The sequence below is a fragment of the Capricornis sumatraensis genome, chromosome 1, assembly GCF_032405125.1.
Source record: "Capricornis sumatraensis isolate serow.1 chromosome 1, serow.2, whole genome shotgun sequence".
NCBI lineage: Eukaryota > Metazoa > Chordata > Mammalia > Artiodactyla > Bovidae > Capricornis > Capricornis sumatraensis.
The window spans coordinates 8,144,032-8,214,447 of NC_091069.1; the positions used below are offsets into that span (position 1 = coordinate 8,144,032).

General features: G+C 49.8%; 2 protein-coding genes and 1 non-coding gene across 8 annotated transcripts; 2 read left to right on the forward strand and 1 right to left on the reverse strand.

Annotated features, from left to right (window-relative positions):
- The first annotated feature begins 188 nt into the window (after positions 1–188).
- Positions 189–261, forward strand: TRNAG-CCC (transfer RNA glycine (anticodon CCC)). Its single transcript has one exon. It is a non-coding gene; the product is annotated as a tRNA-Gly (tRNA).
- Positions 262–6,752: 6,491 nt separating this feature from the next.
- Positions 6,753–40,143, reverse strand: SLC25A25 (solute carrier family 25 member 25). Of its 6 annotated transcripts, none has more exons than XM_068984892.1 (11): positions 39,889–40,143; positions 14,348–14,474; positions 14,170–14,257; positions 13,480–13,515; positions 13,093–13,204; positions 11,706–11,864; positions 10,302–10,454; positions 9,850–9,957; positions 9,583–9,750; positions 8,847–8,997; positions 6,753–8,743 (listed from the first exon to the last, which is right to left on the reverse strand). In XM_068984892.1, the coding sequence occupies exons 1-11, from the start codon at positions 40,141–40,143 to the stop codon at positions 8,559–8,561; spliced, it is 1,542 nt and encodes a 513-aa protein (XP_068840993.1). In that variant the 3' UTR covers positions 6,753–8,558. The 6 variants fall into 6 exon arrangements, with proteins under 6 accessions (XP_068840993.1, XP_068841009.1, XP_068841028.1 ...); XM_068984908.1 differs by lacking the exon at positions 39,889–40,143 and adding an exon at positions 23,643–23,861; XM_068984927.1 differs by lacking the exon at positions 39,889–40,143 and adding an exon at positions 16,829–17,023.
- Positions 40,144–41,344: 1,201 nt separating this feature from the next.
- Positions 41,345–44,381, forward strand: NAIF1 (nuclear apoptosis inducing factor 1). Its single transcript, XM_068986455.1, has 2 exons — positions 41,345–41,855; positions 43,814–44,381. The coding sequence occupies exons 1-2, from the start codon at positions 41,345–41,347 to the stop codon at positions 44,284–44,286; spliced, it is 984 nt and encodes a 327-aa protein (XP_068842556.1). The 3' UTR covers positions 44,287–44,381.
- The last annotated feature ends 26,035 nt before the right edge of the window (positions 44,382–70,416 follow it).

Consider the following 70,416-nt stretch of genomic DNA (forward strand, 5'->3'; position numbering starts at 1 on the left):
AGGATTAGGATTCTGGGTTGCTTTTTTTGTTAGATTGTTAAATTTTAAAATTTCATTTTTATGATACAAATAACAGTGTATTGTGCATAAACAGATCTTGCAGAGAAGCAAAAATATGATACCAATTATTTATAGACCCATCACTGAGATTTAAAATTTTAAAAACAATTTAAAAAATTCAGGGGGCTTCCTTGGTGGTCCAGTGGCTAAGACTCCTCACTCCCAATTAGGGAGGCCCAGGTTCAATCCCTGGTCAGGGAACTAGATCCCACATGCTGCAACTAAGCGTTCAAAGATCCTGCATGCCACAGTGAAGATCCTGTGTGCTGTAACTAAGACACAGCAAAGCCAAATAAATAAATATTTTAAAAAGAAATACAATAAGAAAAACTTAAAAACTTTTTTTTTGGAGCCTTCTAGTTATCTTTTTGTAGGCTGCATTTACTATGTGTATATATAGAGAGACATATAAAATATCTTACATTTTTACATATAATTTATATTTTACACATAAGTATTTATATGTAAATGTTGGAGAAGATTATTGAGAATCCCTTTGACTGCAAGGAGATCAAACCAGTCAATCCTAAAGGAAATCAAGCCTGAATATTCATTGGAAGGACTGATGCTGACGCTGAAGCTCCAATATTTTGACCACATGATGCGAAGGGTCAACTCATTAGAAAATACCCTGATGCTGGGAAAGATTGAAGTCAGGAAGAGAAGGGGACGACAGAGGATGAGATGGTTGGATGGCATCATCAACTTGATGGACATGAGTGCGTAAGCTCCGGGAGATGGTGAAGGACAGGAAAGCCTGGCATGTTGTAGTCAATAGGGTCGCAGATTGGACACAACTGAGCAACTGAACAACAACAGATGTACCCCACAGTTGGTGGTGGTTTGGTTGCTCAGTCGTGTCTGACTCTTGTGACCCCATAGACTGCAGCCCGCCAGGCTCCTCTGTCCATGGGATTCTCCAGGCAAGAATACTGGAGTGGGTTGCCATTTCCTTCTCCAGGGGATCTTCCCAACCCAGGAATCAAACCTGGGTCTCCTGCCTTGCAGGATTTCTTTACTGACTGAGCTACAAGGGAAAACCCTCCAACAGTTAAATGGGGCCTATTTTGTGGGCCCCACAAAATAGGGGCCCCACAACTGTGTAAAGCACTGTTTTAAGCACTTTACACAGCCTTTCGATATCTCTCTGAGGTAAGTACAAGTATTCCCATTTTACAGATAAAGAAACTGAGGCATCAGATTAAGTGAATTGCTTGGTGTCACACAGTAAATAGCACAGGAAGGATTTGAACCTAGATTTCCTGGGCCCAGAAACAGTGACCTTAATCAGTATATTATAATATTCCTCTCTCTAGAAATATTTTTTTAAAATAAAAATTCAGATCACAATGTATTCCAGATCAGCAACCGTTCTCCCTCACTGTTTCTAATGACGGCTCCACTGTATGCCACTGCTGCCTAACTTATTTAACCAGTTGGATGGGAAGGATTTGGATGGACAGAAGCATCTAACAGAGAACAGGGCTGATAGTCGGGCAGGGGGTGGGGATGGTGCGGTGGGCTAAATAATGACCCCCAAATATATCCAGGACCTAATCCCTGGAAGCTGGGAGCATTACCTTATGTGGCAAAGAGACTCTGTTGATGTGATTAAATTAATGATTTTGAGATGGAGAGATTTTCCTGGATTATCCAGCTGGGCCCTAAATGTAATCACAGTCTGCTTATAAGATGGAGGCAGAGGGAGCTTTGACTAAAGAGATGTGAGAACAGAAGTGAGAGGCTGGAATGACGCCAGGAAGAGGTCACAAGCCAAGGAGAGCAGCCGGTCTCCAGAGGCCGGAAGAGGCAAGAAATGAATTCTCCTTGAGAGCCTCCGGAAGGAAGCAGCCCTGTGGAACACCTAGATTTCAGCCCATTGAGGCTGATTTTGGACTTCCGGCCTCTAGATCTGTCGGGAATGAATATGTGCTGTCTTGGGGCGCCACGTTTATGGCGATCTGTAACAGCGGCCTTTTGTTGCTCAGTTGCTGTGTCCAACACTCTGCACCCCACAGACTGCAGCACACCAAGCTCCTCTGTCCTTTAATATCTTCCAGAGTTTGCTTAAATTCACGTCCATTGAGTTGGTGATGCCATCTAACCATCTCATCCTCTGCCTCCCCCGTCTCCTTTTGCCTTCAATCTTTCCCAGCATCGGGGTCTTTTCCAGTGAGTTGGCTGTTTGCATCAGGCGGCCCAAATATTGGAGCCTCAGCATCAGTCCTTCCAGTAAATATTCAGGGTTGATTCCCGCTAGGATTGAGTGGTTTGATCTCCTTGCAGTCCAGGGGACTCTCAAGAGTCTTCTCCAGCACCACAATTGGAAAGTATTAATTTTTTGACACTCAGCCTTCTTTAAGGTCTAACTCCCACATTGGTACATGACTTCTGGAAAAACCATAGTATTGACTATATGGAATTTTGTCAGCAAAGTGATGTCTCTGCTTTTGAATACGCTGTCTAGATTTGTCTAGCTTTTCTTCCAAGGAGTAAGTGTCTTATTAATTTCCTGGCTGCACTCACTGTTTGCAGTGATTTCGGAGCCTAGGAAAATAAAATCTGTCATTAGGACACTAATACGAACAGTACAGTCAGGGAAGACTAAACCTTACTACAGTACAGTCAGGGAAGAGAACTGGTTACAGGTAGCCAAGTGCCAGAGGCAAGTCCCTGGCTCTGTGTCAGTGTATTCTCAATGAGCTGTATTCCCAGCAATCAATAAATGGACACACATTAAAAAAAAAAGAAATGCAGGGTAGGAGTTGGGCTCTTTGGTGCAGTCAGGGGCCCCCACCAAACTGGCGGGTGTGGGTGGAGCCAGCTCAGGGCCTTCACAGCTACTGCGGAGAGATAGTCGTTCCTCCTGGGCCACAGGGACCATGCTTAGTGGTGATGGCAAAAGGCCCAGAGAGACCATTCCTTGGCACCTCCCTTCCCCCTTCTCCAGTGCCAGCCTCTGTGTTATGGAAACTGAGAGTTGGAGAGGCCTGGGGGCCTAGGGCAGCCCTCTGGCCCACCTCTGGCCTCAGTCTCCTCATTCCTGGTTCCTCCCTGCCCTCCTGCATCACTGCCCTCCCACTGGCCTTCTTCCCACCCGGCACTGGCAGCCTCTCCAGCTCCTCTGGCCGGGCCTCGCTGGTCTGCTCCTGCTTCCTCGCTGGCCCTGGGCGGCAGAGACCAAGGTCCATGCTTGGGCAGTGGGGCCCGGCGTGCAGGCTGCCCCTCCTCTCACCCTTCCCCTACATTCCAGTCCACTGGGACTGGTGAGATGGGGCCTGGGGGCAGCCTGGCCGTGAACCAAGGAGGAGAACCAGGCTTGGGGCTTCAGTCAGCAAAGCTGTTTTGAATCTTGGTTCAACCTATGCCCTTTAAAAAGAAAAAGAATATATGTATGTTTTAGCTGGGTCGTGGTTTGTAGGATCTCTGTTTCCCGACCAGGGATTGAACCCGGGGCCCTCCACATTGAGAGCACAGGGCCCTAACCCCTGGACCTCCAGGAAATTCCCAACATTTGCCCTTTGGATGAATCTGGCGTTCCACCTGGCCCTGAGCTGTAAGGCAAATACCGTGCCCATCTTCCTCATGAGGAAACTGAGGCTTAGAGAGGCATGAAACTTGCCTGAGATCACACTGCCAGGTACCAGGATTCAAGCACAGCCCTGCGTCACTTTTCCCCAGCTCTCTGGGGCCTCCTGGCCGGGAGAGTGGCCAGGGACCAAGTGTCACCTACCTGAGGTCAGGCAAGGAGCCCCTGCCCCTCAGTGAAGCTCCCCGCAGGTGGGTCGTGGAGTGGGTCCAAGGCTGCCAGGCCTCGTGTGGGGGCAGGGCCAGCCGTATCTTCACCCCAAAGCACACAGCCAGAGTGGGTCACTCTGATCTGCTTCAAGGTCTTGTCACCTGTTCCCAGGGAGGCCCTGGGCAAGCCCCTGCCCCTTCCAGGGTCTTAGTTTCCACCTTTGTAAAATGGGGACATGGCGGCAGCAGCCCTTGTCCCCTGTGTGCACAGAGCTGGAGCTCAGCGATGGCACTCCCGGGACTGAGATGAAAGGGTCTCGCTCCAGGAAGGAAGTGCCCAGAACATGGGCCAGGTCCCCCCACCCTCCCACCCCAGCCCCCAAAGCCAGAGATCCCAGACCTCCTCAGCGGGGGCCGGGGTGGGGGTGGTGGGGGGGAGGCAGGGGAGGAGTGGAATGAAAAAGCATTTAGGGGAAATTACTCCGTGTTTGGAATCCAGGATAGGGCTGGGGCACTGCAAGTGTTTAAGGACCGGCCATTTCCATTTCCTGTCTCATTTCAACGTCCCAACAGCCCTCCCAAGGGGCGTCTGGAGGTCGGAGTTCTGGAGTGTGTCTCACTGGGCTAAAGTCAAGGTCATCCTCAAGGCAGCGTTCCTTCTGGAGGTTTTCTGGGAGGCTTGACCTTGCCTTTTCCAGTTTCTAGAGGCCACAGGAATCTTTGACTCAGGGCTCCTTCCTCCATCTTCAAAGCAAGCAGCCCCGGGCTGAGTCCTTTGTCCAATCTCCCTGGCTCTCTCCCTGCCTTCCCCTCCCACAAGGAAGCATCTTGTGATCTTGGGTCCACTTGGATAATCCAGGCTACTCTCTCTCCCTGTTTGAAAGTCAGCTGATTGGCAAACCTAATTCCATCTGTTACCTTAATTAGCCTTTGTTTGCCTTGCCACCTAATGCACTGGTTCTGGGGATTAGGACGTGCATGTCTTTGGGAGGGGATGCAATTTTGCCTCCCACACGACAGGACATGTGCATGGATTTTATCCAGTGACGAACTACTTGCTAGGCCTGTAGTGGGTGCTGGGCACCTACTGGGACCAGCATATGAGAAAGTTGGTCCTCTAATTGGTGGTGAGAAGTACGAGGGAGAGAAACAAATGGGGAGGGGAATGAACTGTGCTGTGGGGGGAACAGGGCTGACCCTGTAAGGTGGCCAAGGAAAGCCTCCGTAAGAAGGTGACATGTGATTAAAGACTGGATGGAGGAGACTCCCCTGGTCCAGGGGCTGAGACTGTGCTCTCAAAGCAAGGGCACTGGGTTCGATTCCTGGTCAGGGAACTAGCTCTCACATGCTGGAACTAAGACCTGGGGCAGCCAACTAAATAATTAAGATTGGAAGGAGGGAGGAAGGAACAAGGAGGCAACCTCAGGAAGGTTGGCTTGGTGACCAACATTGTCACCCGCCTCCCAAAACAAACTTCTGTGCTGGAGGAGCCGCTCTCCCAGTGAGTGGGACGGAGCACCTGGGAACGTGGGACCCGGCCACCATCCCAAGAAGCCTGGATGGGGTGGCCAGGTGGGGGGTCCCAGTGGTTGGGAAACGGTTTATGCCCGTTGCCCTGGTAACAAGGTGACACAAGTGGTGTGTTACTTTCCTAGCTATAACAAACCACCCAGAGCTTGGATGGTGGAAAACAATGGAATGGAATTCTCTCAGTGCAGGAGGCCAGAAGCCAGAAACCCCCGGCGGCAGGTTTGGCTCCTTCCGGAGGGTCTGAGGCGGAAAGCGTGGCTGCCTCTCCCCTCGCCTCAGGCGGCTGCCCGCAACCCTTGGTGTCTGAGTGTGCATTCATCACGCCATTCACTCACGTGGCGCTCTCTTCCGTGTCGATTTCCCTCTTCTTCAGTCCTTGGACTTAGGGCCCACCCTAGCCCAGGACGAGCCCATCGTGACTTGATCACTTCTGCAAAAACCCTGTCTCCAAATTAAGCGACGTCTGAAGTTCCCAAAGGACATAAATTTGGGGGGTGTGGAGTGGTCCCTGTTGAACCCAGCACAAGTGGCATACGCATTTCACATACTCGTGTCCCCTTACGGCCTCTGAAAGCCAGAGCTCCCTGGCACGTTCCCTAAGCTGCTTCATAGTACGCTGCCCCACCCCACCCCTACCAGTGGCACCCAGGGCTTGCTGGGGGACTGGGGTGTGGAGTTACTTAATGAACACTTCTTTGCACTGGGCACGGTCTTAGATGCTGGAGGTACAGGTGCCAACATTCCGTTTCCACAAAGCAAAAAAGAGTGTTGGGGGGCCCTCCAGAGGGACGGAGAGGGACCAACTCTGCAGCTGGAGAGGGGCAGCCTGCAAGTTTGAGAGGAAGAGGAGTCAGGAGGGGCTTCTAGCAGCATTGAGGGATCAGCTCTGCCCTGGATAGGCTGGACCAGGTGAGGGTCGAGGAAGGACCCCCGGATGCAGGAACTCCCGGGGCACTGGCGACCGGTCGGAGCACCCCAAAGCTAACAAACACCCATTCTAAGGAGAGGGTGCCTTGAGAAGCCTGGAAGGGGGAGCTGCTCTGAGTGAAGGGAGGGCAAAGTTTTCTCATGTCCTCTCAAGAGACAAATGGATTTGTACTCTTAACACGTGGGCTTCCCTGGTGGCTCAGCGGTAAAGAATCCGCCTGCCAGGGCAGGAGATTCGGGTTCGATCCCCAGTCCAGGAAGATCCCCTGAAGGAAATGCCAACCCATTCCAGTATTCTTGCCTGGAGAATCCCATGGACAAAGGAGCCTGGCGGGCTACAGCCCATGGGGTCACAGAGAGTCGGACACGACTGAAGGGACTTGAGTGACACAAAATTCTAATGAGGAAACAGCCCCGTGCCACCCAAGCCCAGGTCAGCAAAACCATGACTCTGTCATCAGCTCTTAAACAACTTTATTAGAAGGCTGTTTTAGATGACAACTCCCAATTCTTTCTTAATTTGCTTTGTCACCAATTCCAGTTACAACTCTATATATAACAGTAATTTTTGCATTGATCTTTGCATCATATTTGAATTGTCCTCATCGGGCCATTCCGGTGAGTGTGGCCGTGCACGTGCACGGAGACCAGCATTACTGAGCAGGGGGGGAGTGGGTTGGGGGGGGGTGGCTGGGACAGAGGGAGCCCGCTTCACAGGGGATGGTGGGGGGAGCTAGTGGCCTTCTCCTCCGGCCCTCACCCCCAAACTCACAGTGATAGGTACCTCACTGCCCTATCCTTCAAAAAGGGGGGAAAATAAAGAAATCCCTCCCCAGTCCAAGAAATGATTTGGACTTCCATCTTCAATGGAGTGGGAGTTTCCCTCCCTCTTCCCTTCCAGCTCCTAAGGCTTCCTGGGTGCTGGCCCCCTCGCCTCCTAACCTGCCAAGGGCCTGTCTCTCTGTGGTCAGGGCCCTTCTGCCTTCTTTGGCTTTCTGTGGACAGGCACGAGGGCCACGCCCACGGCCCCCTGCTTCCTCTCCCCACCTCACCTCACGGGGGCCGGGAAGGTACAATCCACCAGGAACATAAATATGAATAAAAAATGAACTTGAAAATGACAGGCTATTAATTAAACGAATCTATAAAAATAGTTAGGACATAACTCTGTTCAAATAAATACAAAATAAATAGGCTCCAAGCAGTGTGACACATTGCATCAGCGGAATGTGAAGTGGTCCCACTTGGCCCCCGTGGGGATCAGATGCAAGTCCCCAGGGGCGTCAGAAACAGACTTAAATGCGGTCAGCCAAGCCGTTGGCTCTCTGTCTTCCTTCTGGAAGACCAGAACCTGCATGTTTGTTCAGCTTCTCTTTCTGAACGAAACCCTTCTTCCAATGATACGTAATCATTAAGGCCTTGAACACCTCTTCCTTCTCTTGCCAGAGCATGCAGACGCAGGGCAGACATGGCCCTTTCTGCTCCGACACGATGCCCACTGCCCTCATGCCAGCGGGGCAGAGGGACTTGGTTCTGAGCTGGTGCCAGTCCTGACAGAGTCCGGGCCCAGCTCAGAGCCTCATGAGCCCCCCTCAGCGGCAGGGAGCAGAGGCCCTCTGGGTTCCAGGACCTGTGAAGCCATGCGCCAGGACGCCAGGCAGCCTGGCCCCCCGTCATGCAGACGTGCATCCAGGTGCCCGCCTGCTGGGCAGCTTGGAAGCCCTCTTCCCTGCACCAGCCAGCCAGCGGCAGGGCGGCTGGTTGGGAAGCTGGGCTCAGGTTTCAGGTACAACTACCCTTCCCCATGGACTGAGGGGAGAGGAGCAGCGTGGGGAGAGGGCAGGGGCCCCTCTTCCTACCATTGACAACAGCAGCGAGGGAGGAAGCGAAGTGGGCCCCCTGGGGAAGACGCTCAGCAGGCCAGAAGACGGCCCGCGCCAATGGCCCGGCTGCGAGGATGCGATGGGAGGATGAAGCTGGCCTCCCAGCCCTGCTCTTCTGCAGGCAACCCTGGGCAGCGTTCAGCCCCCACGCGCTCGGGCCCATGTCCTGCTGAGCCCTGGGCCCTGAGGAACACTCACAGGTCCTCCCTGGACGGACATGCGGGTGGGCCGGGGTCAGCGGGACGCACCCGGTGGGCCTGCCAGCTCTGTCCCCCCCAACTTGCGGGCGCACCCCAGGGTTTTCACAGCTTGGCTTCAGTCAGCGTAGTGTTGGTACATTCACAGAATGAGATGGCTACACATCCCAGGGCTGGGAGCCCGGGATCAGCGAGTCTGCGCAGGCAGCTGGTCCCACGCCTGTCACCGCGACTGCACGCCCAGGGTGATCTTCAGGTTCTCATACACCACATAGCTGATGCTCACGGCTGGGATCACCTTCATGAAGTTGGGGGCCAGCCCCCGGTACAGGCCAAAGGCCCCCTCGGTCCGCAGAATCTGTTTGAAGAGGCTGCTCATGGTCACCTCGGGAGCGCCCTCCATGGAGGCTGTAGTGAGAGAGGCCACCCGTCAGGGGCCTTTCGGCGGCTCCTCCCTATATCCCAACCTGCCCCCAGGGGAGATGGGGCCCTGGGGGCCGACTAGCCTTACCTTGGGCCTGCATCCGGGTCCTGACCAGGGCCAGTGGGTAGCTGGCCAGCTGGCCACAGGTGCTGGACATGGTGCCACAGGCCAGGAGCACAAACACACCAGGGTCTGCACTGTTCACTGCATAGCGCTGCAGCCAGGCATTCTTGAGCGTCTGCAAGGGTACAGCGGGGCAGGGATGAGCTGAAGTGCCTGCAGGCCCCAGGAGGGAAAAGCCTGAGAGGCAGGGAGAGACTTGGGGGGGTTGGGGGTTGGGGGTAGATATCGGATCCACATAGGAGGCGCTGCCCAGTCACATGGATGGGATCCGCAAGGCCACAGTAACCCAACTCGCTTGGCCTGGGCTGGCCCTGGGGGCTGGCTGAGCTCCTGACTGGCCTGCCCTTTATTTCTGCTGTCACTGGGGATTCCCAGATAGGATGGTAGTGGGGGAGGAAGCAGGGGCAGCAACCCCTTCTTCTCCTCGGAGGGCTGGACCCCTGTGCTCTGGAGCCTGCAGGGGGCCAGGGAGCCCTCAGGGCACCGCGCTCTCCAGATCTGTCAGCCAAGCCCCTGGGGTACAGACCCTGGGGGCTGCCATGGGCAGGCAGTGTGGCAGGAAACCCCTTGCAAGGGACAAAGGAATTTGGAAGGAGACAACGTGGGGAGGGGGTACTGGGGAGGGATGACACATGGCCGGGAGGGGGGTTCTGAATCTCTCCTGCTGCTCAAGGGGCCTGAATCCTCCAGGGGGCCTCACCTCATAGACGGCCAGGTCTATGCCAGCGTAAGGGATGATGCCCAGCATGTTGGGGACGTAGCCTTTGTAGAAGGCGGCCATGCCTTCTCGGGCCAGGATCTTCCTGGCACAGTCCACCATGCCCGAGTACTGGCCTGTCTTGCGCAGGGCCATCCGAGTCTTCAGGACCTGCAGAGCCCAGGGCGGGTGATGGAAGCCTGAGTAGGGCCCAGTCCGCCCGCCCACCTCCACACGGGCTGCCCGCCCCAGCACTGACGTGGCCCTCACCTCCATCGGGTAGATACTACTCTGGGCGATGGCCCCTGCCAAGGACCCTGCCACAAGCCTCTCGTGAATCCTCAGAGTCTCCTGGTCACTCCCAATGAGACGTTTGATCTGAAATAAGGAGCCAACAAACTGAAACCCCTCTGCTGGAGACCAGCACACTTGTTGCTGCCCCGCCCATCCTCCCGGAGCCGATCAGGTTTAACTGAGACCTGGTGTCCCCTGGGCTTTCGATGCAGCCCAGAGAAGGCAGGCACTGGCCCCCAGTGGAACAGGCTAGTGGGGCAGGCGGGGCTCAGACCCAGGCCCCTCCATCCCCCACCTGGCCCGGCTGTCCCTCAGGTTCAAGGCCTGGCTCCGGGTTCCAGGGATCAGCAGGGCAGGGACCTTGTCCCAGGGGGCGTTCAGGATGCAGGTGCTAAGGGGCGACTCTCCCTGGAGAGCCGGGTCCTCACCTGCTCATAGGCCATGAATTTGATGGCTGACTCGGGGGCGATTTTGAGGACGTTGATGCCGTTGCCCCGCCAGAGTGATCGGGCTCCTCCTTCTCGAATCATCTGGGTGAACCCACCCACGATGCACATGTTGTTGCTGCGGGAGGCGTGGACCTGGGGAGGGAAGGACAAGAGGTCAGCAGGAGCCACAGGGAGCCAGCATCGTCTGACCAAGAACTAGGATGGGAGGTCGGCAGGCAAGGCTCTGCCCTCTTGTGCCTGAGACCGACTCAGCACCTGAGAGTCTAACGTGGCTGTGGGTCCAACCAGACTTTTTGCTGTGCACCCAATGTTTATATCCCAACACCGTGCTAAACACCTCTTACAACTCCATGAGGACTACTTAAAAAAAAAAATTGAACTTTTTATTATGGAAAAACTTTCAAGCATATATAAAAATACAGAGGAGCTTCCATGAACCCATAATAAGTTTCAACCATCATCAGACCGGCCAATCCATGAGCCCCCTACCCACGACCCCTCTCCTACTCCCATTAACTGAACGCATTCCCAGCCTAGTCATTTCACCCAAGGACAGCTTTTCATCTCTACAGCATTCCCAGGGATTTGGGGAAGAAAAACAAACTGACGAGGCAACTGGTTTGAGCCTCTTAGTTTCCAGAGGAATAGAAGTCCTGGGAGTGAAGGGAAGTGCTCACGGTCACCCAGATGGGAGGGAGGGACCCCGGATCAGGTCCCAGGCCCAGAGCTCCTCTGCCCAAACCACTCCATCTCCCTAATTTGGCACCTTCTTCTGTCCATAGACCTTGAACCGAGGCAGAGAAAGGAGGCAGGGAGAGGCTGACACCTTTTCTGAGCAGGGTTCCTGGCATTAAAAAATGCCAGAACACCAGCCAGGGAACAAGAGGGTGACTGGCCACTGTTCAGATGACACTGAAGTCCAGTGGTGTGTCCTCAGGCAGGTCGATTTCACAACCCTACCCCTGACGTGCATTCAGCTTATCTCTGCCCTGTGGACTTGGAATCGGGCACTCGGCCAGGGAACTAGTATCTGGGCCAGGTGAGGATCAGCTTGCACAGCCCCCCATGCAGTGGTCTACATAAGATGTACATAAGGTGACAGGTTCCTGCCACACCCCAGTTCTCACTGGGGTCAGCTGACCACATTACAGCCCTGTAATGTGACTCCTGGCTTAAAAGCCTCAGATAAAATTAGATCAGCAATGCGCAAAAGGTCACCTGGGCCAGGATCTAATGTCACCCTGGTCGGAGCAATAACTCCAATCTGATTTAAGAAAGGTATGGGCCCAGAGCAAGGCCCCAGACAAGGGCAGGGAAGCCAACCGACCAAAGAACCCCAAGGAGGAAACAGGCGGCTCAGGGCCCGTCTTCCTGCGTACATACCTGCATGAGCACCTTGAGTCTGTCCAGGGGGGCCGTGCAGGTTCTCGATACGGCCCCCGCCCCACCGCCGGCCACCAGGTGCCTCCACCACATCCCCGTCTGCCTCTCCTCCACCGTGAACTCATCGGGGACTGTCAGATTCTCACCCACATCAAAGATCTGTAAGGAACGCCAACACCAATAAATCAAGCAGGCTCCCAAAGCTTCTGGCTGAACGAGCGCCGCCAGCTAGGTCTACTGCCTTCCACTGTCTAAAATGGAACCACCACCATTCTGCACACCCCCCACCCCCACCCTGTGGAGGAGGCAAAGCTCTGAGCCGTCTGTGGCCTTGGAGAGAGAGGCCGAGGTTAGGGTCTGAAAGCAGAGCTGGAAACATGCAGGTACAAAACCAGGAGGACAGCCCGTCCAGATGCCACCAGGGGCTCCTGCAAGAACAGCTTACAAAGGCATTTCAGCTGAGGACTGCCAGGCTGGCTGTGCTCAAAGGATCAAGTCGGGGGTAAAAATTCTTCTGAAACATGATGTGTAACCGGGGTAAAAATTCTTCTGAAACCCGAAGAGTAACCGGATCGCGCCGGCAGAGCGTTATGCAAGGCTTCTGCAAACACGAGAGGGCTGTGCTGCCTGAGAGGCGCCCTCTCTCCTGGGGCGGCTGGCAGAGCCAGCTCTGCTCCAAGCCCGGGGGGCACAGGCCCAGCCTGGGGGGCAGCCGGCTCCTACCTATGGCGTGCCCACTTAATTTCACCCCATAAAGATGCCAGGCGTCCCCTCTTAGAGCTGGTGGCATGGGATGGTGCTAGGACTGCGACCAGGGGGCACTCAGCAAGGAGGAGCAGAAAGGGATGCTTGTGCACGGAGGGGGCACACGGGCAGGGGGGGTCAACAGGGCCACCACCAGTGAGGGTGCTGTGTGCCTCTGATCAGAGGTGAAAGAGCTGTATGTGTGTGGCAGTGGGGAGGCATTCTTTTGCCACAGAGGGAAATGACACAAAAACTGGGGTGGGGGAGGGGGAAGACACTTAACAGCTCGGCTATTTGCTCTTTACCGGGCAGCTCCCACTGCCCCCCAGGAGGCTTTGAGAAAACCAGAGGGCTCAGCGAGAAGGGTGGACCCTGAAGATTGGGCAGCAACGGGGGCGACAGGAGGGTACCCTTTCTGGCAGAGGGAATCCGTGTTTGGGAAATGGGCAGGGCCGTTTAGGTTGGCTGGCACGTGGGAGACGGAGGGAGCACCTGGAGGGCTGGCAGAGGAGTGAACAGCCCTGCTGCGGAAGAGGGGGCAGGCCGGGAACCCCCAGCAGGATGGGGGCTGATGCTGGGCGGACGGGACCCTCTGGACGGGGGAAGGAGAGACCACCTTCCGGCCCTGGGAGGCGGGGCTCACCGTGGAGTGCTTCCAGTAGAGGATGATCTCAGGGATGTTCTCCACGGGGTGCAGGAGGTGGTAGTCTCGCCACTCGTTCCAGTCGATGGTCATCGTGCCGTTTTTGTCCATGCTGCGAGACACACGCACGGTCACCCAAGTGGACTCAGGCCCCACCTGTCAGCCGCAACCCCCACCCTGCCCCGACCTCCAGGGGAGCCAAGGGAAGGCGCGTGGCCACCAGGAAACCACGGAAGGTGCCCCTGCCCCGGAGGAGAAGGGGCCAGGTGGCTCCACACCCCACTTGGCACAGACACAGGGATGTAATGGCCCACGAGCACACCGATCTGATCAGGCACAGAAGTTAAGGAGGCAGGAAGAGGTCCCCAGGGTGACACGGATACTTACTAGGTGACAGGGCCCCAGAAGTGGCCCGTTCGTATTCTGACAGACAGACAAAAGGAGGATGCAGAGGAGAGAGGAGAAACAACACAAGTAAGTGCTCTGCGCGGAGGTGAGTGAGGTGAGCACACGGCACAGCATGGCGTGAGGATGCGCTCTGCAGGTGAGGGGAGCGAGGGCCAGGGGCTGCATTCCTACCAGCCGGCTTTGGGCCCCCCGGGACTTAAGGGGGCTGAGGAGGACAGGAGGCGACTGCAGGGCTGCTCTGGTGGGAGTTCCCAGCGCCTAGGATCACCATTTGCCTGGGGCAGTGCATCTGAGTGTGAAGTTAAGAGGAGGTTCCCCTCACTGGAGGGCGGCCCTGTGAGCCCTGCCCCTCCCTGCACGACCAGCCAGAGAAGAGTGTTCCTTGCTCGCCTTTCACCTACTGAAATCTTCCCACTAGTCTTTGAGAGTGGCTGGCACTGGGCACCCTGCCAGGGGATTTGCGCTTCTTCCACTGGGAGCTGACCTGGACCCTGGGGAGCGGCTGGTCTCTGGGAGGGGTTACTTATTCATCCCTTCCAAACACCAGGAGCCAAAGTTCATGGAAACAGGGTTAATACAATGAATGGCACTGCGGAGCGAGTCCAAGAATCTTTCTTTCGTCACACTTTTGTTAAAGCAAACCCAGGGGCTGGTTACGCATGCACTCACCTCTTGAGGATTTTTTCTGCCTGCTGCTCAGATATCTTGACCCCCAGGTCCCGCAGGGACTGCATGATCTCCTGGGCATCGATCCTCCCTGGAACAACAAAGGCCGTGAAGCTGGGGCCAGCCTGGCGCAGAGGCCCAGGACTGCCGGGCAGCTGCTGGCCCTGGGGACAACGCTCACCATCATTCTTTTTGTCCAAACTCTTGAACACCAGCCTCAGTTTCTTCTCGTGATCTTGGAGATAGTGGACGAACTCTTCGAAGTCTAGCTGCCCATCGAGGTCTTTGTCGCCAGCTTGTACAATTTTCTAGAAAAGAAAAGAAAAGAAAGGTTTTGTCCCTGGGCTCAAACACCAACTTCTCCCGCCTGTGGTGCCCCGTCCTCGGGAAAACAAGTGCTCATCCATGAGGTGGCCTGGTGACCCGAGACACTTCCCCTCCTCCACTCCCAGGGTCACCGCCTGGATGCCCAAGGGCCGGCCAGAACCCAGCTGAGAGCCCGCCGTGCTTCCCTCGCGATTGACAAGGGAAAAAATCAGTCCCTGAGAGAAGCTCTTCAGACAGAGGCCGACAATGGTGGGCTTGAGCCTTTCTGGTTTCACCAGGTTAGCTGCCCAGCTCCCTGCGGCACTGTCCCTGGAGCCAGGCCTCAGCCCCACGTGCCCTCTGCCCACATGCGGGGTGGCCCCGGAGCTCCAGATTTCTGCAGAAACTCTGCACCTTGCGCTTTTATTCTTAACAGTGGCACTGGCCCAAGAACAGTCGGGGGTGACCCGGGTAAAGGTACCGGGCAGAGCTGGCCCCAAGCAAGGCCTGCTTGGTGGAGACACCGTCAGAGAGAACTCTGGAGGCTGGGGAAGTGCTACGACCCACAGGAACTATTTTTGGGCCTGTGCTTGAAGGTGCTGACTGTCTCAGATCTCGGGGGAGCCAGATGCTGTAACCAACCTCAGCTTCCTTATTAATCAGGCCCTGGAAAGCAGGGCAGCTTGACTCAGGAATAGTTCGGTAACCCAAGGGGGCTTTAAGAGACCCTTTCCTTGGCAGTGAGGGTCCAGAAATCTGCACCTGTGCTTAGAGATGAGCTTGGTTCAAGCAGCTGTAGCCCATTTTGGATGCTTAGCAACTGGAAGTTTTCCACAAAAGCACAAGCACTTGGCTTGTACCCCAGGTCCTGCTAAATGCTTTACCTTGAGTAACCTGATGAATCCTTGCAAATATCTCTAAGAGGTGGGGGGCTGGCATTTCCCTCACTTTTCAGAGTCTGAAACAGAAGTTCTGAGAGGCTAAGTAATTTATCCAAGGTCATGCAGCTAGGGAAGTGGTAGGCGGCATTCAAGCCAGGCCTGTTGGATTCCAGTCACCTCCCTATTGAGAGAACCTGCTGCCATTGTAAAGGTTAATCTCAAGAAGGTGGGGAATATACATGAGTCACTCCAACCCAGCAACACCCCAAAACTAGGACCGAAAAATCTAAAGAAAATGGGTAGAGTCTCCTTGCGTTGCCCAATTCTCTCAGCGAGAAATAACATCCTCTATCCACAAACCATTGTGGGTTTCCAAGTCTTCTGAGCCGGTGGATATGGAAATTGATGGATCATTGGCTAGCTGGTTCTCTCCAGATACTGTGTCACTTAACATGATCCAAAGACCAGCTCGGGGGTGTGACTGGAATGTGAGACAGACGCTGGTACATGTTCTATCAACTCTGTGGACTCGGGTTAACTTCCTGCAGGCATTTCTGCTCTCCACCAAGAATGACACAGATGACATACAGGTAATCATCCTAGCTTTATGAGAGGAGTGGAAGTAGAACCTGCAAGTCATTTAGGGAGGAGGCGAACGCGAGGAACGAAGCTCGCTGGGATCTGCGTTGCTCTGGCACCAGTGTGATCCATGTGACTTGTTGGGGTGGGTGCCGGGGTACAGACAACCCAAGAACATGCTCGTGCGGCTGGTTTCAAAACAGTCTAAACCCTCGCTTCTACCCTAGTCCGGTCTCCTTCCTAGGATAAGCACGTCATCACCCCCTGCGCACACTCTGACTGCCACTGCCACCAAGAGAACCAGGGGACAGCAAGGGGTCTGCTGACTGGCGAAGCTGGGGTGTCCCTGTAGGAGCAGGCGACCCTCTCAGACGCTGTAGCTGTTTCCCCGTATTTAAAATGGTAATGATCTCTGCTGCCTCCGGCTCCAAAGAGACCCCCTAGGAAGGTCCCCTCACCCCTGCCCATTGGTCTGTTTCACCCAGAGCACAGTCCTGTCACCTCTAGCCTCTGCAGCCACAGTTCCAACTCCTGTGCCTCCAATGAGGGGCCTCTCCCCTCCCCCCAGCTCAGAGAAAGACCCCCGCAGCAGCCAGACCACGCCCCCACTTTCTGGCCCTGCACTGCCCCGCACCCACTCTCCGCAAGAAAATTCCTTTCCCTCTTCCACAAGTGCCTCCCCTATAATTCCAGCCTCCCTTGGAAGTCACATGAGAGCCAGTCTCTCCCGTGACGCAGCCCTGTAGCCGGCTACAGCCATGCGCCTGCTGGGGAAAAACTGGCATGGCTGGAAATCAAGCGAGCTGGAGGCACGGGACCCTCTACCAGCTAGGGCCTTCACTGAGTCAACGCTGATGAAGTGCCCGCCTGCCTGCCTTCTGCGTCCCGGTACAGACCTGCTTCCACTGGCGGTAGGTGGAGAACTCCTGGGAGGGGATAAAGACGCTGAGTTTGAAGATGGACTTCAGCTCGGCGGGAAGCCCCTTGGACTCGAAGTACTGGAACTCGGTCTGGGCCTCCCCGATGAGGGGCACATACAAGCACAGGCAGAGCATGCTGGCGGGAGCTGCTTCAGGCGGCGTGGACGCCGGGAATGCTGCCTGGCCCCGGCACACTTGCACAAGATATGCTGGGGCGCAGCTGTCATTGGCTGCCTCAGCCCTGCCCTTTGGCTTAATTGAAAAAAAAAAAGTCTGCTCACTGTACTTCCAGCCAACAGCCAATGAGCACACAGCCCCGTGAGGAGGCGGGCACTGCCCCAGTGCCAGGGGATAAAGATCAGGACTGACGTCACCAGCTCCCTGATTAACCCTTCCGAGTCAGGCAGCGCATTCGGCCCTGCCCCCAAAACAAACCTTCACCCACCAGCTGCCAACCCCTCCAAACAAACAAACTGCCTTTGGCCTGTTTTTTTCTACAAGGTCCCCAAAAGCGTCACACAATACCGTAGTTTCTCCCTTTAGTAAATCATTTCCAGCAGAAAAATTAGTGGAGGCAGAGATCAAATCAGGGCTCACTGAATGGGTCCAGTTTAGCTGTGAGGGCAGAAAGTCAGGGGTGGTGGGGAGATGCTGGGAGGGGTCCCATGGGATTGTAGGGGGGCTCATTCATCTGTCCCGGAGCTGCTCCTGACCTGGCTGGCTCCAGGGACCTTTCTTTCCCAGGCCACCTTGCACATGAGCACCCCTTCTGCGGGTTTTGCCTGGAGACCCCGCCAAGTGTGGAGAGGCTGACGTCGGGCGGGCGGGGGGTGGGTGGGCAGGAAGAGGACACCCTAGGCTAAGGTCATTGTGCTGGGGGGGACTCCTTAGCAGCACCAATCTAGGGTCAGCCTGAGCCTCACTCAGGACCCACGGAAGTAGTCTTCAGAGTCCACGTTCACTCAGAACACTCCAAAGTTCAGTGGATTGGAGCTTTTCAGCTTAGAACTGTGCTGCTCAATACAGAAGTTTTTCAATTTTATTTTTATTAATTTATTTCTGGTTGCACCACAACATGTGGGGATCTTAAGTTTCCCAATCAGGGATGGAACCCTTGTTTCCAATGCAGGGAGTCTTAACCACTGGACCACCAAGGAAAATCCTCAATTTTAAATAAATCAAAATGAAATGAAAAATTCACTTCCTTCTGCATGGGTCGCATGGCTTGACAGTCACATGGATTCACCGAGCATTTCCATCACCACAGAAAGTTCTTCTGAACAACACTGCCCTAGAACAATCAGGTGAGGATGAGGGAAAAAAAAAAAAAATCTCAGGTCCTGGAGAGTCAAGATCTGATTTTTATTTAAGGGCCACCCCACCACCTCCACCTCGTCCCTTCGCACTGAAGTTGTCAGATTCGTGCTGCAGAGGAAGAGCCCACGTCACAGAGATGAAAAAGGAATCCGTCTCGCCTTGTTCCATCTACAGCGTGCTATTTCCTAATACAGACAAACCCTCACTACCAGGATGGGTTAAAAATGGATTTTTATCGTTTGTTGATCCACAGAAGTGAAAGGAACTTCTTAAATTCACTAAAAATCTCTTTGTTAAGAACTTGAAAAAGGTTCTGAAAACAAGATGCTGATGCTTATGTCCATCAGTATAAAGCAGACTTTAGTAACCTATATTACGGGACTGGCCAAAAAGTTCATTTGGCTTTCCCGTGAGAGGCTACAGAAAAACCCCAAAGAACTTTTTGGCTGACCCCATGTTTCAGCCCTTCTAAAGAGATCTCAGGGTAAGTCTGTAAAAACAGGCCTTGGGCTGTTTTATCCATTCACTTGGGTGGATCCAATGATGTACTCAGAGGCAGCTCAGGATTATTTGGGCAAATGCCGCCTCAGCCTCCACCTAAATCCAAGTCACTCAGTTGTCTGTTAACCCACCCAACCCAGAATGTTCTGCTTTAGAGCTATTTTAACATGCATCTTATCTCTACTGTTGGGGTCCCCGAAGGCAGGGCTATTATACCTCCTTGTCTGGAATGAGCCCTTGCCTTGATCACGGAAGGTGCCTGATAGAAGCAGTTTCTGAATGAATGAATCATACTTGGCAGGGCTCTAAGACCCCAAGGAACAAACATGACCATTCTCAATGAAGACCTTAGGTTTGGTTTCCCAAGTGTCTGCAAATAAAGAGTCCTCAGGGCATTTTGTCTACCTCAACAAGATACTGTATTATTACTTTTATTTTAAAGGAAGTTCACATTTATAAAAAAAAGAGCTGAACTTTAACTGCTGATCTTCCTTTTTAAAATTATTCACGTGTGCTTCTGAAATGAAAACAAATTACACAGATCTGTTGAAGTGTCTCATTTCAATGATGACTATAATCCTTCCAATACAAAATGGCAAATATTTTGACTGAACGAATAAGTTGTTAAATTGGAGATGTTCATTTTCTACTAAACTATGTTTTTCAAATAATGGTGGTAAACATAACTGTACCATTGAGGGCTTTTTTTTGTTTGTTTGTTACCACTGAGTTTTATGACATATTTACACACCTGAAAAGAGATTTGAAAACAAAGTTATATGAAAATGAAATCAATATTTAACATAAAAGAAATGATCTATATGTAACTTGTTGTATATTTTCCAAATCTCCTGTAAATGTGTTATCATATTTTCATAATTTAAAAAATAAATTTAAAAAGCATTATCAAACAAGGGCAACTATCTTCTACAATAAACAGAATGGAATCTTCCTGATCATAACAGGGCTCATCATTCTACAGACCAATGGTACCACCTGGGTCAGAAACGTTCTCTGAAAAGTTTTACATGTGCTTGTCAAGATGTGATCTTAACAACGCTTATATTAATTCTATTCCAATGTTATTCTTAAAAAAGAGCTCCAACGTATTTCTGTTTTGCAACCGTGTTCATGTCCAACAGAATGTCTTCACTGGACAAACGTACACTGGCGTTTGCTTATTTATTTAAACCATCCACCCCCCTGAGTTGCACAGGTCATGCAGAGTTCTTCTGTCACACAGAAATGGCAACTTCCTAGTTGAGACCTCCAGGCACCTGGAGTTCCAAGGCAAATGTTCTTTCCCTGGAATGACAGACACTGGGCCCCAGAGGGGCCCTGGGGTGACCTCTTAATCTCTGAGAAGAAGAATCAGACCAGGAGAGGCCACCTGGTTTGCTCAGGCCCCAGAGCCAGGTGGCAGCGGGGCTGAGGCTCTCCCGGGGCCCGGCTCTTGTTACAACAGGCACGTAAATCAGCACCCAAGCCTGACACTGCCATAAAGAGATTTTAGAATTCAGTTTCGAAAGAACACTTCCTCAGCCTGACCCTGAGCATTACAATGAGCAGGACCTCACACGGGAGGTGGCAGGTATGGGGGAGCAATTTTAGCCTTAGCTAAGAAAAAAAAAGCCACAAGAAACTCTACCTGTTACAGTGCTAAACACACACGTGGGAAATACAAATAAGGAAGAAGAATAAAGCAGGGCTTGGGATCTGCCTGGCGGTTTGGTGGTTAGGACTCTGCTTCCACTGCGGGGGGGGCACGGGTTCAATCCCTGGTTGGGGTGCTAAGATCCTACACGTCACGTAAGAGTGAAAGTGTAGTCGCTCAGTTGTGTCCGATTCTTTGTAACCCCATGGACTGCAGCCTGCAGTTTTGTCCTTTGTCCCTGGGATTCTCCCGGCAAGAACCCTGGAGTGGGTTGCCATTCAGTTCTCCAGGGGAATCTTCCCAGCCCAGGGATTGAACACGGGTCTCCCGCATTTCAGGCAGATTCTTTACCATCTGAGCCACCATGGAAACCCACATGTCAGGTGGCATGGCGAAAAAAAGGGGTTCATAAAGTAGGATGTTTGACACCCGCCCCAGGCGTTTCTGAACCCCTGAGTGTAATGCACTCTCCCCCTCCTGCCTTCTATGCTCTCTTTACCTGCTCTAATTTTGTGACCCAGATCCATGTTTGTCTCCTTTCTTCCAAAGTCCATTCCTCTAACAACTGGTCCTGGGAAATGACAACAGTCACTCCCGACCCCTGAGAATTCAGTGCTATTTCATTTCCCTTAATCTGCAGTTCCTCTCACGGGCATCTTCTCACCTTCAGATCTGCCAACGGGCCGACCCCACAGGCTTTCCTTGTTCTACTACTGTTTCATACCAGAGAAACAGGTGCTTCCCACAAGAGCCGGAATACCATGAGTAAGAACAGGGCAAGTAGAGTACCTTTGGGAGTGTGGCATTAGCTCATAAAGCATTTCCGCCGCCCCCCTCTGATGACTCAGACCAAGCCCAAAATATTAATATGCGAAGGAGCCTTGCCAGCATCCGGCTACTCTAGCCCCGCCCACCCGTAAGGCTCTCAGAGCCTCATTTGCTGCTGCGGTAGGTCGCAGTGTCGTTTGACGATCGGGTTGCCATGACAGCCCATGGAGCTGGTTTCCAATGAAACCTGTCTGCACTTGGCAATTAGACACACAATGAGCAAAAATTCTCTGAGCTTCTGAGGAGACGGCCCCTCGGGATCTGAAAGCTTGAATGCAGCTTGGGGTACCTCCCACTCCAGACTAAAGGCTTTCTTCTCCAACTGCAGATCAACTGGAAGACAAAGATAAACGGTGGAAACTGGAACAGTTCCTAGAATAAAAACTTGCAGGAACCTGACTCACTAGCAGACATATTTAAAAGAGGGAAGTGAGAATTAAACAGAGTAGCAATGCTGGGAAACTGAGAAGCCTGAGAACCAAAGTGAATGTCTCCACCAGTTTCCATGCAGTTGCAGCAGCCTCTGCCTGAGAGAATGACAGAGAAACAGCAAGCTAGGCCCCATCGGCCAAAGATCACAACCCTCAACCCTCTACCTTCAAGAGCAGCTGCGCTGGAAAAGGACACACTGCTGAACCGCTATTCCAGTTCTTAGTTATCTGCCTTTAAAGGATCCACACTGCCCAGGTGTGCTTTCCTGCTTGCTTCAAACCAAACCGGCTGATCCACCTCCCTCTTGGGGCTCCCCCGAGCCCCAGCCAGCTGATTCATGTCCCTTTAGGGGAGAAGTGCCAGTGAGAGGTGTGGGTCTTACATTCCAGCCCACCTTGCTCCCAATTCTGTAGGTCAGGAAAGAAGTTGTTCAGAACAGAGTTCTAATGCCAGCCAGCCCAGGCGGAGGGGGGAGGGCTGGCAAGGGGTGCCAGTCAGTATGAGTCTGGGAAATGGAGCAGTTAATTATTAAAGTAAAAAGTGGGTGAATTTAAAAGGGAGCCGGTCAATCCCATAATCCCTTGACTATAGGCAAGCAGGTCTGGAGATAAAAGTTCCTTCCAACAGATAACCCTGCAGCCATTTCCAAGTGCCTCTAAAATGACTGAAAGGTAGAGAGCGACACCTGTCATGCCTCAGGCACAGTACAGACACTCAGACCCCTGCTGCCAGTGGTTGAGCAGAGACTAAAGATTTTTCTCATTGCTTAACCTGCAACTACAGCAAAAGTCGCGTCATCAAAAGTCCCTCCCGGGACTTCCCTGGTGGTCCAGTGGCTAAGACTTCGTATTCCCAATGTAGGAGGCCTGGGTTCGATCCCTGGTCAGGGAACTAGACCCCACATACCTCAATTGAAGATCCTGCATGCTGCAACTAAGCTCCAGGGCAGGCAAAGAAATAAATTAAAAAAAAAAAAAAAAAAAAAAGGTCCCTCCCACTGAGCAAAGAAAACGTGAACATCTATTTCGTAAATGCAGCAATTCAACCCAGGAGAACCTTTTCTGGACTCTACAGTGTGCCACGCATAGGGCAGACTCTCCTTCCTTTCTCCAGTTGATTTTTACCTTGAGAAAGGAGAAAAAATTCAAAGTAACCAAGGCTCAGGAGGTGGACCCGGCATTGCTACCTCAGGCGGGAGAAACCACAGCCAAGCAGCCTTTTGGTTCTAATCCTGAACAGAACAGGAGTAGTCCCCGTGGCTTTCTTAAGGGAAGGCGAGGCAGTAGAGGGCAAAGTTCCAGGTAGACTAGAGTGAAATCTCACCTCTGCCCTTCCTTTATTGTTTAATCCTGGGCAAGTTACTTAACCTTTCTCCACCTCAGTTTCCTCATCTGTGAAATGGGGATGCTACCACTTACTCTGGCTCTTGAGGGGATCAGATGACATAACCCATACTCACGGCGTGAGATGGATGGAAGACCCCCGCACTCAGCAGACCTTAGGACTCCAGAGGACTACCGGCCTCTGTGCCTTGAGCCTCCAGCCTCAATTTTGCCCCCCTGCTCCCCTCCTCCCCAATGGAAAGGTAAGACGGGTCCTCTGCCCACCAAGGCAGAGGGTCTGACCTTCGGGATGCAGGACAGGCTGGTCCTCCCTAGTTCCCAGCACCTGGGTTCACCTTCGAACGTTTGCTCTGTGGCCCGCTTGAGGTTCATCCTCCCTGAGCTGTTTAAAATGCTAATACCTAAGACACACTGTAACTGTCCCTTCCTTTCAAATGGCTTTCTGGGGCCACAGTGACACATCCTAGGGTATATCTCCCATTGCATTCCACCTTCCTTCTTCAAATGGCCTCTGAAGTGGTCACGTAAGGTAATAAAGCCAGTGCAGCAGCCACAGGGAAACTGGACTAAAGTTGGGCTTCTTTATTGTCTAACACTTCTCCCCAGGCCCCTGGTACCAAATGAATCCATTCATAAGTTTTCTCTTCCTCCCCCACTTTCCAGCTTTCTCCAGGCCAGCCCCTCACCTAGGAGGTCCTCTCGACATTGCCATTACCTTAGGAAATCGCTCTGCAGGTCCGACCACCAGCAAGATGGTGGGTCTCTTTTCCGCGGCCTCAGCCCTTCCGTCCTGCTTCCCCAAAAAGCTTGGCATCTGGTCTCTCCGAGCCGGGGCCGGGGTGCCTCTGGCTTCATTCCCGCTGCCCTCTCTGGAGCCTTGGCACCCGGCCCTGGGGAAAAAGCTAGACAGAAAATGCCACAGCATCTGAAACATTCCGGCTTGCTCCCCACGTTGCCGCCAGTGACCGCTCACTTTTGAGGGCTGTGACCACAACACCGAAGGTCTCTGGCTACACAGCTACTTGGATGACTAGCCTGAGAAGTTGGGAGGGCTGGCAGCCCTGCCTGCCGTGGCTGCTTCCTGCCTTCTCACTGCTGTCGTGCCTTGCCTGGGAAGCAGCTCACTCTGAGAGCCCCGTCAGGGGGTTGCTGGCCACGAGAGAGCCGCTGGAGCTTCTTCCAATAAAAATTCACTTTTGCAGGTGGATTGTGACCAAAGGTTTGGCTTTTTGGCAAAAAAAGAAAGAAAGAAAAGGCGGATGGCCCGACAGACCTCTCCTGAGGCAGAAACCAACTTCTTCTAGCTCCGGATCATTCAGCTTGTCCTCTCTGAACTAAGAAGCAGCATCACACCGGCGGCGAGCACCCGAGCATCCAAGCCTGCATTCTCACTGCAGCAGGGCGCGGCCAATCGCCTCTGCCGACACTACCGGGTTCATTATCCCCACCAGCAACGTCCCTCCAATCACAGCCCGCCGATTTCCCGCATGCGGCCGGCAGTTCTGCAGGGAGGTGCCCGCGGCAACCTCCAGAGGGGCTTCCAGCGTCCCGGAATCCACATGGAGGAGCACGGCTTCCTCCTCTCCAACTGGCTGCTTCCGGGATGACACTCCCCCTCGGGTTTAACACGATCAAGAGATCCTGGCAACGCTTCCTAAGACATCCGGCAACCCTTCCCCTGTTCAGTTATCCCATTCTCTGCAATTGTGCGGAACACAAACGGCGCGCCCCCTATCACCGTCGTTTCTCCTCTGCGGCTCCCTCTACAGGGATCAAGTCACAGATCTTTCTAGCCCTCGTACCCAGGACCAGGCATAGGTGAAGGCTGTGGACTCAACTGAGTAAACGATCATGAATAAAAGGGAATTAATCTTTGGTCATTTGTTTCTTCATTTACTAAGACAAACTGCAGTGTCACGCCATCTCTTGAAAAGGCAACTCTCTGATAGGGTGTTCATAACCATTATTTTAAAAATAAACACAGCATGGAAAAAGTTTAATAGACTGTGTTGGGAAAACATATATCCTGATGTGCTGTTATAAGAGTGTGAACCAGTGCAGTCTCGCTGGAGGACAATTTAGTCACTGCAGATGGTGACTGCAGCCATGAAATTAAAAGACGCTTACTCCTTAGAAGAAAAGTTATGACCAACCTAGACAGCATATTCAAAAGCAGAGACATTACTTTGCCGACTAAGGTCCATCTAGTCAAGGCTATGGTTTTTCAAGTGGTCATGTATGGATGTAAGAATTGGACTGTGAAGGCTGAGCGCCGAAGAATTGATGCTTTTGAACTGTGGTGTTGGAGAAGACTCTTGAGAGTCCCTTGGACTGCAGGGAATCCAACTAGTCAATCCTAAAGGAAATCAATCCTGAATATTCATTGGAAGGACTGATGCTAAAGCTGAAACTCCAATACTTTGGCCACCTCATGTGAAGAGTTGACTCTTTGGAAAAGACTCTGATGCTGGGAGGGATTGGGGGCAGGAGGAGAAGGGGACGACAGAGGATGCGATGGCTGGATGGCATTACTGACTCAATGGACGTGAGTCTGAGTGAACTCTGGGAGTTGGTGATGGACAGGGAGGCCTGGCGTGCTGCGATTCATGGGGTCACAAAGAGTTGGACACAACTGAGCGACTGAACTGACTGACTGACCAGCATATCAAACTTCCCTGGTGGCTCCTGTCTACAATGTGGGAGACCTGGGTTCGATCCCTGGGTTGGGAAGATCCCCTGGAGAAGGAAATGGCAATCCACTCCAGTACTATTGCCTGGAAAATCCCATGGACAGAAGAGCCTGGTGGGCTACAGTCCATGGGGTCGTAAAGAGTCGGACACGACTGAGCGACTTCGCTTCACTTCACCAGCATATCAAAAGCACAAACCCTCTGACAGCAACTCTACTTTCAGTGGATTAACCTGCAGATATGTTTGCACATGTGGGAAATCACATATACATATGTTAACATATATGGGATGCATACATGTGATAAAATATAAGGATATTTTTTGCAACCTGATTTACAATAGCACAGGTTAGACACAGGAGAATGCAGGTTCAATCCCTGGGTCGGAAAGGTCCCCTGGAGAAGGAAATAGCAATCCACTCCAGTATTCTTGCCTGGATAATGCCATGGACAGAGGTGCCTGGCAGCCTATGGTCCATGGGATCACAGAGTCCTACATAACTGAATGACTGAGCACAAATGGAAACATTTTAAAGTTCTTTAAAAGGGGAGCAGGTCTAAATTAATGCACCTCCACACAATGGAGCCCTAGGCAGCTGTCAAAAAGAGTACGGCAGGGACTTCCCTGGTGGTCCAGTGGTTAAGACATCACCTTCCAGTGCAGGGGGTGTGAGTTTGATCCCTGGGCTAGGATCCCACATGCCTCACAGCCAAAAAACCAAAACATAAAACAGAAGCAATATTGTAACAGATTCAATAAAGACTTTAAAAATGGTCTACATCAAACCACCCCTCTCACCGAAAAAAAAGAGTAAGGCAGTACTACATCTACGATTATGGAACGACTTGAAAATATCTTGTTAGATGAAAAAAGCAATGTGCAGAAGGAAGGGGATAGTATGCCGCTGTTTATTTCTATGCTTGTATACATGAGGAATCTCCCTGGAAGGACATACTAAAACCAAAGAGATGGTCTGGGGTGGGGAGGGAGGGGACTTGGGAGTTTGAGGGGAGAAAGGTAGACGGGAGATTTACTTTCACTGAGTATCCTCTTATATCTTGTGAAACCAGATCATGAGCATGTATGACCAGGCACGCATGTGTGCATACATACAGCCTTTATTTAAAAAGAAAACACGAGAAGCGAAAGCAAGACTGCCATGCTTGTTTGAGAGCTAAGGAGCCCATGTCAGTTGCCCTCTCACTGGATACACAGAACAGTTTTACCTAGAAGGAGTTTTGTGTGTTGATTAAATGTCTAGTCTTTGGAGCCAGACCCCAGGTTCAATCCTGGCTATCACTTATTGGCTATGTGATCTGGGTCAAGTTACTTTACCCCTCTGTGTTTTAACAGCCTGATAAGCAAAATGGGGACAGTAACAGGACTGTACTTCATGGAGTTGGTTGAAGACTAAATTAAATAATACATGAAAGCTCTTTGAACAGTATATAATTAGCTATTTTAATCTAGAAAATGACTTTGAGTTCATAGAACTAAATAGTTTTACTACAAAAGAAGGGCCAGTCTAGGGTAAAAATCCCTAAATAAAGATCCACTACTAAAAATTAATCCTTTTTTTTTAAGGCACAGAAAATCTGGTGAATTGGGGCAGCTAGTGATCTTTTGGGCTTTCATCTACAAATAAAAGAGAAATCCCTTATTGAGTAAGTAACTGGTTTTTCCTTTAATGGACTCCTCTGTACCATAGAACTAAGCTATGAACTCAGGGCAGGTTCCAGCCAACATGGAGTGACAAGAACCAATTCACATTCCCGACTCTAACAACTAAATGTACAGAGAAAATGTGAGACGATGGTTTTCAAGACATTGGGCAACAAAGGACAGGATGCCTTAGATTTCTAAACAAATGAGACCTGCAATTGCCCAGGTTTCCTGCCTAGAGTTTCCAGGCTATCGTGCAGAGAGTGGACACCCAGCAGAGCCCAGCAGTCTCCCCACACTGAAGAGCAGGAGCTGGGAGGCCAGGACAGCTGGAGTTTGCAGCGCAGAGAACCAGAGAAGACAGAGCTGCAGACAGAGTGAGGTCTGGAGCTCTGCTGAGGGCCCCTGAGAGTCAGAGCATGTGAGTATGAGGAAACTGCCTGTGAGTGGGGAAAGAACTGGCCACAGGCATCACAGAGCTAGGAACAGTTCCTGTTCCCACCAGCTGGAGTGGAAAACCTCATAACATAGGTAAGTTCAGGAAGGGTACTCAGAAGGGTTTGCCTCCATAGCAGGGGCAAAACTGGCCCTAGACTAAATGCTGTTCTTGTTGATCTAACAAAGCTATAAAAAGCTGGCCCAAGAGAGTTGAACTGTTTCTAAATAACTGCACCCCGGAATAAAGCTTAAGAATATTAACAGGAATACAAAAATATCCAAGATAAAAATCCCATTAAAAAAATTAACAGCAATGCAAGGAAGCAAGAGAAGATGTCCCACAATGAGAAATCAATCCATTGAAACTGACCCAGAAGGGACAGGTATGATAGAATAAGGACAGAAGGATATTACAAGTCATAACTGTATTCCACATGCTCAAGAAAGATACAGCACGTTAAACAGACACTACAGATGGTCTAGATGAAAATTACAATGTCTGAGATGAAAAACACACCTGGATGGTTTTAACAGCAGATGGGCCAATGCAGAAGAAAAGATTAAGGAACTTGAAGACACAGCAGTAGAAACTTTCCAAAAGGAAACACACATAGAAAAAATAAAGCCATAAATAAAAAGAGAGAGAGAGAGAGAGAGAAATGCATTAGTGACCTGTGGGAGAACTGCTAATAGACTCATACTCACCCATCTGAAATTCATGGAGGTGGGAATAGAAAAGATATTTAAATAAATAATGGCCAGGTTTTATCCAAATTTATTAAAACCTACAGACCCAAGAGCTCAATAAACCTCAAGCATAAGGAACGTCAAAACAAAACAAAATTACAGTCAGGCACATCACAATTATTTCTGAAAACCAGTGATAAAGAGGAAAATCTAAAAAGCACCTTGAGAAAAACACCCATTACTTACAGAACAAAAACAAGAATGACAGGGGATTTCCATCAGAAACTGTTAACCCAGAATTTTATACCTAGAAAAATACCATCCAAAAGGAAGGCAAAACACTTTCCAGACATACAAAAACTTGAAGAATTTACTGACAGCAGAACTGTATTACAAGAAATGTTAAGGAAGTCCTTCAGATGGAAGGAAAACGATACCAGATGAAGGATGGAATGAAAAGAATGAAAAGCACTAGAAATGGTAATCGTGTGGGTAGAAAGAAGTTCTTCTTATTGTTTAAATCTCTTTCAAATATAAGTGACAATTTAAAGCAAAAATAAAACAATGTATTGTGGGTTTATAACATGCATCCTTCGTTTTAGTCGTGTCCAACTATTTGTGCCTCTTTGGACTGTAGCCCACCAGGCTCCTCTGTCCAGGGGATTCTCCAGGCATGAATACTGGAGCGGGTTGCCATGCCCTCCTTCAGGGGACCTTTCAGACCCAGGGATCAAATCCACGTCCCTGTGTCTCCCGCACTGGTAGGCAGGTTCTTTACCACTAGCGTCACCTGGGAAGCCCATAAAAAGACAAGCCACAGAGGCAGCCTGCGTGGCTTATAACATATGTAGAAGTAAAAATGTATGAGAGCCATTGCACAAAGGCTGGGAAGAAAGAAATAAAAGCATAATGTTTAATATTCTTAAACTAGGACTTCCCTGGTGGTGGTACAGTGGATAAGAATCCTCCTGCCGATGCAGGGGACACAGGTTTGCTCCCTGGCCTGGGAAGATTCCACATGCTGAAAGAAACAAAGATAGCGCTAAGTAGTGTCCGACTCTTGCAACCTATGGACTGTAGCCCGCCAGGCTCCTCTGTCCATGGGATTTTCCAAGCAAGAATACTGGAGTGGGTTGCCATTTCCTTCTCCAGGGGATCTTCCTGACCCAGGAATCAAACCCAGGTCTCCAGCATTGCAGGCGGATTGTTTACCGACCGAGCTAGGTGGGAAGCCCCACGTGCAGAGGAGCAACTAAGCCCGGGTGCTGCTGCAACGACTGAGCCTGTGCCCTAGAGCCCGAGCGCCGCAACGGCTGAGCCCACACACTGCAGCCACCGAAGCCCGCGCTCCTAGAGCCTGTGCTCGGCAACGAGAAGCCGCGGCGGCGAGAGGCCCGTGCACCGCTAGAGGGCAGCCCCCAGCAGACCTCAACCAGAGGAAGCCCGCGCCCAGTAACAAAGATCCAAGACAGCCAAACAAATAAAAATGTAAAAGAGAATCTTAAACTGCTTATGAAGGGGTATAATATCAGTTGAGGTAGGTTGTGATAAGTTAAAGATGTATACTATAATTCCAAAAGCTACCACTGAAGACAGAGAGGTTGGGGGGGGGGGTGCGGGGAGAGAGACAGAAAGTTATAACTAGTAAGCCAACAAAAGAGATAAGGTGAAATTATAAATACTCTTCGACCCAAAAGAAGGCAGAAAGAGAAAGGAACATAGAACAGGTGATGCAAATAGAAAACAAACAGCGAGATGGCCGATTTATACTCAACCGTATCAGTAACGATAGTAGATATAAACGGTTTAAACATCTCGGTGCCAAGGTAGAGATCGTCAGGCTGGTCAAAAGAGCCAGATCTAGCTAGATGTTGCCTATAAGAAACACACTTTAAATATAAAGATACACATAGGTTAAAAGTAAAAGAATAGACATAACAATCCTAAATGTTTTAGGACCACATTACAGAGCTTCAAAAGACAGAAAGTAAAAACCCAACAGAACTGCAAGGAAAAGAGAGTCAAATCCACTATTACAGTCAGGTCTTAACACCCTCGTCTCAGTAAACGGTGGAGCAAGTAGACAGAAAATCAGTGAGCACTCAGAAGACCTGAACACCACCACAGCTTATCTACTGACCTGGCCTAACTGGCCTTCATAAAACGCTCCACTGGACAAGACTAGAATGCACATTCTTCTCAAGTACACACAGAACATATGCTGGCTCATAAAACAAGACTCATTAAATTAAATACAAGTGGATTCAATCTGTACAAAATGTATTTTTGACCACAGTGGAATTAAGTTAGAAATCAATGATAGAAAGATAACTAGGAAATATTTAAATATTTAGAAATGAAATTTGTTGTTGTTTAGTCGCCATGTCTGACTCTTGTGACCCCATGGACTGTAGCCCACCAGGCTCCTCTGTCCATGGGATTTCCCAGGCAAGAATACTGGAGTTGGTTGCCCTTTCCTTCTCCAGGGGATCTTCCTGACCCAGGGATTGAGCCTGTGTTTCCTGCATTGGCAGGTGGATTCTTTACCACAGAGCCACCAGGGAAACAGAAATGAAATGCAACTTATGTGTTTCAGAAATGAAATAATCTTATGTGTCAAAGAAGAAACCAAAGGAGAAATGAAAAAGTATTTTGAATGGTATGAAACCACCACACAGCAAAACTTGTGGGGTGTAGCCAGAGCAGGACTCAGAAGAGAATGCCTACATCCCAAAAAGAGAGGTCTTAAATCCATGAGCTGTTTCTGCTTACCAGAAAAGAACAAATTACATCCAAAGTCAGCAAAAGAAAAGAAATAATAACTAGGCAAGGAAGAGACCAGGCCTATTTATCCTAAAATTTCCTTTGACTAGCACCTGAGACAGCAATCAATGAAAACATATTCAATTTGCATTCTTTGCCAATATTTTGACTTTAAAGCAACCTTTCTAGTACCTTTGATTTCCTTGTGGGTTAATGCAGTTCCTCTCTTTCCTTCTACGACAGCATCACCAATATATGGTCGATCATTAATTTCTTTCAGTCACTATAACACAACTCCACCTCACATAACTTTCTTGGGGGACCCCTGATATCCAGAGACAGGACTGGAGAGTACAACCCTCCTGCAACTGTAGATTTATAAACATCAACAGAGCCTGGTTAAGCTGAGGGTAATCGCCTGCAGAAGGAACCCACTCTTCCAAGAATCTAGAAAACAGACTTAGGGATAAAAGTGTGTCTCAGGATCTCCTATACTTTTCAGAGAAAACAACAAATTCTAATGGAATGGATTCCCAATGGGAACCTACTCTAAAGTATCCTGATGAATTGCCCTGGGTATAGAGGCCCCTGGGACATCACAGAGAAGGACAATTGGAGGTTCCTGAGGGAGTCTTATAACAGGGCAGAGAGCTCTCCCATGACTGACTCCAGGGTAATGCCCCTTGTCTGCTGTTTACCAGTTTCGCTACCTACAAACCATCTATCTTAGAATTATGATTAGCATTAAAAAGAGATGTAGTCAAAGGGGTGACTACTAACACTTTTAACCAAAAAACATGAAGCCAGATTTTATTTGACTGAAAGCCAAATGATTTGATTTGAAAATGAGAACTGCCTTGGCTAATGGGTTATGTGGAGGGTAACACATGAATGGGTCGAATCTGCAAAAAACTCTAAGGTTTTGACCAAAACTGAAACCCACAAACTAAAACACTGAAACCAGATACACAGTGGGCCAGAAATTATATCCTCTGCAGCTACCAAACTTAGGACAAAAATTTTTAGATGCCAACTTAATATGCAATGGGGTACATATTTTTTTATATATCCTTTTGAATGGTGCAGGAACAAGACTGTGAAGGATCTCTTTATACACTAGTAGTATTGATTTGCTGTTTCAAAGGCACCACTGTGGCAGGTGACTTACCCTTCTCTGAAATGAGTTAACTGGAGACTTTAAATGCTTAGATCGCGGGTGTTGTCCCATGCCGTCCCACGGCAGAGGGGGTCTTAGGACGTCAGGCAGGACTGTTAAACAGCTTCCTGCCCTCGACTCAGCCCCCAATTAGATGACGAAGAGGAGCCAGGCACTGGCCTCCTTTGGCACTGAAGACGACAAAACTACAGTAATGAAAAAGGTGAAATCCCCTAATCTATTTCCATTTTAGGAAGTAAAACCAGAAAATCTAGCTTTGGCTGAAAACTCCCTGAAGGCGACTCCTGTGACTATGGGAAAGAGAAGTGCCCCACAGAGGAAATAGTTTTTTGGACGCTTATTTACTCCTGGTGAAAAGCCAGTCTCCATTGAGGTCCCAAGTTCAAGGTCAATGCCTGTGAACAAAGATGTCTTTTTCTTTTCTCTAAAAGAAAGTCAGGGGTGTGCAAAACTAACCTGATTTTAAGTGTAGGGTTTTGAGATATAGAATGTAAATTAAAGAGCTGGAGAAACAGACAGAATAGAAACACAGCATAATTTTTCGTCTTTTTCTGCTCTTATAGGAGCCTGATTCTCCTTTCAGATTCCATAGATGTCAAGTATAAAGTGGGGGAGGGATGGGGTGGTGGTGGTGGGGAGAATATGGTATTAAGCCTGGCCATATAAACACCCTAAGTCACCTAAAGTGATCAGAAATTTCTCAACCAACCCAAACTGACCAGCGGGAGCCAAACCACAGGCACATGTTCAGCTTACTCGTGGAAGCCACACTTTCCTAGTCCTTCTTCGCTCCCACATGAAATGGCAAGCCAGCAGATTATTAAAGCAACAGTAGATGTTTGCAGTTTCTTAAAGCTGATTTCAGAATTGCCCTCTAAAACCAAGATCATCTGAATGAGTGTGAATGCACGTGCATTTGTGCTAAATCGCTTCAGTTATATCCAACTCTTTGCGACCCTTTGGACTCTTTGGAGCCCACCAGGCTCCTCTGTCCATGGGATTCTCCAGGCAAGAATACTGGAGTGGGTTGCCATGCCCTCCTCCAGGGGATCTTCCCGACACAGGGATGGAGCCGGCATCTCTTACATCTCCTGCCCTGGTAGGTGGGTTCTTCACCATTAGCGCCACCTGGGAAGCCCTGAGTGTGAATGTAGCTGTCACCAGTCTCCTCCTCTGTCCTAGGGGAGGACCTCAGAGAGAGGAGCTCACACAAGGGGTGTGAAACCCACCAGATGGACGGCTGCTTTCTTCAGCAAATACACATCAGAGCTGCTCAGGGTGTGAAGGGCAGATGGGAGACCTCCATGTAAGAATGACTGGTTTATATCAAGTCAGCACTTTAGAAACAATTCAGAAGAGGAAGTTTTTAGCTACAGAACCATTTACCAGATCCTATTTTATATTGCTTATATAGGCTCAAAGAAAAGCCTCTAGCCAAAGAAAAAAACCACCCAAGATGTAAAGGCAGAAAGGAAAAAAGTTAACCATGTCCATTAATGTATCACTAAAGGCTTCTATGGGGATGTAATCTCTCCCATAGAAGAGGCCCTATATGACCTCATAAGGTGTTTCAGTAAGACCCTGGACAAGTTATTTAACGTCTCTGACCTGGACAAACCTCAAAGGCCTTTCCATTTCAAACTCAATCCAAGGCCATCAACTAGAAGCAACAGGAGGGATGGTAAAAAGGCCAGGTGAGGATGGTGAAAGCGGGCATGGTAGTGGGCTGGGTTTAACCAGCAGGACTCTTCAACTGCATCGGACCAAAGACAAGGAGGCAACACTCTGTGCTCATTCTGGGTGATCCAAACCATCCCCTGCTCTTTATCTTCCCACTGGCATTTCAAAATTCTGTTCTTTTTTTGCAAGTTTTCACACACAATGGAGGTGGTTTTTCCTTGTGTTTGGTAAGAAGACTCCAGCCCAGGAGGGAGGGCTGCAAGGAAGAAGGCAGGAGGCCAGGGGTGGCTGGAATGTGGGAAGCTTCACAGACCAGCAGCAGGAACAGAGAGAGCCACGGGGCAACCGCCCCCCCCTCCCCCGCCCCCCCCGCCCCGCCGCTCCCCCCGCCGCCCCCCACCCCCGACTCTGAGAACATAAGCCATGCGTCACCTTCTTTTCAAGCTTCCCGGCCAGGAGTTTAAAGCAGATAAGCGCCTTCCGTCCTACCTTTGTTATTCATTTACTTTAAAGGAAGGTCCATCTTAAGTGAACCCCTTCTTTTTTTAGATGCTGTGTTGAGTCTTTTAGAGTCTAGAATGGACCTATTGCTTCCTGAACACCATGGGGGGAGGTCTTAAAACACTCAGCTGGTGTCAAGGCACAGATACGCGCCTGTCACAAACTGAAAATAAAGGCTGCAAAGTGTTAAGGGCTACTTAAGTACCGCCAGCCATGGAAGGACAGAGGCCACATAAGCTGAGCTAAATTGGGCCAAGAACAAATATCCTGGGTTCTGCCACTGACTCTGCCTTCAACCAACCCGACCTCGGAACCTCAGTCCCACTTCTACAAACTAATAAGGTTAGTGAGACCATCTCCAAAGGTGTTAAGCTCTACTTGAAGCTTCCAGATCATCCGTGGCTCGTGAAGGCACAACAGGCTGACAAGAGCGGTGCTCACGGGGGCCCAGGTCCACCCTGGGAAACATCTGAGGCAAAGACATCATCGTGTGTAGAGTAACACGACTGCTTTTTGGAAATCTCCTGCCAACAGGGTTTCTTTCTCTCTCTCTTTTTTCTGTTTTAACCTTTCTAAAGGCTGTAGGGCCCAGGTTTTCCGCAGCCCCATCAGCTCGCAGGAGACTGTGATGCACACCCTTTATTACCGACACACCCTTTACAACCACATCCCTTCTTTCGAGTCCACTTTTCACCTCAGTAACCTAAGAAAAAAATGTAGCTGATTACCCCCAACTCTGGGCATTTTATTTTCAAAGACTCCCTGGGAAAAGGTCATTTGGGGTTGAACCCTGTCGCAGGTTCTTTATGAACTTCTTTTAATTCAATCCCACAACAAGCCCACTGAACTAGGTATTCCTCCCACCAGGATAAGGAGACTGAACCTCCTACTCAGCCTGGAGAGGTTGAGTAACTTGCTCAAGGTCACAGAGCTCGCAAGCAGCTAGGACAATACCCAAACCCAGGTTTATACTGCAAAACCTGTGCTGGGTTATTCAAAAGTTTGATTGAGATATAATTTGCAAACCAAGGAAATCACCCATTTGAGTGTCTAATTCAGTGGCTTTTAGTATATTCAGGGATATTTGCAATCATCATCAGTTTTAGGCCACTTTCATCACCTCACAAAGAACCCTCACCAACCCACCACTCAAAAGAAACTCCAGACTTATTATTAGCTATCACTGCCCTAGCTCTCCACTGCCCTCCACTCCCCGGCCCAGGCAACCACTAGTCTATTTTCCGTCTCCACTGCTTTCCCTGTTTTGGACTTGCAAGGAAAATCTGTAGTCTTAACTCCAGGGCACACTGCCTCAGAGAAGGGTGCAGGGAAGTGTGGACATGTGAGAAGGGCAAAACTAGTGAGCAGCAGCCGGGATTACAGGAAGACAGCTGCCTTCCGGTAAGACAGCTGTTTCCAAGCACCCTTAGATCCCGTTTCTAGGTTGTTCCTGAAGGTATACCTGGGGCAAACGGGTAACAGATGCAAGGAGACAGACTTCAGTCTGATCTGAGAAAGAACTCAGACGGACCCCAACTCAGTCCACAAAGGAAAGGGCTGGATGGTCCTCCGCAAAGGAGGATATCACTGGAGGAATGCTGGGTGGGAGGCTGGCCTACGATGACCAGTGACCGTCCAAGACTAAATTCTTTGGCTCTGCCAAATTCACATCAGTGAAAGAAGAAACGGTTAAAAATGAAAAGTCAGCTCAGATTTAATGAGACTAGTCCCCTTGGACTGCAGTTTTATTCACTGATTCATCCTGCGGCTATGTACTCAGCTGGACTAGAAATGAATACTGGCAAAATATTTGTTTCCCTCATTCTCCTGTGGTTTCTGTGAGGCTTCAACAATTGATGGCTCTTTGAACATCAAAGGAATTCACCCACTGAAGCTCCAGGTCAGGCCCACTCTGGTATGTTCTTATTTAATACTTGGTCTAAGGATCAGGGTACCGGGCTCCACCTTTCCAGATATCAACTAATTAAAAACAAACATCTTCTAGCTGAGTTGATGATAATTCCTCCAACCCAGGAACCAATTTTACAACATAACATAATCAGTTAATTATGTAAAGTCAATCTAGCCTGCGAATGGCATTTTTCCATTTCTAATGTGTCATTCTATTATGTCAAGTTATGTCTCCGCCCTTTCCAGGGAAAAGGGTCTTTGTTCTGTAGAGTCTCTTACCTAAGTGTGACTATTTAGGCAAATACCTGTCCCACAAATGGCCAGACACTGAAAAGGTATACAGTCCAGCAGTAGCATATGATCCAGCAATGCCAACTTGACATTATTCCAGGTCAACAGAGATTGCTTCCTATACACTGCTCAGGTCAAGGAAAGAGTTAGGAGAGGGCAGGCTCTCCTGTTTGATAGGATAATCTCTGAATAATCCTGAAACCTATTTTGGGAATAAAAGATGTGGTTCTAAACAGATGGGGACTTCCCTGGTGATCCAGTGGTTAAGAATCTGCCTTGCAATGCAGGGGATGAGGGTTCGATTCCTGGTCGGGGAACTAAGATCCCACATGCCAAATAAAGATCCCGTAAGCCAAATAAAAGGATCATTCTTTAAGTTCTCCCCAAAGCCCAGCTTGTGAGGCTCAAACTAGATGGAGCACACGCAAGTATCTTGAGTCAGCAAACTTGACAGTACCATCATCTAGAATCCTCACTTGTATCAAACACCAGCCACTGAGGAGAGTCTCTCAAGCCTCAGCTAGAGGAACAACAGCTGACACGTCACCCAGCTTGGGTTCTTTCCTTAATTGGCTGCCTGAGTTCCAGCCTATGTTTTAAATTTGTTTTCAGACAGAGATTTTGTTTGGTCACATGAAAATGCCTTAAATAGGCAATGCTATAATTAGCTCTCGCTGGAGTCTCATCTCCCAAAGCTGCTACTGTGGTCGTCATCTTCTTTCTGTCTTTAATAAACTCTTCCCTTCTTTTGTCCCGGGACAGGCTTCCTGCTCACATGCCCTTTACAAAGAAAATTTCTCTGGCTGGCTGTCATTGGTGTCTCTGGCCCATTGCCATTTTAAGTAAATTTTCCTCGACTGTTCCAATTTCTTCTGAAACCAAGGGAGATGCCAAAAACTGCTGGCTCATTTCTAAAGAAAGCTCAATCCAGTGGTGTTAAGCTAGTGGGAGGCTCTGTGTCGTCACAAGGCCTGGGTTTACCGGCCGCCCACTGATAAAACCCTCACGGCTGATTCCTTTGCAAACCCGAGCACCTCAGACTGGTCCTGTGGGTTATATGGGGCAGCTGCCAGAGTTGGACGTTGTATTTTCCAGTGCCTATTCCCGTGGCAGGTAACCCATTTTGAAGTGAAGGGCGCCCCCCACCACCACCACCAATTCTCTCTTGCCGTTGCTACTTCTGCAAAACTGCAGCACTAGTTTTTCTGTGTGTAGCTAATACTGATAACTATTGCAGCAGGAAGTGGTAAGGGGATTCGTGAGACAGGGTGTCTTCCTGTGGCCCAGCTATTCACAAGAAGGCAGGTTCTCTCTCTCATACTTAAAACTATGCGCTTGCAGGACTAGCCTGTATTCCTCCACAGGTAATAAACGAATAAAATGAATCATTCCCAATCTCGCAAAGCTGTATAATTTCACATTCATCAGCTGAAAGAGTTGGTAGAAGTAGGCAGAGTCCGTACTAAAACCACACTCTGAAAGGAAACTTACTCCCTGAGTTAGAAATCGTGGAGCCAGTGTGACTCCAATGGGCTACGCTCCTTTTAGTTAATCAAAACAGTTTCAACACTGGAAAGAAAATGATCACTTTCACCTTATTTGCCCTTAAAATTTACATTTACTACCAAAAAAAAAAAAAAAGATTTGGATCCACGGCAGATGTGCCATGAATCATAAAAACACTGACTCCAGTGGAGGTATAAACATTGAATACACTCCTGCAGCCCAAGGCCCTCCATGTAACCTGGTGGCTAGGTTCACAGAAGCAGAAAGGCTCACCTAGGCCCACACCTCTCAGCCCATAAGTCACAGACCCTCTGAGTTCAGCCATTTCATCTTTCCAAGTGATTTATTCATCAGTTACAGACTAGAAAATATTCAGCTCAGTTCTGTGTAACACTCACTTGAAAAGACTTAAAAAAAAAAAAATCTTGCTTCTAAGCCTGTTGGACTTAACCCAATGATTCTACCTTGCATAGTGTTACCCTTGGTCTCCCTAGGCTGATCCTAAGTAGGTGAAATAGCTTGGATGTTGAGCCAAGATACTCTGAACATGAGCTTAAAACTTAAGGTACACCTACCTGAAAAATACATTGCTTAAATTCACTGGCATTTTACCAATAACTTTTTTCACACTTAGCTATGAGATTCTCTAATTGCGGTATATACAAATGGACCAAAGGAACTAACTTACAAGAGAAACAGGTTGCTAGGTAAAGTAGTCTTTCTCCAGGTTATACATCAGGCTAAGCCACAATAAACAAAATACTTGGAAAAGGGCAGCTACAGCTACAAAGTCAGATAGGAAAACATACCACAAGAGACAGAAGAGGAAGAAAAGCCTCTGCTTGAGGGTTTCATACAGAAAGGACAGCACATCTCTGTCCCTCCTTCCCCCTTGGCCAGGAGGCCACTCCAGAACAAGAGTAGCAAAGTCTCCTCCTAGGAGGGCCAGGCTTTCACTTTTAGGAAGAAATTTCCCCTGGATTCTTTCACTCTAATCTGCAAGCTTGTAAGAGATCTTGATCCCATTTTCTGGATAAGCATGTCAAAGGGAATTGAGCATCACCCAGAAGAACTGTCAGTTCTTACCACCCACATGGCACGATCTGCCTGAAACTCTAGTTCCCATTTTTTCCAACTCCCACATGTTTCTGAGAGGAACCCGATCAGGGCCCACCGCTGGCATGGAAACGTGGGGCCACTGGAAGAGGATGGATGAAACCATTAATGATGGGTAGAGGGGAGCATCAAAGCTTAAGTCTTGAGGTCAGAAGGTGACATACAGCAGACTCTGGAGACCTAGCCTTCTACTTTGGGGAAAGCCCCGGCAGAAAGGGGATTTTCGGCCATCAGAATATCTAAAGGGTACCCACCTGTACCCAGCGAGAGCCTATCCCCGCACCCTCGTCCCCAGCCCAAACGCCCACAGAGGCCAAGAAGGAGCTCTACTCCCACTAGGGCATAAATGGGGGTGTCCAAGTCTGTCATCCAGGGGTCTCAGCCAGCCCGAGAGGCCTCCACCAAGCCTGCCAAGCTCCAAAGGGCTGCCAGAGAAGCCGGTCGCACAGACCAGACCTGTCACCTGAACCTCCCGGAGGTGCTGGGGCGCGAAGGGGGGTCCTTTCCCCGCCCGCGCGGAGGGGTGGGCGTTGCCTACCCGGAGCTCGCCCTCAGTGCGGTGTAGTCCCAGGCGCCGAAGTCCCACGGCCAGGTCGTTGACACACAGCCCGCCGTCGCGGTTGACGTCAAGAGTCTGGAAAAGGCTCCAGAGGCGCAGCCGGTGGTCCGGCCCCCCGCAGACGGCGCCTCCGCACGGGTCCACGGACGCCGGCGATGAGGCGGACGACGAGGCGGAGGCGGCGGGGTCTGGCGGCGGGGAAGCCACGCAGCGGCACAACACACTGCTCACCATCGGGCGCGAGGCTGGGGCGACGGGCCGGCGGGGAGAGCGCGGACGACAACGCCGGAGTTCTCGGTCGACTAGCGCGGGCTCTGCGATGCCGGCAAGCAGGCGGGATGCGCAGCTTCCGGGAGCCACGCCTCGCTGCGCGCCGCCTGGATGGCCACGCCCCCGGGTACGATGCCGGCCAATCACAGGCGAGAACGGCCACCAGGGGGGCGGAGCCACCCCGAGGACTGCCCACGCAGCCCTAGGCTACCCGGGTCAATGGAGAGGGAGGGGCAATCCCGGCTCAACCTGGGGCCGATTCAAACGGAGGGAGGCGGGGATTGGCTGAGTCGGGGCGGCGAGAAGAAATCACGCTGCGATAGGCAGGAGTCCTGTGATTGGCAGGCGGAAAGCCCCGTGTCCTACTTCCATTTAGCAACGCTGTTTATCCAGCGGAATCCTAAAGACGCGAGGAGCCGTCGTGTACGGAGAGATCGTCATCTCCAATGGGAAATAGGATTTGCTTGAGGAGCGATTGTGATCTGCGGTTGCCAAGGCAAAGTTTTCGGCCTGGGTAGAATTTTAAAAAAAAGTTAACTGGTCAACGGCTCAAGGCCGAAAGCACTAGGGATCCTCAAGGAAACCTCCGGGTTTTGGTAATCTAACTCCCTAAACCACCAATAAAATAGCTGAATTTAACGGCGTAAAAGTCGTAGTCATGTGATTGAACGACAGGACGACTTTCCAATGGGGGTGAGTGAAGACTAGATTGGGTGGGGCGCTCTGTAGCGACAGACACACCTTTAGACCAATGATCAGGCGAATTCCAGTAAGTAGGCGTGCCCTTTAGCTGAGCGACACGTCAAAAGAACCAGTGATCGATGTGATGTCTGAACTGCGACCAACCGGGAGGGCGGGTCTCCCTAGAGAAGCTCTGGGAGGCGGGAAGAGGGGAAGTGGGCGGATCTCCGCACACCCCGGCGGAAGAGGCAGATTCAGGAAGCCATTACGCAGCTGGCTGGCAGCGGCTGGGCAGGTCGGGGCTGGGCCCTACGCACTTTGCGTAGCGAGGGGGGTTACCAAAGGCCTGGTACTTGGCCTTGGACCAGCCCAGCCTATCCCCTGTAGGGGGAGTGGGTGAGTAGCGAGGCTAAGGAAGACAGAAGGCGAATTGGGGCAGTTTAGGGGATTATAGTTTCTTTAAAAAGCCGGATTGGGAGAGGCCATGGCCGTTCCCGCCAAGAAAAGGAAGATGAACTTCTCTGAGCGTGAGGTGGAGATCATCGTGGAGGAGCTGGAACTGAAGAAGCACCTGCTGGTGAACCACTTCAACGCCGGCGTCCCTCTGGCTGCCAAGAGTGCGGCGTGGCACGGCATTCTGAGAAGGGTCAATGCCGTGGCCACCTGCCGCCGGGAGCTGCCCGAGGTCAAGAAGAAGTGGTCCGACCTCAAGACCGAGGTCCGTCGCAAGGTTGCCCAGGTCCGGGCGGCCGTGGAGGGTGGCGAGGCCCCAGGGCCCACTGAGGAAGATGGAACAGGTGGGCCCGGGACAGGCGGTGGCAGTGGCGCTGGTGGCCCCGCTGTAGCCCCTGTACTGCTCACCCCCATGCAACAGCGCATCTGCAACCTGCTGGGCGAGGCCACCATTATCAGCTTGCCCAGTACCGCAGAGATCCACCCCGTGGCCCTTGGACCCACAGCCACTGCAGCCGCCGCCACGGTCACCCTGACACAGAGTGAGTGACCTCTCCCACCCAGTCCGGCGTTCCTAAATGGGAAGGGCCAGCAAGAGCTAGGGCAGCCCAGGGAAGGTTGGCTGCCAAGGGTCAAAGGTCAGATGGGAGTCTTGGACAACCAGGAGGCCTTCCAAGGGCTCCCCAGACAGAAGTGATCTTGTTTTCTCTCTGAGACTTCCTCAGCACGCAGTCTGGACTTCTGAGAGGCTGGCTTGCCCTCCACTGTTTTGCCACCATTTGCGTCCGTGACTGAACTGTTTGGTCCTTGAAGACAGAGACCATGTTTATATTCCCACAGGACGTATCCCAGAGTCTGGCGCCCAGTAGGCAGTCAGGAGATATTTATTGGATGAATAGGCAGATGGACATTGACTCTGGACAAAGACATTGTGGTTTTCAGTGTAAACATCATCAGGCACTGCTGAGGAACCTCCCAGTTTCTGGTGTTAATCTACCCCTCCATTCACTCATCAACCATTAGTGCAATTCTGTGCCAAACCCTGGGCTCGGCGCTGGGATTCCCAAGGTGTCTTAAGAGATAGGCCCGTTATATTCTCCGAGGACAGATAGAGGGACACATATATGAATAACTCCACTGTCAGTCGGGATCACTTAAGGACTCAGAAGAGAAAGGGGACTTCCGGCAGGGGTGGAACACACAGTTGATTTGGGCATTAAAGGGTGGGGAAGAACTGATCTTTCCGACATGCTTGGACGCCCAAACAGCCCCACCAGAGTGCCTTCAAAGGTTCTCAAGCTAGGAATGACAATGAAACTAGTTGCTTGGATTTTTTAGTTCAGATAAGGTTTGCACCAATGACTGTTAAGTGGTCTTTGTGATGGGCTGGGAACTGAATCGATCAGTGGTTTCTCAACTGGGCTTCAGAGAATTGGGTGGGTGTGTGTGTGTGGGTGTGTGTGTGTGTGCGTGAGTGTGAGTGCCATACCCCAGCAGTGTCATATTTCTCAAGGATATGGAGGTGGGAAACACTGGTCTAAATCAGCTGCTGTTCTGTAAGAGGAAGGACCTTTAGGCATTTCATTGATTAAGGTGATCAAGGAGACAGGGAGGCTTACTGGGGACTTTAACTGCTGCCTTCCCACTCCTGCCTCCTTTTCTGCTTGGCCATGAAAGACATGGAAATCAAGAAAGCACTGAAGGAGACAGGACCAGTGGGGTAGCAAACCCTCACCCAGGATGCCTGCTGTGTGCTGGTACTTCCAGGAGCATGTAGCCCTGCTTTTATTGGCCAGAAGCAACCCAGTGGGGTGACTGTGAACAACTTGGACACTAGTTTTGGGGGAGACCTGGCTTCCTATATCTGCTGAATAAGCTGTGTGACCTTAGGCAAGTCATACCATGGTGTCTGAATCTGTCTTATCATCTCTGAAAATGAAAGTGACAGTATCTGCCTCTTGGTGTCATTATGAGGGTTCATGGAGCTAAGGAGGGCAAAGGGTTAGCACCATCCGTGCCTAGCACATAGTAGGTGCTGGTCTTAACTATTAGCATCTTTGCTTTTGCCTGATCAGGGGCTGACCGTTTGGTTATTAAGTAAATTAAGATTCTAAATCCTTTACAGTCTAGATTTATACATGTGTGCTAAGTCGCTTCAGTCATGGCTGACTCTGTGCAACCCATAGACTGTAGCCCACCAGGCTTCTCTGTCCATGGGATTCTCCAGGCAAGAATACTGCAGTGGGTTGCTATGCCCTTCTCCAGGGATCTTCCTGACCCAGGGATCGAGCCCGCATCTCTTACACCTCCTGCATTGGTGGGCAGGTTCTTTACCACTAGCGCCACCTGGGAAGCCCCAGATTTATAAATAAAAGGCTATAAAGCCAGGGAGGCTGAATTCTCCAGAACAAGGCTTAATGGCCTCCCCCCTACCCCATACGGCCAGCCTCGCTCTTTCTAGAAAGTGACCTGCCACTGATTTGCTCTTTCTTCCCCACAGTCCCCACAGAGACCACCTATCACACGCTGGAGGAGGGAGTGGTAGAGTACTGCACAGCTGAGGCCCCCCCACCCCTGCCGGCCGAGGCGCCCGTGGAGATGATGGCCCAGCATGCGGACACCTCGGTCAAGCCGCAGGCGCTCAAGAGCCGCATAGCCCTCAACTCAGCCAAGCTGATCCAGGAGCAGCGGGTCACCAACCTGCACGTGAAGGAGATCGCCCAGCACCTGGAGCAGCAGAACGACCTCCTACAGATGATCCGTCGCTCCCAGGAGGTGCAGGCCTGTGCCCAGGAGCGCCAGGCTCAGGCCATGGAGGGCACCCAGGCAGCCCTGAGCGTCCTCATCCAGGTCCTCCGGCCCATGATCAAAGATTTCCGCCGCTACCTTCAGAGCAACATGCCCAACTCCACCACCGCCTCAGAGCCTGGACAGGTGGCCCAGAACGGGCAGCCAGACAGCATCATCCAATGAGAGCAGGGGGCAGGCCAGCCTTCTGCTGTGAATGGATGACACCGCGGAGGTCTTGTAAGTGGCTTGTGTGGTTGGCCTTAGGCTAGGCCCGGCCACGTGAACAGCTCCCAGTCTGACAGACATTTAGGGGTCCACTGTTTCTGGGAGGTGAAGGAGACTGGGAAAAATAGTTTGTTGGGTTCCTGGGACCCAAAACTCTTGTTACCCACCCCACCCCTTGAGCTGTCCTGCTAAGAACCTGAAGACTGGATGGGTGGGGGTCAGGCGCTGGTGACGGGACCCATGTTGTCATGAGCCAGGGCTTGTGACATGACCCACACTCGGACTAGGACCACCATAAGGAGGGCTCTCACTGCGGTGGGGTGGGGGGTGCATTTCACAGCCGGGGGCCGGCGCTGAAATACCCACCCCCCACCCAGGTGCCACCCTTTGGAGTAAAATAAAGGCAGCGGTGCTGGCAGGAGCACAATAATGTCTTCTTCCTCCCTTGGGAGGCGGAGTGACCCGGTGGGCTTGAGGAGGAAGCCCCGCCCTTTTCTTCTTCTCACTGTGTCTCAGTTCTCAGGGGACTCTAGTTAGGGCCGTGCACTTAACCCCTACCCCCACCGCACCCGGGCACAACCGTGTTAGTGCTCTGGACTGCCCCTGCAGTATACCCAGGCTGCAACCGGCCAGGCTCAGGAATGCTGTGTGTGGTGGGGACCAGCCTGACTTCCATCTGGTCTTCCACTGCGTTCCCCGGGCAGCCCTTTGATGGTTTGTCCCGACAGCTTTTGACTCAGGTCAAGCATCAGGCTTTGGGTGCTGTACGTGTTACTCGTTGTTCCCACTTGCAGTGGCTCTGAGGCCACGGCTTCTTCCAGAAGGCTTTGCTGCGAGCCAGTGGTATTTATGGTACACGAACCCCTCTGGGAAGGCCTCCGGGGCCTCCGAGGGCAGCTCTGGCCACGCCCTTCCTCCTTTCCCCTCTACTGATCGCGCAGTTCCAAAACTCGGTGCAGAAAACAGCCTCCATCGCATCATGCCCTGGACTGCCTTCTCACAGTTCTCGGCGCCACGTGTTCTCGCGAGAGCGTCACTGACTGGTTGGGTGAATCCGAAGGCCTAATTGGCCCTGAACGTCTGCGGTGGGAGAACTGAAACTGACCCGAGAAGTGGGACCTCGGACATCTGTGCTCGAAGGAGAGCCAACCAACCTCGCAGTGCTGGAGGAGGTGGTATTCCCTGTTCTGTTTTGACGCTTTCTCCCCATTTGTAAGGACTTTACCCAGCTGGCATCTGTCTTGTTTCATTTACAGAATCGCCATCAGTTACTGAGACCCTTACAGCTTCCCCCGTTCTCTCCCAAGTTTGCGATTTTGCTGCCGAGGAGGTCTTGGCCACACGTTGACCGCTGGTTACAACTCAAGGCTCCAGCTCTCAGCTAAACAAAGAAGGTGCTGCCCTTCTGGCGTACATCTAGAATCGCCCAGCTCCACTCTGGCAGTTACGGGAAGATGCCCCGAGGACGGTTGGGAGGTGACTCTTTTAGCATCATCCTTATTATGGGGGACGAGGGCGGTGCCAGCTACAGAGCAAAGGAAAACTCTTCTCAGTGACTGGAAAGCAGCAGCCTCCGGCCACTTGGGCGTCCTCCCTTCATGGAGCCTGATGGCCCCTGAACTTAGGAAGTTCGGGAAATTCCTGAGGGGTTTGCAGCTTGGTTTGGTTTTTCTCTGGGGTTGGCAATCTGAGCCAATATTGTGTCTGTTCCAATTGGGTATAAAGAGGAAGTTTGGATCGCTTTGAGTGCCTGGGTCTTTCCAGGTCATAATTTTAAATTAAAGAAATATCACTTAAAAAAAAGACATATCTGTGTCTTCATTGGTTATATGTAGAGGAGATAGGGGCTGGCAGAGAGCAGGGCCTCACGGGTCAAATCTGGCCCCCCACGTGCCTTTGTAAATCAGGTTTTACTGGAACACAGCCACATCCCTTCATTTCCTTAATGTCTGGCTGTTTTGCTGCTACAACAGCAGAGTTGAGTGGTTGTGACAGATATCTGGCCCACAAGCCAAAGATATTTACTCTCTCGCTCTTTCCAGAAAAGCCTGCCTGCCTATCCCTGGTTTACAGCAGTGTCTCAGACTCTGGATGAGAATTACTTGGGAGTGTTTGTTAAATATAACCAATCCCTGGCCCCACATCAAACCTAGATGAGCTCCTGGAGGGAGAGCTCTAAGAATATGCATTATAAATAAGTTCTTTGGGTATCCTCATCTTTTCTGAAGAACTGTGGCTCATACATAGACTGGAAGAATTCAGTCTATGAATTCTAAATTCAGCTGGAATCAAGATAATGTCCCAGGAAGGACTGGTTCTCAGGAGTTTCTGCTGAACAGTTGAGAAGTCCTGCTAAGCAGTCCTTCTCACTTGAGAGTGGCCCTCATTCTGGAGGGAGCCCAGCCTTTCTGAGCACAGTTAACAGTCTCTCCAGTATTTAGGGAGAATAAAAACTGACAAGTTATCGAGCCCAGGTCTTGTAAGCATTACTTTATAGACTTCTTGCAACAGCCTCATGAACTAGGTAGTAATGCTGTTTTCAGTTTACAGATGAGGCCACTGAGTATCAGAGAGGTTAAACAATTTGCCTAAAGCCACACAGCTGCCTTATACACTGGGGTAGCCTATAATCTTTAACTGCTGTTCTTTAACTTTTACTGCTCTGATCTGGTGGCTGGTGAGATGTGAAATCACTTAGAAATGATTTGAGCCTGATCTTGAGTTTTTAGGTCAGGTGAGAGGCCCAGGAGGCAACTTATGTTGTTCTTCCTGGCACTTGAGAGGGAACACAGTGACTTCTATTCTTTGTAGGCTTTGAACTTATTCTTGTAATAGGAAAAAGGGTGGTTTTAACAGAATTAAATCCACTGCACCTTGGGACGCCCCTGGTGGTCCAGTCGTTTAAGACTCCACGCTCCCAGTGCAGGGGGCCTGGGTTTGCTCCCTGGCTGGGGAACTAAGATCCTGCATGTTACATGGTGTGGCCTAAAAATGAAATAAAAAAAATAAACCCAATGCACCTTGATGGTGCTGGTGAAGAATGGTCACGTATATGGGGTGATTCATTTGGAAACCTTCCCTGAAACGTGGAGTTTTGTGAAAGTGACATCTTCCAAGCTACTGAAGCTTACTACTTCAAGTATTGAAACTTTTAACTTTTTTTTTTTGACCCTGCCACATGCCGGATCTTAGTTCCCCAACCAGGGATTGAACCCACACTCCCTGCCATGCAAGCTGGAAGTCTTAACCACTGAAGCAGAAGGAAGTCCCAAAACCTTTTACATTTTAAATCATTCTGATAAAAGTTTCTCGTAAAGATTCTCTTTGTGAGCTATATTTTACCCAGATGTTTCCTGTTCAACAGAAATTGCACACCAGATCCGGAGAGGCAGTGCTTCCACGTGTAAAGTCCCTGGGACTAGGCAGGTTTGGGCTTGAGATCAACTCCACCCCTTATTCACTGGGTCTCTGAAGTTTTCTGAGCCTCAGTCTTCTCAGTTCTAAAATGATTATGATGAATAATAACCCCTACTTGACCAGGGTGTTACCAAATATTGTACATTTATTGAACACTGACCATATCTAAACCCTATTCTAAGCCCTGTGCGTATTAACTCATTTCATGAGACCATGTATGTAAAACACCTGGCGTGTGCCTGGGACGGACATAGCATGTGCCAGTAAACACTGGCTGCTGCCATTGTCAGTATTACAAGTCTGATATTCCAGAAAGCTAACTCGTGCATCTTTTCTTGAGATCACAATGGGAGCTTGATGGCTTGATGGACTTCTGGGCCTTCCCAGGTGGCTCAGTGGTAAAGAGTCCACCTGCCAATGCAGGAGATGTGGGTTCCATCTCTGGGTCAGGAAGATCCCCTAGAGGAGGGCATGGCACCCCACTCCAGTATTCTTGCCTGTAAAATCCCATGGACAGAGGAGCCTGGTGAGCTACAGTCCATAGGGTCACAAAGAGTCAGACACTACTGAGTAACTGAGCACAACTCAAGGACTTCCCAGACGGTCCAGTGGTCAAGACTGCGCCTTCAGCAGACCCTGATGCTCGGAAAGATTGAAGGTAGGAGAGCGGGCAACAGAGGATGAGATGGTTGAATGCCATCACCGACTCAATGGACCTGAGTTTGAGCAAGCTCTGGGAGATGGTGAAGGACAGGGAAGCCTGGCATGCTGCAGTCCATGGGATTGCGAAGAGTCTGAGATGACTTAGCGACTGAACTGAGGTTTATCCTGGTTGGGGAGCTAAGATCCCATGTGCTTCACAGCCAAAACACCAAAACCTAAACGCAATACTGTAACATATTCAGTAAACATGAAAAAAAATTTATCTACATCAAAAAAGTTAAAAAAGTGGCTTGAGTAAGATCAGAAAAGATGTACAAGGAGCGAAGAGTAGGAAGGATTGAAGGGAGAGTGGGGGATGGGAACCAAGGCCAGGATGGGGAAGATCTGCGCATGGTGGTTCAATCGAGGTGTCAAGTGCCGAGATGTGGGAATCCCCTGGCGGTCTATTGGTTGGGACTCTGTGCTTTCACAGCCAAGGACCCAGGTTCAATCCCTGGTTGGAGAAGTAAGATCCCACAAGCCATACAGTGCAGCCAAAAATAAAAACCACAAACCCAAAACACACACATAAAAGAGCTAAAATGCCATGAGTCACAGTAGACAACCCGCCCAAATGGGAGGAACAGACAAGGCTTTGATCACTGGCCGTGATGATGTAAGCAAGAAGGGAAAGTGACAGCTCTTCCAGCATCACATTTTTGCCAAAGCACAGGGCTGGGCAGGGTCAGATGAGTTTCAGGTGGGAATCATTTCACTGTTGAGAGAAGCCCCTGCTTCATGGACTTGTGTGTGTGTTGGGGGAACGAGAGCAGGAAGGCCAGGAGTGCGAAAGCGCTGAGTCAGAGCAAAAGGTCTCCCCACTCCTCCTGATAAGGAGAGGCTTGGCAGAAGCGTTTGAGGCCTCTGAATGGAAGCACCTAGGCTAGGAATGCAACTTTGCCTAAGAGCATGTAAGGCCTGCCATATAAAGCTTTCGAAATGGCCTACAGTTGTGCCTGGAAGATCACACGTTGGTTTGTGGCCAGGAGCTGGACTCCTCATAAGTTTGTCTCAGGTCTTTGGAGTCAGCCTGCCTCTTACTGGCTGTGTGCCCTGGCATGAGATCATTTACTTTCTCCAAGCCTTGGCTTCCTCATCTAAAAATCCTCGGGACTTCCCTGGTGATAGAGTGGTTAGGACTCCATGCTTCCAATGCAGGGGCTCAGGGTTCCATCCCTGGGTGGGGAACTAAGATCCCACACACTGGAGGTGGCAGGGAGGTTCAAGAGGGAGGGGATATATGTATATGTATACATATAGCTGATTCACTTTGTTATACAGCAGAAACTAACACAACATTGTAAAGCAATTATACTCTAATAAAAAAATTAAAAAGTTCCCAGGTAAAAGAAAAAAAACTGAGTTTCCAAAAACTTAGAAAAAAGTTCTCATTCTTGTGTATTTGAATCTGTGGAATGAAGTTTTGTATCAATGGCAATTATATAAAGGTGTATGTATATTTGGGTATTAATTATGTTATATCAAATTAATAAATGTAAGCTATCAGATTAAAAGATCCCACATGCCTCATGGTGCAGCCAAATTAAAAAAAAAAATCTTTCTCTAATGAGATTGGTATCAAAAGTTAACAAGCTAATGCTCATATTTAACTTATATGCAGAGTACATCATGCAAAATGCCAGGCTGGATGAAGCACAAGCTGGAATCAAGATGCTGGGAGAAATATCAATAACCTCAGGTACACAGATGATACTACCCTTATGGCAGAAAGCAAAGGACTAAAGAGTCTCTTGATGAAAGTGAAGGAGGAGAGTGAAAAAATTGGCTTAAAATTCCATGTTCAGAAAACAAAGATCATGGCATCTGGTCCCATTACTTCGTGGCAAATAGATGGGGAAACAATAGAAACAGTGACAGACTTTATTTTCTTGGGCTCCAAAATCACTGCAGATGGTGATTGCAGCCATGAAATTAAAAGACACTTGCTCACTGGAAGAAAAACTATGACCAAACTAGACAGCATACTAAAAAGCAGACAGTACTTTGCTGACAAAGGTCCATCTAGTTAAAGCTATGGTTTTTCCAGTGGTCATGTATGGATGTGAGAGTTGGACTATCAAGAAAGCTGAGCACCAAAGAATTTATGCTTTTGAACTGTGGTGATAGAGAAGACTCTTGAGAGTCCCTTGGACTGCCAAGAGATCCAACCAGTCCATCTTAAAGGAAATCAACCTTGAATATTCATTGGAAGGATTGATGCTGAAGCTGAAACTCCAATACTTTGACCACCTGATGGAAGAACTGACTCCTTAGAAAAGACCCTGATGCTGGGAAAGATTGAAGGCAGGAGGAGAAGGGGACGACAGAGGGTGAGATGGTTGGATGGGATCACTGACTCGATGGACATGAGTTTGAGCAAGCTCCGGGAGTTGATGGACACGGAAGCCTGGCGTGCTGCAGTCCATGGGGTCGCAAAGAGTCGACACGACTGAGCAACTGAACAGCAACATGTCTCTCTCCTCTCAACCAACCCCACCTTCTCTCTCACCTGGATTACCCAAAGCAGCCTCTTCACTGGCCTCCCTGCCTCCAGACCCTTCAAGGGATGGTATTTTGCAGTAAATCTAGCCAGGCCCCTCCCTGTTCCACCCCTTCTATGACTTTCCTTAACTCTTGAAATGAAGTTTAAGCTCCTGAACGTAACCTACAGACCTGAGCTGATGCTGGTTCCAACCCTGTACTCCGTTCCAGCCACACTGAACGTTTACTTCCTGGTCATTTATATCTCAATAAAACCAGGGGTCAGGGAGAGAAAGTTTACTTCCTTAAAAATGCCAGGCTCTTTCAGCCCTCCAAACCTTTATCTTCGCTGTTCCTTTTGCTGAGAACAACTTTCTTGCTCATCCCTTACCCAGTTCCTATTCATCCTTCACATTCAGCTTGGGCGTCACTTCCTCCAGGGAGCCTTCTTTGACCACACCCTGTGTTTCCTCCCTCGAACTGTGCTGTAATTGCACTTTTTTTTAAATATTATTTTTAAAATGAATTTTTATTGTGGTATAGTCCATTCTAAAGGAGATCAGTCCTGGGTGTTCTTTGGAAGGAATGATGCTAAAGCTGAAACTCCAGTACTTTGGCCACCTCATACAAAGAGTTAACTCATTAGAAAAGACTCTGATGCTGGGAAGGATTGGGGGCAGGAGGAAAAGGGGACGACAGAGGATGAGATGGCTGGATGGCATCACTGACTCGATGGACATGAGTTTGAGTGAACTCCGGGAGTTGGTGATGGACAGGGAGGCCTGGTGTGCTGTGATTCACGGGGTCACAAAGAGTCGGACACGACTGAGCAACTGAACTGAACTGACAGTTGATTTACAATGTTATGTTAGTTTCTGCTGTACAACAAAATGGATCAGTTATACATGTACGTATAACCAGTCTTGAGATTCTTTCTCCAGGTAGGTCATTACCGGTAGCTCAGTTGATAAAGAATCTGCCTGTAGTGCAGAAGACCTGGGTTCAATTCCTGGGTTAGGAAGATCCTGTGGAGAAGGAAATGGCAACCCACTCCAGTATTCTTGCCTGGAAAATCCTATGGACAGAGGAGCCTGTAACCCAATGGCTACAGTCCACTGGGTCGCAGGAGTCAGACACGATTTAGAGACTACACCACCACCACTCTTCTTTAGATTCTTTCCCCATGTAGGTCATTACAGAGTACTGAGTAGAGTTCCCTGTGTTATACAATAGGCTCTTATTAGTAATCTATTTTATACATAGTAGTGTCTATATGTCAGTCCTAATCTCCCAGTTCATTCCTCCCCTCTTTTGAAAAAAAAATTTTTTTTTTCAATTTTTCATTTGAAAGTTTCATGTGAAAATTTCAGTTTTCATAGTTTGGGTCCTGCTAGAAATCGAGACACAGATGTAAAGAAGAAACTTATGGATCCTGAGGTGGGGAAGGAGGGTAAGATGAATTAGGAGGTTGGGATTGACGTATATACAGTGTGCTCAGTCTTTGTGACCCCGTGGACTATAGCCCTCCAGGCTCCTCTCTCCATGGAATTTTCCAGGCAAGAATACTGGAGTGGGATGCCATTTCCTCCTCCAAGGGAATCTTCCCAACCCAGGGGTCAAGCCCACATCTCTTGCATTGGCAGGTGAATTCTTTACTACTGAGGCACCTGGGAAGCCCATAAATATACTCTGCTGCTGCTGCTACTGCTGCTAAGTCGCTTCAGTCGTGTCCGACTCTGTGCGACCCCATAGATGGCAGCCCACCAGGCTCCCCCATCCCTGGGATTCTCCAGGCAAGAACACTGGAGTGGGTTGCCATTTCCTTCTCCAGTGCATGAAAGTGAAAAGTGAAAGTGAAGATCCTCATTCGTGTCCGACTCTTAGTGACCCCATGGACTGCAGCCCACCAGGCTTCCCTGTCCATGGGACTTTCCAGGCAAGGGTACTGGAGTGGGGTGCCATTGCCTTCTCCAGTATATACTCTACTATGTATGAAATAGACAACTGGAACTTCCCTGGTGGTCCAGTAGCTAAGACTCTGCGTTCCCAATGCAGGGGGCCTGGGTTAGTTTCCTGGTTAGGGAACTAGATCCCAGATGCCACAACTAGGACCCGTTGTGGCCAAATAAATAAATAAAAATAGACAACTAAGGAGAAACTACGGTATAGTTCAGGGACCTCTATTCAATGCTCTGTGGTGAGCTACACGGGAAGGAAATCTAAAGGGGAGATACATATATATGTGTGTGTGTGATTCACTTTGCTGAATAGCAGAAACTAACAACATTGTAAAGCAACTGTACCCCAGTAAAAATTAACAAAATAAATAAAGGTTTGGGTCCAGCTATAGAAGAGTTTCTCAACCTCAACACAATCGTCATTTTGGACTGGATCTTTCTGTGTTGTGGAGGGCTGTCCCATGCCCTGTAAGAGGTTTAGTAGCATCTTCATCTCTGAACACTGGATAGCAGCAGCATATCCGCCTCCAGTTGTGACCATCAGAAATGTATCCAGATATCACCAGTGCCCCTGGGGCGGGAGGTGTTAAAACGTCTGGTTAAGGACCACTGTCCTGGGAATTCCCTGGTGGTCCAGTGATCATGTTAGGGGAAGCACACTGACTGAAACCACCCAACCTGACCCCTCACCATAGTAACCACTGGTGTGAGTTATTTTATGACATGAGGTCCTAGTAAGGAACATGGAACTAATAAGCCACCACCAACCTGAAGAATTCAGGAAAGGTCAAAAGGAGACATGGCGTGTCCGACCACCTCCCAGAATCCTTCTCGCTGGCATCCATCTTGGCTGAGCAATGTGTGCACCCCTAGGAAGGACTCCGAGTCAGAATGATGGGCCAAAGACAACCCAGAAACTAATCCCATCACCATGAAACCCGAGACTGTGAGCCACGTGGCAGAGCAGTTCTCCTGGGTCCCCTACCCTGCTGCTCTCCGCCCAGGCGCTCTCCCAACAGTCTCCTGCTTTGTCAGCATGCGTGTCTCCTCAGATAATTCATTTTCGAGTGTTAGACAAGAGCCCCCTCTTGGGCCCTCAAGGGGTTCCCCTTTCTGCAACAGTCAGGACTTGACACTTTCACTGCTGTGGCCCGAGTTCACTCCCTGTTCTGGGAACTAAGATCCGGCAAGCTACTGGGCGTGGTCAAAGAATAAAATAAAGAACAACGGACCTCCAGCAATGCCATCGGTCATACACTTCCTTATCCAGAGCATAGCACAATGCCTGGAGGTCTATTTAATCCACTTTTCATTGCGCTCTTGGTTGCCTGACCGGCAACAGCATTCCTGTCAGATGTGTGGCGTTTCCCCACTCAGTAGATGAAAGCATTAACGCCAGGACTCTCCTGGTGGCACATCGTTTGTAAGTGGCGGAGCTGGAGTCCATCTCAGGCGTGTCTGGCTACACAGTCTCCTCCTTATGAGTCAGCCTCCCATGAGAGGCTAAGCATGAGTCACCTTCTGGACCTGTGGCCTGGACCCTGGACCTGTGACAGATGTGTCAGGAATCCCACCTGGAGTGGCCCTGCCCCACCTGAGTGCTGTGACCTCAGGGAAGGTCACACTCCCCACTGGGCTGCAGGGTTTCCCCTGCTATGCCACCCCTCTTGCTGAGAGCTGATGAAAGATACGTAGAGTAGGTGAGTGATGGGAGGGCTGTCTGGGCGCGGGGGCTCTGCACAGGACCTGGCCTGTAAAAGGTAAGGTGTATGAAGAGAGGAGGGGGCCCACCTGAGACCCCCACCCCCACCCCCTGACGGCACATTCTCCCAGGATTCTGCTGATGCTGAGGTCTACAGCCACTCAGCTAAGAAGCGCTTGGGTCAGATAACAAGTTCCTGCCTGCATCTGCAGGAGGTCAGATAGAGGTTTAACTGTAGGCTTCAGGCAATCCTGACAGGCAGGAATGTGGGCCCACCTGCCCAATAGTCCTTTTTTTCACAAAAGCAGCCAGAAATCTGGGGCTTTTATGAAAAATTTCCTAGTTGAAATATTTCGAGTACTAAATATTTGTAAACTCTGTGCAAGGCAAACCAAACGCACCCATTGCCTACAGTCATGGAAGTCAGCTCGCAAGCTGTATGTCACCCTCTGGGGGCCAGTCTGTACCCCTCAGGAGGAGCCAGAGGAAGGCAGAGGTTGGTAGGTAGGAGGCCTGGGCCCCAGATCCCTCATTCTCTTGTGCCTCAGTCTCGCCATCCATATGATGGGTATTGGCCAGCCTAACTGGAATGGTTCCTAGGAAGCGGCCCCTCCTGGACACCCTTCCTTTGCCCAGGCTGGGCCTGACTCACTGGGAGGATCTGGGCTGGGCTCTTCGTTTGGCTTCAAGATGAGTCAGTCTGGACATATGTGGTAAATGGTACTCACGTGCCCTCTGCCTGTTAGGAACCTAGCACAAACAGGGACTGGCCACTGGGGCTGAGGCTGGCAACACCACGGTTTCCAGGCAACCCTCCAACACAGTCCTGTCCAGGTGGGAAGTTGGGCCAAAAGCCCTCCATGATCTCCTCTGGATGGTTATTTATTTACTTGGCTGCGTTGGGCCACAGTTGCAGCACACAGCATCTTTGGTTGCGGGGCATGGACTGTCTAGTTGTGGCGTGTGGGCTATCTAGTTGTGGGCTATCAGTAGTTCCTGCACGCAGACTTAGTTGCTCCATGGCACGTGAGGTCTTAGTTCCCCAACCAGGGATCGAACTCACACCCCGTGTATAGCAGGGTGGATTCTTAACCCCTGGATCACCAGGGAAGTCCCACCTCTGGCTGTTTTTAGGGGCTGCTCAGCACCCAGGGCTCCTCCTGGCTGTGGCACTCTGGTTTTCCTTTGAGGAACCATTCCTCCTCCACTCTCAGTCCTTGCAGTTTGAGGCAGAGATCCCAATTCTGGCTGTAGTGGTAAGGATGTGGCCCAGGGCTGGTCCATGAGAGGTCCAACATTCCTCTCTCCACAGTGACTGGTTAAGTGGGAGCATGTGACTCAACTGGACCAATGAGAGTCTGCCCTAGGACTTTTGCTCTTGCCACTGATATGTCTAAGCTGGAGGGATGAAAACTTACCTGAGGCTCTGAGAAGGTCACCTAAGTCTTCCTAATAATGAAACCAATGCAGGAAAGTCTAAGCAGAGGGTGGAGAAAGATTTCAGCCATGGTCTGGGCTCCCCTGGTGGCTCAGACAGTAAAGAATCTACCTGCAGTGGAAGAGACTCGGGTTCGATCCCTGGGTTGGGAAGATCCCCTGGAGAAGGGAATGGCTACCCACTCCAGTTTTCTTTCCTGGAGAATCCATGGACAGAGGAGCCCGGCAGGCTACAATCTGTGGGGTCCCAAAGAGTTGGACACGACTGGGTGACTAACACTTTGAGTACCTGAATCCAGCAATTTCCTTCTTTTGAATGGTTTTTTAAAAACTATTTATTTATTCATTTGGCTGCATCGGGTCTTAGTTGCGGTAGGTGGGCTGAGCAGGGATTGAATGAACTGCATCCCCTGCTTTACAGAGCAGGTTCTTAACTTCTGAACCAACAGGCAAGTTAAATCCAGCAATTTCTGAAGCTAGATCCACCCTCCTGGATGCACCAGCGGCAACATCTGCAAACCTGCAGTTCTGCGTCTGTCATTTTAAGCAGGTGCTTGCCATCAGTGTGACTTTCCCGGTGGCTCAGTTGATAAAGAATCTGCCTGCAAGGTGGGAGACCCAGGTTCGATCCCTGGGTCGGGAAGGTCCCCTGGAGAAGGGACTGGCAACCCACCCAAAGTATTCTTGCCTGGAGAAACCCATGGACAGAGGAGCCTGGTGGGCTACAGTCCATGGGGTCGCAGAGTCAGACACGACTGAGCGACTAATACTTCCACTTTCACTTTTCCATTAGCAGCTGCTGCTGCTAAGTCGCTTCAGTCGTGTCCGACTCTGTGTGACCCCAGAGATGGCAGCCCACCAGGTTCCCCCGTCCCTGGGATTCTCCAGGCAAGAACACTGGAGTGGGTTGCCATTTCCTTCTCCAATGCATGAAAGTGAAAAGCGAAAGTGAAGTCGCTCAGTCGTGCCCGACTCAGCGACCCCATGGACTGCAGCCTACCAGGCTCCTCCGTCCATGGGATTTTCCAGGCAAGAGTACTGGAGTGGGGTGCCATTGCCTTCTCCATTAGCAGCTGGAAGAGTCCAAATACTGTTTCCAACCAACTCTAAGGGTCTACTGTTCAGATTCCACGTCAAAATATCTTCAGTGTGCTGACCTAGACTAGCTGTTTCTCACGCTGTACTCTGAGAAGATTTAGCTTTAGCAGTTAATGTACATTTTTGAGCCCTGCCTCAGAGCAACTGAAACAGATACTGGCGATGTTGGGTTGTGGGTGTGGGTTTTCTACAAGCTCCCATGTGATTCTGACTAAACCTCAAGGCAGAGAACACTGGTGGCCTCTGCCCCTCGCCACTTCCCACCCTCCTCCCTGTACGTTTCAACCACGTGAGTCTGCCTATCTGGCCACAGCTGATTGGCCAGGAGGGGAAACCTGGTCCAAACTGAGTCATTGGTTCTCTTTCCCTGAAATATGGAATTGGGATCCAGGGACCTGCTCTGTCTTTGTGGCTGTGTGAACCTTCTTCCACCTCACACTCCAGGAAGTAGGAAAGTTTGTTCAGAGACTTCCCTGGCTGGCCAGGGGTTAGGGCTCCAAGCTTCCGTTGCAGGGGTCATGGGTTTAATTCCTGGGCAGGGAAGTAAGATCCAGCATGCTGCGTGGTATAGCCATAAAAATTGAAGGAAAAACAAACAAGCAAATGAAAAAAGATAGCTCAAAAGAGGAAGGAGGGAACACGGGAGAGGAGGCAGGGCTGAGAGAGTCCAGTGGAAATGACCACGTTTCCGTAAGTTTCCCAGCCTGACAACCCAGCGCAGTTTCCCTTCCCCGCTACCTATAGAACCCTGTAGTTTCACAGCCCCTCCACTTTCTGACATGACTAACTTGGGTGATTTCTGCTGCTTGTAACCAGGAGGCCTTTATCTAAGATGTCATTTATTTCTCAAGGTCTCAGTCTCCTTATCTGTAAAATGGCCAGTGCAGCGATTTGTGATGCCCTCCCCAGTATGCCACAAGTCCTCAGATAGGAGCCCCTGCTTAAATCACTCCTATCAGGAGAGGTCTTGGTGACATGGGGTATCGGGGGCTGAAGGATTTTACTGCAACAGTGCTTCTCAAAGTCTGATGGGCATCGAAATTGCCTGTGCTGTGCTTAGTCGATCAGTTGTGTCCAACTCTTTGCAACCCCATGGACTGGCTCCTCTGTCTTTGGGGATCCTCCAGGCAAGAATACTGGAGTTGGTTGCCATGCTCTCCTCCAAGAGACCTGCCCAACCCAGGGATCAAACCCAGGTCTTCCACATTCCAGGTGCATTCTTTACCATCTGAGCCACCAGGGAAGCCCAAGAATATTGGAGTGGGTAGCCTATCCTTTCTCTAGAGAAACTTCCAGACCCAGAAATCGAACCACGGTCTCCTGCATTGCAGGCAGATTCTTTACCAGCTGAGGTACCCAGGAAGCCCTGAAATTGCCTGAGATCTGTTTAAAATGCAGGTTACTGGACCCTACGCGGTAAAGCTATGATCATTAGGTGGGTGTAGGGGGGCCCAATTGTCTATATAGCTACCTGTATTACAGCTTTATTGATGTATAGTCAACTATAATAACTCCATATATTTAATGATTTGATGAGTACACATGTATATCTGTGAAACCATCACCACAATTAAGATGGGGAAGATTGTCTTGAAAATCTCCACTTAGTTTCTTGGTGCCTCTTTATAATCATCCCTCCCTCCCTCTCCCCAGGCAATCACAGGTCTCTTTTTTCTCACTATAGATGAGTTTGCATTTTCCAGAATTTAATCGGAATGAAATCATACAGCGTGTGTGCTTCCTTGGTCTGGCTTTTTTTTTTTTCACTCAGCCCAATTATTTTGAGACGCACCCATGTTGATGTGTTTATCAATGGGTTCACTTTTTATTGCTAAGTAGGATACATTCTAATTTGTTTATCTATTTGTTCTTTTTCGGCCATGCCGCGCAGCATGCAGGATCTTAGTTTCCTGATCAGGGATCGAGTCTGAGCCCGCTGCCCTGGAAGTGCAGAATCTTAGCCACTGGACCACCAGGGAAGTCCCTGTTTATTTAATCACAGGATGATGGATACTTCTGTTGTTTCAACATCCAGCTTTGACAGGTCTAGCTGCTGTGAACCTTGTGTTGTCCTGGTGTCCCAGTCTTGGTGGTTATCAAAGTTTGTGCTGTGCTTTGTCGCTCAGTCATGTCTGACTCTTTGCGACCTTGTGGACTGTAGCCCGCCAGGCACCTCTGTCCTTGGGGATTCTCCAGGCAATAATATTGGAGTGGATTGCAATGCCCTGCTCCAGGGGATCTTCCCAAACCAGGGATCGAACTCAGGTCTCCCTCACTGAGGGTGGATTCCTTACCATCTGAGCTACAGGTGAAGCCCAAGAATACTGGAATGGGTAGCCTATCCCTTCTCCAGGGGATCTTCCCGACCCAGGAATCGAACCAGGGTCTCCTGCATTGCAGGAGGATTCTTTACCAGCTGAGCTACCAGGGAAGCTTACATTCAATAAATACCTAGGAGTGGATGACTGGATTATACGGCTGGTGTATGCTCAACATTTTAAGAACCTGCCAAACTGTTTTTCAAAGTGATTGCACCATTTTACATGACCACCAACGGTGCATAAGATCTCTGGTGGCTTCACAGTCTTGTCAATATTTGGTGGGGTTTTCATTTCAACCATTCTAATAGGTGGGAAGTAGGACCTCACTGTGGTTTTAATTTGCATTTCCCTAAGACTAATGGTGTGGTTATTTGTTATCTGTAGATTTTCTTTGATGAGGTGTCTATTCTATTTAAATTGTCTTCTCATCAATAAATGCTACATATATCTAAATACAAGTCCTTTGTCAGCTATATTTTTAAAGAATAAATTTATTCACTTATTTTTGGCTGTGCTGAGTCTTTGTTGCTGTGTGGTTTTATCTCTGACTGTGGCAAGCATGGGCTTCTCATTGCAGTGGCTTCTCTTCTTGCAGAGCACAGTTCTCTAGGGTGCACAGGCTTCAGTAGTTGTGGTTCCCAGACCCTGGAGCACAGGCTCAATAGCTGTGGTACATGGGTTTAGTTGCTCTGGGGCATGTGGGATCTTCCTGGACCAGGGATCAAACCTGTGTTTCCTGCATCGGCAGGCAGATTCTTTACCACCGAGCCATCAGGGAAGACCTCAGCTGTATTTTTGTAATTATTTTCTCCAAGTCTGTGCATGCCATTTCACTTTTGTAACAAATGCCTTGGATGACTTTCATACACTTGGAGTCTGAGAACCTCTCCTTAATGACCAACAGTGCAAATTCAAACAGCAGGAAGCAATGCTGGCCCATCTGACCGACAAAAATAAAAAAGAGGGTCCTCGGGTGTCATTGGTGATGGGGAGTCAGGGGGACATTCCAGATACTCTTAGATGGAGGGGAAAATGGGGCAAAATCCTAGGAGGACGATTTTGCTGATCGTTCATCAAAATCTTTAAAGCTGGATTCCTTTGACTCAGTAAGTTCTCTTCTAGGATTTTTTTTCCTGAAAAAGGAATAAGCAATAGCAGTAAGTTGTCTTGGAGAAGGCAATGGCACCCCACTCCAGTACTCTTGCCTGGAAAATCCCATGGACGGGGGAGCCTGGTAGGCTGCAGTCCATAGGGTCGCGAATAGTTGGACATGACAGAGCAACTTCACTTTCACTTTTCACTTTCATGCATTGCAGAAGGAAATGGCAACCCACTCCAGTGTTCTTGCCTGGAGAATCCCAGGGACGGGGGAGCCTGGTGGGCTGCCGTCTATGGGGTCACACAGAGTCGGACACAACTGAAGTGACTTAGCAGCAGCAGCAGCAGCAGCAGTAAGTTGTCTGTCCTGGGATCTTTGGTCCTGGGGTTGTGCTAACAGGAGTGAGTTGCAGACATGCCTGGCTGGCTGACCTAGGATCTTGGTACTCTGCTGTGTGCTCAGAGCCCCAAGTGAAAGGCTCAGAGGGGCCGGGAGGTCAGTGAGGCTGATTTGACCGCCCCCCAGCAGGGAGGCTGGAGGAAAGTCCTATGCAGGTCTCACCCGACTGCGTCAGGAGTCTGGCCTGGCCAGGTTCGAACAAGCCACCACCAGTTCCAACCGGGAACAAGGAACACTTGGCTGACACAGCTACCTGGGACCTAAGAAAGGGCAACCCTTTGCTCCAAATACCAGTAGTTTCCCTGGGACACAGTGAGGTGGGGCCTTGGCCACGACCAGCCGGCACTGCTGGAGCCAGGCAGAAGAAGGGAGGTGGGAGTCTGAAGACCTGGGCGGTAGATCAGCCCCTGTTCTTCTGTGTCACTTGGCCCAAGCCTGTTCCCCTACTGAGGCCCCAGTCTCCTGAGTTGGGCAGTGAACGCATGGATCAGGTGCTCAGTCCCCTTCTGGCCCCACCAGAGAGGACTGAAAGCATGGGTATTGGAATCTTCCAAACTTGAGTTCCATCTGTCTCCATCACTTTCTGTGACTTGGCATGTTATTTAGCCTCTCTGTACCTCAATTTCTTTTTTAAAATTTCTATTGACATATAGTTGATTTACAGTGTTGTGTTTCAGGTGTATAGCAAAGTGATTCACACACACACACACACACACATATCTATATATATTATAATAATTATTATTTTCCCATGTAGGTCATTACAAGATATTGAGTAGACTTCCCTGTGCTATATAGTTGGTCTTTGTTGGTTATATATTTTGTATATAGCAGTGTGTATATTTTAATTCCAAACTCCCTAATTTCCCCTCTCCTCCTTTGGTTCCATAAGTTTGTTTTCTGCATCTGTGAGTCTCCTTCTATTTGGAAATGAGTTCACCTGTACCATTTCTTAAGGTTCCGCATATCAGGGAAACCCTATGGTGTTTGCCTTTGTCTGGCTTCCTTCGCTTGGAATGATCATCTCTAGGTCGACTCTGTTTCCAAGTAGAACCCTGCAGTGGCTCCTCAGTTTGCTTTGGAAAAGGGCCCTCAGGATCTGCCCCTTCCCTCCTCTCCAGCTCCATGTCCTGCCTCTCCCTCCTCCTCATCACACTGCAGTTACACTGTAGCCCCTGCACTCTTCAGCCCCAGCCCAGGGCCTTTACAGATGCTCTTACCTTGTAAGTCTGTGCCTGTCTCCCCCGCTCAGTCCTACTGATGAATCATCAGGGCTCAGATGCCATTTTTTCAGGGTCAGCCTGCCCTGATCCCAGACACGATCACTCCTGCTACTGACCCCTGTCATCACACAGCCGTGGTCATTAAACAATGCTATCTGTGATTATTTGTTTGATGTCTGTCTCCATTTGTTTGGTGTCTCTCCATGAGAGCAGGGACAAGACAGTCTTGTTGGGGACTGTGTCTCCTGCCCTTTACACAGGCTTGGCAGAGAGTAGGCACCCCAGCAGCTTTGTTAAACAAGTAGTGTTAACACCCTATGCCATCCATTCTAAGACGTGTTTTCACCTCACATTTTAACATCTCTGAAGTCAGGACATATATTTTAACTGCAGTGACTGGATAGCAGCTGTGACATATTCTCCAGTACCTGCCGGTTTGTATGAAAACTTGCAGCTTGGAAGGACACCCCCAAGACAACAGTGGCGTTGTTGTTGTCTAGTCACTATGTGGTGTCTGGCTCTTTGCAACCTAATGGACTGCAGCCCGCCAGGCTCCTGTGTCCATGGGATTCCCCAGGCAAGAATATTGGAGTGGGATGCCCTTTCCTTCTCCAGGAGATCCGCCTGACCCAGGGACTGAACCCACGCCTTCTGCATTGGCAGGCGGATTCTTTACCACTGAGCCAGCAGAGAAGCCTCAAGAGTGGCATACTCTGAAGAAAAGCCGCTTTACTCAAGCTCTTGATGATATAGGACAATATTTCCTGGGACAGCACAGACTTCAGTGACTCCCAAAGAAAAAGTGACCTAGAAAAGTCAGATTCCAAGACTTTCCTAGGGATCCAGTGGTTAAAACTTTGCACTCCTGATGCAGGGCACCTGGGTTCTATCCCTGGTCAGGGAACTAAATCCCACATACTGCAACTAAAGATCACACGTGCTGCAACTAAGACCTACCAGAGCCAAATATATTTTATTTATTTTTTTTGTTTTTATTTTTTTTTCCAAATATATTTTGAAAAAATTTAAAAAACCAAGAATCAGAGTCTAAATCAACTATACTCCTCCAGGGATCTTTCTGACTCAGAGATTGAACCCGTGTCTCATGTGTCCTGCATCAGCAGGCGGATTCTCACTAGTGCCACCTGGGAAGCCCATACTTCAAAGAAAAAGAAAGAAATAACATGAACTCAAAAAAAAAAAAAAAAAGATTCTGCATGTGCAAACGTTTCAGGAATATCTTCACGAAATTATTTTGATCATAGTTTCCTTTTTAATGTGTGCACATAGTGGTATATGATTAAAATGTCTGTTAAAATAGTGCGTTCAATAAGCATAAAGATAATAAAATTTCTAAGTGTTAAGGAAGTGTGTGTGTCCTGTTTCACTTAGTGCTGGAGACCCATGTAGGGGGCAGAGCTCTAGGAGGCCACAGGGGGGCGCGCTGTCCACCTGCGCCTTTCCAGCCCAGAGTTTCGGGAATCGGGGCTGGGAGGCTTGTGGCATGTCGTTCTCTGTGTGTCCTGTAGGTGGCGCTATAAAGCCACAGTCAGGCGTAGCCCTGGGAGTCCCAGGCTGGAGGGGTGGGGATGGTGAGATAGGAGAGAGGCCTCAGGAGTGTCCTGTCCTGGAGGGGAGCAGTCTCTTCCACTACCCCAGGGAGAAGCTGTGGCCAGTTCTACCAGCGTGGCTATCCCAGAGGCAGCTCGGGGTGTGGACCGAGCTTAGGAACCAAAGCCGGCTTCGCTACCCACCTGGGCCGGCTGTGTGATTCTGGCTCCCCTTCCTTTCCTGGCCCCAATCTTCCCACTGCAGTGAGGGTGTGAGAGCCTCATCTGACCCCTGACTAAAGGCCAGAGGTGGCCAAAAGTCTGCCACCAGCTGCCCAGTGGGCCACTCACGGGCTCACCTGCAGAGCCCCAAGCCCGGTGACAGCCCTCTGCTTGTCTGACCTTGCCCCCTGTCCCTGAGGTCAAGGTGTTGCCCTGACTTCCCCGGTTGGGAAAGAGGGGCCCAAGGCTGCAGATCTGTGAGTGTGTGAAAAGGAACTCTGTTTGCCCCATCCACCATACCTGTCTGACCTCTTGTGGCGGAAGGGGATGCAGAGCAGGATGGGAGGGATTTCCCACTGAAGAAAAGGAGCTAATCCGTCCTTGGTAAGAAGACGGATTAGTCATACATGCCTGGGATTTCCCTCGCAGTCTGGTGGTTAAGATTCTGCCTTCCAGTGCAGGGGGTGTGTGTTCTGTCCCTGGTTGGGGAACTAAGATCCCACATGCCACACAGTGATAAAGAAGAAGAAAAAAGCCTAATTTATCTCCCTCCCAAAACTAAAGTAAAGAAACTTTTTAAGCCACTGATTTTTTTTTGGAAAAGACACAAAAGGCACAAATTATATAAGAAAAACTTGATGAATTAGACTCAAATGTTTAAATCTTTGCCCTTCAAAAGGTGTCGCTAAGAGAATCAAGAAGCAAGCCACAGATCAGGATAAAAATATTTGTAATACATACCCCTGAAAAGGACTTGTATCCAGAATTTACAAACAATGTCTGCTGCTGCTGCTAAGTCACTTCAGTCGTGTCCGACTCTGTGCGACCCCATAGACGGTAGCCCACCAGGCTCCCCCATCCCTGGGATTCTCCAGGTAAGAACACTGGAGTGGGGTGCCATTTCCTTCTCCAATGCATGAAAGAGAAAAGTGAAAGTGAAGTCGCTCAGTCGTGTCCAACTCTTTGAGACCCCATGGACTGCAGCCCACCGGGCTCCTCCGCCCATGGGATTTCCCAGGCAGGAGTACTGGAGTGGGGTGCCATTGCCTTCTCCGTAAACAATGTCTACGACTCAATAATAAGACAATCAGCTCAACTTAAAAGTGGGCAAAATATTTGAAAAATTACTTCACTAAAGAAGATACATGCATAGCCAATAAACATATAAAAACATACTCAACATCATTATTTATAAGGGAAAGTGAAAGTGAAGTCGCTCAGTCGAGTCCGACTCTTTGCGACCCCGTGGACTGTAGCCCTCCAGGCTCCTCCGTCCATGGGATTCTCCAGGCAAGAATACTGGAGTGGGTTGCCATTTTCTTCTCCAGGGGATCTTCCCGACCCAGGGATCGAACTCAGGTCTACCTGCATTGCAGGCAGACACTTTACCCTCTGAGCCACCAGGGAAGCTCTATTTGTAAGGGAAGTACAAATTAAAATCACAGTGAGATACCCCTGCCTGCCCACTGGAATGGCTAAATTTTAAAAAGGCCAATAATCCCAAGGGTTGGTGAGGGAATGACTGGAACTCTCCTATCCTGCTGGTAGATTGTAAAATGGAAAAACCACTTTAGAAAACAATTTTTCAGCTCTTATAAAATTAAACCTATATTTACTGCTGCTGCTGCTGCTAAATTGATTCAGTCGTGTCCAACTCTGTGCGACCCCATAGACAGCAGAACCCGCAAATCCACTCTTAGGTATTTACCCCAAAGGAATGAAAACTTCAGTTCAGTTCAGTCACTCAGTTGTGTCCAACTCTTTGCGACACTATGGACTGCAGCATGCCAAGCCTCTCTGTCCATCACCAACTCCCGGAGTTTACTTAGCAGCAGCAGCAGCAGCAGCAGCATGTCCATTGAGTCGGTGATGCCATCCAACCATCTCATCCTCTGTCGTCCCCTTCTCCTCCCGCCTTCAATCTTTCCCAGAATCAGAGTCTTTTCCAGCGAGTCTGTTCTTCACATCAGGTGGCCATAGTATTGGAGCTTCAGATTCAGCATCAGTCCTTCCAGTGAATATTTAGGACTGATTTCCTTTAGGATGGACTGGTTGGATTTCCTTGCAGTCCAAGGGACTCTCAAGAGTCTTCTCCAACTCCACAGTTCAAAAGCATCAAACTCATGTCCTCCTAAAGTCTTGGGCTTCCCAGGTGACACCAGTGGTAAAGAACCTGCCTGCTGATGCAAGAGATGTAAGAGACCCGGGTTTGATCCCTGGGTTGAGAAGATCCCCTGGAGAAAGAGATGATAACCCACTCCAGTATTCTTGCCTGGAGAATCTCATGGGCAGAGGAGCCTGGCAGGCTACAGACCATGGGGTCTCAAAGAGTCGAACACAACTGAAGTGACTTAGCAAGCAAAGTCTTTTCCAGGATGTTCACAGCAGCCTTACTCACAATAGGCAAAAATGGCTCAAATGACCGTGTGGTCATCCCTACCACAATACTTGGCAATAAAAAGGAGTGAATCAGGGACTTCCCTGGTGATCCAGGGGTTAAGAATCTTCCTTCCAATGCAGGGGTCACAAGTTGGCTCCCTGGTCAGAGAACTAAGATCCCACATACCATGGGGCAGCTGAACCCACGAATGAAGAGTCTGCTCAGCCAAATAAAAAAAGAGTGACTCACTGACATTCATAGCAACAATATGGATGAATCTCAAAATAACGATGCTGAGTGACAGAAGCCAGACAAAAAGCGTTCACACTGTGTGAATCTGTTTAAGTCCCAGAAAATGCAATGACGGAAACTACAGTGACAGAAGAGGGGTGGGGTGTCAGGGAGGGTGGGAAGAGCAGGCTTACAAAGGGATGTGAGGGGCTCACGGAGGTAACGGATCCGGTCACTATCTGGATTGTGGTGATGAAATCACTGGTGGTCACATACTGAAACGTGTACTTTTTCTGCCTTTTGTGTATGTGTGTGTGGCCACAGGGCATGTGGAATCTCAGTTCCCTGACCAGGGATCGAACCCACACTCTCTGCACTGGAAATGTGGAGTCTTAGCCATTGGCTCCCCGGGGAAGTCTGGTACTTGTACCTTTTAAATATGTGCATTTTATTGTTCATCAATTATAGCTCAATAAAAAGTAATTATTAGCTTCAGGAAAACAGAAAAAAAAAAACGTTTAGCTATATAATATTTGCAGAAGAAAAATCACGTAAACGCTGAGCAGTGATTTTTAAATTGAGATATTAAGTATATTCAGTGAGTTGCACAAAAAAGTGTGTAAATCTTAAGTGTGACTAGTGATTCAACACCAAACCTCGAAGGTACTTCCGCAGAAGAAGACAGAGTACAGGAAATGGGGGTGGGGATGACGCAGGAAGGCAAAATCCTCCCTTCTCACAACGGGTAGTGGGTAGAGAGCGTATGGAAGACAGGTAAACAGAGCAGGGAGGAAAAACTGGCTAGAAGGTATGTATCAAAAGATAGCAGTATGTGCTGATTGCTTAGAAGCATGAAATGCGTAAGTGCTAGAAAAAAAATGACCCCGAAGACTCAAAAGTGGTTGCTCCTGGGGGAGGGGGGTGGCGTGGGGAGACGGGGAGGGACACACAGGAAACCAATGCGTGTTGTTATCTTCCTTTTCACGTTAAGTTGGTTTTGTTTCCCATACCTGGACTGTATTGCATCAATTCTAAGACGCCCATTTATTCACATGCTTAAAAACTGAAGTATAGCTGATTTTCAATATTATGTTCGTTTCAGGTGTACAGCACAGTGATTCATATGATGCTGGGAAAGACTGAGGACAGGAGGAGAAGCGGACGACAGAGGATGAGATGGTTGGATGGCACCACCGACTTAATGGACATGAGTTTGAGCAAGCTCCAGGAAATAGTGAAGGGGAGAGAAATCTGGCGTGCTGCTGTCCATGGGATTGCAACAAATCGAACACGACTTAGTGGTTGAACAACAATATATATATATATCGTATCGATCACTTCCTGGCTGGGTGACATTAAGGAAGTCGCTTAGCCTCTCTGAGCCCCGAATTCTTCATCTAATGAATTTGATAATACTCCAGAATTGTAATATTAAGTAAGCACATGGGCAGGAAGCCCAGCGCTTGATCTACAGTAGGAGTGCCATAAACAGCAGCTGTTCCAATTAGCTCTTTTTTAATTTAAAATAATTGTTATTTTGTCAAAATACTGCCACACTTCAGTGAATCTAAGACATCACCAACTATAACACGCACCATTACTTATGCACCATGGAGAAATAAGCACTGCCAATTATACGTTTCAGGTGCACGGCTGACTGTAAAAAAAATGCATCTTGATTTTAAAGATGTTAAAATGTGAATCAGTGCCTGGCGACGATCATGCTGAGTGAAGTAAGCCAGCCAGCCAGCCAGAGAAAGATAAATATGATATCGCTTATATGTGGAATCTGAAAAAAAAAATAAAGAGATACAAATGAACTTATTTCCAAAACAGAAAGAGACTCACAGACATAGAAAATAAATTTACTAAAGGGGAAAGGTGTGGAGGGGGATAAATTAGGAGTTTGGGATTAATACATACACACTAAAATAGACAAACAGCGAGGACCTATTGTACAGCACAGGGAATTATATTCAATATCTTGTAATAACCTATAATGGAAAAGAATCTGAAAAAGTATATATATATATGTACGTTATAAAACTGAATCACTTTACATCTGAAACTAACACAACATTGTAAATCAACTATACATCAATTAAAAAAAAAAAAACTAGGGCGTGACTGACTCCCGAGTATTACCTCTGTTTTGGTTAGTTTGAAAGAGAGAGGGACCATCTACGGTCCCTTCAGTTGTAAGGCCCAGAGAGAAACAGAGACTGCTCAAAATCACACAGCCTGACAAAGGTCAAGTTGGGCCTAGACCTGGGCCTTTAGCTGCCAGTCCAGTGTCCTTTTCCAGAAACTTGTCTCTCCCTTACTGTTACCCCGAAACTCAGGACACCACTGAGAGCTTGGATTGCAGTTCCCAACATTTCTGAGGCCCAGGTGGGGCCCTAGGAGGTGGACTCTGGGAAGGGAGGGCCAGGCCTGGTACCTGGAGGGGCTCAACAAACTTGTCACAGGAACACAGCAGGGAGTTCTGGGTCAGCAGCAGGGCGACCTTAGGACTGGGCAACCCCACTGGAGGAGCCTGGGGGCACCAGTGTGGCGGGGCCCAGGGGCTTGTCTGGAAGCTGTCCTTGTGCAGTGAGCTCGCTGTTTTTGGGCAAAGGTGTCCATGGACAGAGGAGCCCGGTGCTTTACAGTCCATGGGTCGCAAAGAGTCGGATGCGACTGAAGTAACTTAGCATGCACACATGGGCTTGTTCAAGGTCCCTGGGGCACTGGGCTGCTAGTGGTTAGCACAATGGGAAGGAGGATAACAACGGCCAAGCAGTCCTTCAGCTTTGCTTCCTCCTTTGGCAAAAAATTGCTCCCACCTCCCAACACTGAAAAGAACCTTTGTCACTATTTACTGAGGGTCTCGCTGGTCCTCCGAACAAAGGCCCAGAGAGGTCAGGCCAGGCGTCTGCAGTCACACAGCCAGCAAGGAGCCCGTCTGCCTCTAGAGCCTGCACTCCAACCCTCAGCAGCACTGCTTGCGAATGGTGTTTCTGTGTATCTGATGGTACGTGGCCATTTGGGGCACCTGCCCTCTAAAGGGAAACCTACATCCCGTTTCCGGTTCCACCTCAAAGATATGAATTGTCAATAGCAGTGACTCGGGAGCTAACCGCTCAGGTGAAGCCCTGCCTCCTCCTTCCTTCCTCTCTCCTCTGGTCCTCTGCAGAGCTCCCAGCAGCCCCCAGTCTGCACGTGACTATGGCCTGCCTGTGGCCTTTGCAGCATTTTCACACCTTCTGTCTCAGAGCCACGTTCTCCTCTTCTGCCAAATGGGAGGGAGGGTAAAACTGACCTCGTGGGTCTCCTTTGGAGACTGCAGGAGTTAATGCACGTTCTGTGCGGTGCACCCCACCTGGTTGGGGATCTGGGAGGAGGGTCGAGGAGTCGGGACATGGGTGTGACCCTTGGGCCTGTACTGACCAGCTGTGTAGCCGGAGGCAAGTCTCTGCCTCTCTGAGCCTCTGTTTCCTCATCTGTATGATGGGGTCACAGCCTTGCCCCACCCGTCACTTACCTACAGCAGGTCGAGGGGTGAGACTGATGTTACTGCGGTTCTCGGTCATCTTCACTGCTCCGCTCCCTTGACGCTCTTTTCCCGTCAGAAGAGCCCATCTAGGGACTTCCCTGGTAGCCCAATGGCTAAGACTCTTTGCTCCCAATGCAGGGGGCCTGGGTTTGATCCCCAGTCAGGGAACTAAATCCTATATGTCGCAACTAAGAGTTTGTATGCCACAACAAATATCAAACATCCCTAATGCCACAACTACGATCCAGCACAAACAACAACAAAAAAGCCCACCAGGAACCTTATCCCGAGACTCCTCTGTTCCCTAGGGTGCTGGGAATCCTCACAGGACTG

What these genes read in the sequence shown, in the direction of transcription:
- SLC25A25 (XM_068984892.1), bottom strand. Translation starts at nt 40,143, where the DNA reads ATGGTGAGCAGTGTGTTGTGCCGCTGCGTGGCTTCCCCGCCGCCAGAC. An exon ending in TCTACTGGAAGCACTCCACG is followed by an intron (nt 11,865 to 13,092) that starts GTGAGCCCCGCC and finishes CGTTCCTTACAG; the next exon opens with ATCTTTGATGTGGGTGAGAA. An exon ending in TAGACCTGGCCGTCTATGAG is followed by an intron (nt 8,998 to 9,582) that starts GTGAGGCCCCCT and finishes GTACCCTTGCAG; the next exon opens with ACGCTCAAGAATGCCTGGCT.
- NAIF1 (XM_068986455.1), top strand. Translation starts at nt 41,345, where the DNA reads ATGGCCGTTCCCGCCAAGAAAAGGAAGATGAACTTCTCTGAGCGTGAG. An exon ending in CACGGTCACCCTGACACAGA is followed by an intron (nt 41,856 to 43,813) that starts GTGAGTGACCTC and finishes TCTTCCCCACAG; the next exon opens with TCCCCACAGAGACCACCTAT.